A 72089-nucleotide genomic window follows, 5' to 3' on the forward strand; every position below is an offset into this window, starting at 1 on the left:
TTTCAGAATTTTGTGGATATTTTTGAACATTTGAACTTGCTGACAAAAATATGGATTAGGATTAAAGTTCAAAAGTGTTGTGGATTGTGGATTGGGATAAAAGTTCAAAAGTGTTCCGAAGGAGGTACTTAACGGAATGGACCGACATAGTCCATTAACGAAGTGGATCTTATATTGGAAGTCATATCTTTTCGGTAGATATCGCTCCCACTAGTCATTTCAGTGGGTCATCGTATAGATTTTGGAACAGTATGCCAGGAAGCATGTAAACCGGACCATATCGAACAGCTACGGTAGGCATTTCCAAAGGATTTTTGAACAGACCCTTAACTGCACTTGGGCACAAATGTTGAACTTTTGTGGGGGGGTATCCTAAGGAGACGGCCGATATGGGCCATTTTAAAAGTTTAACGTAATTTGGACAAAATGTTAGGAGATCCAAAGTTTGCACCAAATTGTACCGGAAGCTGTGGACCAGTATTGCCCATCTTCGAACTAAAACTGAAGTTTGGACAAAATATGACGAAGGCCAAATTTTGGACCAAATCGGTTGATCAGTTCGAGAGTTATCGTGTTCTCCAGCCACTATATATGGTGCCTAGGGGTTTTTACACCTTTCGGGCTATTTTCTCAAGAAGTATGGACTTACCCCTAAAAAAATGTTTACCTTCGTAATTGAGGCAGCGAATGCAAGTTGCTTCAAGAAAAATCAAAGCATTCGGAAGCAGGTCTTAAAGTGAACTTATACGAAATTTTGTGTGCTAGGTACCCGAAGGAGTGGACAAATAAAGCCCATATTCGAACCTGATCTATATCTGGTAGATATATATTGACGTGTAAAGTATAGACCGAGTCGGTCACTCCCTTCAAGAGTTATTATGCGCACAATTTTTCCGAACATTTTTGAACTTTTGTGAGGGAGCTACCTAAAGGAGTGCACCGATATGGCTTATGTTCGAACTTAAAGTATGTTTGGACAAAATATTAACATAAAAAAAACATTGTTCCACAACATCCCATACGGGACAAGGGAGACTTCTCTCATATCAATGAGTGCACCCCGATTCATATTAAGCTCAATGATATGGGACCTACTGTTTATCGCCGAGTCCGAACGGCGTGCCTTAAGACACCATTTATAGAGAAGTTTTTCAAGGCTGAAATGTCGCCAACATTACTGAGGGGTATTTTGCCACCGTTGAAAGATGTTTGATGTTGCCTGGCCGGGGAATCGAACCACTGACCTTCTGCGTGCAAGGCGGGCGTGCATACCATTGCATCACGGTGGCACCCAAAATATTACGAAGACCAAATTTTGGAACGAATCGGCAGATCCGTTCGACAGTTATCTTGCGTTACAACCACTACACACGGTGTCACAGGATGTGCAAAGTATGGACCAAATCGGTTACTCACTTCAAGTGTTATCGCGCGCACAAATTTTCCGAACATGTTCGATTTTTTGTGGGGATGTACCGGAAGGAGTGGGACGATATGATATCTGGTGGTAGACACTTGAGTATAAGGCACTAATGTCAAACTATCAAGTTTGCGAACGTTTCCGTCAATTCTGATCGCCGGAGCAATCAAAAGCCACTACATACTGCTCCGAATGTGATCCTGTATCACTAAAATTTGAAAGTTACTCCTCTTCTATATTTGCCGATCCGTATTTGGATTTTGGCGATCATACAATTACAAACTGAATGTTTTAGATGTATATTTACATGTATTTATGTATTCTGCAATGATGAACTCTCTATTCGTCGTATTTGTCCAGTCTGGAAATGTTTTTTATCCAGGATAGTTCTCTTGGCCTATTTCCCTCAGTTTGGCATTTAATTATGTTCTGGATGACTGAGTATTTCTCGTTTCTCACTATGTGTCCTAAATAAGACGCTTTTCTATTTTTATGATGTCAAGAAGCTGTTGTTCTATGTGGATTTTTCATATCACTTCCTCATTTGGGATACGATCTGTATAATTCGCTTTTCTCATTAAGTAAGGTAACTAGTGTCTGTAGACCATGTAGACTACTGACAATTACTGTTGCGTCATAAGCGTATGGTATGTTGTTTATTACTTCAGAGTAGTTTAGCTATACACCGTTATGTTTGTTTATAGGTTGCCCGACGTCTTTGGATATTAATAAAGTGTCACTAAGTTCTCCATCGACTTGAATATTTGCAGTCTGCTGTAACGGCTTCTCGACTACAAAAGTTTAAGAACGTGGCGAGTGTCAAACTTTGGACTTGCGAAGGTCTTAACCTTGCTATATACATATAAGTTTATATATATATAGACACTGAGTTCCAGGACATAGTAACATTTTGCGAAACGAATTATCAGATGAATTCTTTCGAGTTGGCAATTGATTAATTTGTTAGGCCACCTATGTACTACTGCGTCGGCAAACTTTATAAGGTCAACCTTGAGATGGCGCGCAACATATGGCTTATAGAACTTTGATGGATCCGATCTTAAAACTTTAAGATGGAATGACAGTGGGGCTGACGACTGTGTTTTGTAGTAGACTTGCTTCACACAAGAAGACACCGATTACAGGGTAGATATGAGATAGATACTTTCATAAGACATAGATCCCATTACCATGTTTAAATTTGCAAAAACCTACGTGATTTGGCACACTTAATTAATTTCTTCCATATCTGTTCCAATACTAAACTTCGAGACATATCTAAAAGTTATATCTAACATACAAGCCATATCCCAATTCAACAAGCAATAAATCTTTTTAATATCATCATTTTTATAAATCTATCTAGGATGAACATAATGGACAAAAGGTCTTCAAGTGAAGTGATCGTTGTTTTGGTGGCTGCGCATCCCTTAACCTAGCCAAACAAACATAAAAAATAAAATCCTTCCTTAATCCAGAAAATAAGAACAAAAATTTAATGTTTTCCCAAATTACAAGAAATGTCGGGCGAAAAATTAGAATAGATGTGTGGGCATTTTAGAAGTTGGTATGTAACCTAAAATAACCTCTTTATATTTTTAGCCATTTTGAATTCCTATGGAAATATACGATGCATGATTTCTTGTAATTATGGTAAGGGTATGGGACGTATTTAACGAATTTTGACGAGCGGAAAGAAAACATCGCAGTTTTCTATCTATCAGACCCCCTCCCGCTACAAAAATGTTTGGATACGATAACGATTACACTTCAGGGACTATTGACCCTTTAAAATTTCTATCACCCCTTATATTGACAGTTGCGCAGTACTTTAAGGACGTCGCGATGTGTTGCTCCTTCTCAATTCCTAATCAGAAATCGATCATTAGTTAAATTTAAATTGAATAGAAACATTTAAATAGTATTAATAAAAATACGTGGAAAAAATATTAAATTCTACATAACCAACACATAATTAAACTACCGAAAATTAGCTTTTTTGTGTGAGCTTAGGTTAAAAAATTCTGCAGAGAAAAATAGAAAAACAACAAGACCGAAACACAAAAAGTCACATAAAACCCCAATGAACGAGCCAAAAGCAGCAGCAACTTTCTCTGGCAAATGAACTTCAACACAAAGCCAGTGGCTAATTAGAAAAGTTTCAACGTTTTTTTTTCTTTCTTTCTATGCATTCGCGTGTGTGTGGGCTAAGAGTACAACGACTACAACTACGTTAATTTATGTACATAATGTTGAAATAAATGATTCTTTTATATCTATCACTTTGTCTATATTCCTTTTTTACAAAGTAGGGAGACCATACAAACAGACAACCCGAGGAAGAATATTGGGTAAAAGAGGAGACAAAATATTAAGTTCATCCCTATTCGTTTGGTATCTATGTACATTGGTACATAAAAAACTAAATAACGTAGGTGCAAAATATACTGAGATGTCCAAAGGAACGCAAAATTGAATTTGTTACTTTATTAAAGGAAAATAAGGCCACAATAAAATTTTTCAATTATTTCAAATTAAAGTTAATGATTCATTCCCAAAATAATTGTAAGTTAATGGAAATCTTTATATATAAAACTCAATTGTCGTTTGTTGGTAATTGAATCAGTTGAAAACGGCTGGAGTGATTTGGATACTTTTTTGTGGAAATGTTAGTCATAGTCCACTTTAGGTTTTTATGTAAAGAAAAATTGGCCACGCCCACTTTTACGCCCACTTTTATAAATATGTTATATCTACGAAACTACTCAACAGATTTTCCTGAAATTTTCAGGGAACGTAGAGTGAATTGGTTGAATTTCGGATCGGGCGGGGTACCTCCCCTATGCCCTATTTATGTAAAAATGTCGCTTTGAAAATTAATTTCCGAGTCAATGGCGATTGTGTCTCCGACCTTAAATGCTTATTTGGGGCATTAAGACTGGACAACACCCACTTTTTTAAATATGTTATATCTACGAAACTACTGAATCGATTTTCCTGAAACTTTCAGCGAATGTACAGAGTTGGTCCCCGATAAAAATAGGCTACATATTTTTTGACTTTCGGATCGGGCCCTATGCCCTATTTTTGTAAAAATGCAATATTTGCAACAAATACGAAAGTATCGGTTTCGGAATTTATTTGCGAGTCAATGGCGATTGTGTCTCAAATCTTACGTACTTGTTTTGGGACTTAAGATCCGACCACGCTCACTTTCTAATTAGGTTATACCTACAAAACTACTGAAGGGATTTTCAAGGAAATCGCGATTTGTCTAAACTTTTAAATCTTTAAAAATAAAAATCAAATATCGTTCGTTGGTCATGGCATCAGTTGAGAACGGCTGGACCGATTTCGATATTTTTTATGCAAAGAAAATGTACGCCCATTTTTTCAATTTTCAATTTTTATCATTTCTACAAAAACTACTGAACCGATTTTCGTGAAATTGTCAGGGAATGTACAAGGATGGCCCCCGCTTAAAATAGGCTACAAATTCAGTTGAATTTCGGAAGGGGCGGGGTACTTCCCCTATACCCTACTTTTTTAAAAATACTACTGAAGGGATTTCCCTAAAATTTGCGACAAAAGCTCAATGTTTGCCGTTGTTATGTACATATATTATGAATTTCGGAAGAGGTGGGGTACCTTCTCCATGCCTTTCAGTTAAACGCTATATATAAGCCAAATAAATGTATGATTATATCGGTTTCAGCATACATTTTGGTAGGCAATGAAGTTGTGTGCACCCTAGGTACATACAGTCGGACCTCGATTATCCGTGATGGTCGGGACCGGAGGCATTACGGATAATCGATTTTCCCGGATAATGGAGGCAATGCTTTTATGCAGTTTTTGAACATATTTTAAAGTAAAAATGACATAGTATCGTACAATAATATGAAAATCTGCAATTTTTTAAGTTTGTTACGGCAATCCACCAAAAATTTTAAAATATTTTTAATATCATCATCATCACTAGATTCTCTGAATTGACTTTGTCCCATGGTTTTTGTGATACTATAAATACACAAATTGTGTAATACGGGAGAACTTCTAGTTTTTGTTTGTTTACCTTTTGTGTGCTTAATCAAATTAATTTGAAAGTGTTCTTTTAATGTCGGGTAATGAAGTTTATAACGAAAAATAGAGAAAATGGAACAAAGCCCAACATATCCTTTCTATCACGGATAATGGAGGTTCCCGGATAATCGATTCACGGATAATCGAGGTTCAACTGTATTTGGAGCCAAAATACCGGACCAGACCTACTTTTTTTAATATGTTATATCTTGAAAACTGATGACCACGCCCACTCTTTTCAAAACATTATTTTTCCAAAACTACTGAACCTAATATTCAGAAAATGTTCAGGAATGTCCCGTGGTCCAAAATGCTATATACTTGTAGACGAATTTCGGGGCCTATTATTTTATAATCGCTATATTTGCTAAACTTATGAGTGCATCGGGTTGCAAATTAGTTTTCGAGACAACGGTGGTTGCGCCCCCGATCATTAGATCGATTTAGGATAAAGCCAGGGACACGGACGATAATAAATCCTAAAAAGCATAAATTGGCGAAAAATCCGACAAAGTCCGTAAGAAAAAAGAAAGGTTACAGACAAAAAATCCTTCTCGGTTTGACAATAGACCGAAAAAGTGAGGTAGAAAATACATATTTTTTTAATTTTCAAGCATAAAACTCATTACGACGGGCCAGCAACGCGGACCGGGGTCTGCTAGTTGTAAATAAAATCGTTTAATAGCTGTGAATAAAAAGGTAGACGGGGAGAATAGACAGACAAGTTGAAAGAGTCTCACAGTAAGGACCGTGTTCTGCGAACTACACCTGGCATGTCCGGACTCCTTATTGAGAAAGTACAGTTTAAGCACTGATGGATGTACTTGAAAATAGAAAATAGGGTGTAGGCGATTCATAGATTTTCGGAAACACGATGATTCCTTGTTCGGATGTAGATATTTGGGAACTCGATGAATCGACGTTCGGATGTCGTAAATGATCAAGAACTCGACATGCCGATGACAGTTTGTAAATAAAGTAGGGAACTCGACGGTTGGATAACGATTTGTCGATTATCGTTAACTTGGTGTATTCGTCCTCAGGATAGATGATTTTTAGGAAATCTGGAGCACGATATATTCGGTGTTCAAACGTAGATGACGTGGAACACTTTATATGTTGCTGCGACATACCTAAGGCCATATGGCTGTCACCCGGCACAACACAGAAGTTGGACAATTGCTTAATGAAATCACTCTTCGTTGTAACATCAGCACAGTGGCAAAGTAATGCCCACCTTATACAAACAACCGCAAAATATATCTTGGTCGTCACCAAAGAACCCATAGCACAACCATGTGAGTCGTGCTGCTACCTATGGAAAAAATGTGGTATACATAGCCAGCACGAAATCAGTCATGGATAAAGGTATTTTTAGCAAGACAATCGGGAATGTGAAAAAAGGCGAGGTAAATAGGCGAGATTATAATCAACTACAACAGTATGTACGATCTGTTGAATGCCTTTAATAAGACTTGTTGGCCTTCTAACAGAAGACTTTGTGGTCTTCTATAGGAAGATCTGATTGCCTTTTGTAGGAAAAACTGGTGGTCTTCTATAGTAAGATTTGGTGGTCTTTCTTAGGAAGACCTGGTGGTTATAAAAAGGAAGACCTGGTGGTTATAAAAAGGAAGACCTGGTGGTCTTTTGTATGTAGGCCTGGTGATCTTCTAAAGGAAGACCTATAACGAGATTCAGATTGCGGTACAGTTTATATAACGGGTTGATTGATGTATCAGCGGTAGGATGGAGCACTGGCTGCAGCTAGCTGGTTAAGCAACGAAGCAAAGTCAGGAGTGGTTAGCGGTGAGCTACAAACGAAGAGCCGGCTATGAGCGGCAAACTGGATTTATGGTCTACTGGTGCTTACTACAAGTGTATGGGAGTAGCTAGATTAAAGAGCCAACTATGATTACAGGGTTTTGCGTTCGACTAGGTTGGACGGTGGATTATCGAGTGCTGGTACGGTTAATATAATGGATCGGTTGATGTATCAACTGCAGGACGTAGCTTGCGCGACAGCTAACTGCTTAGGCAATGGCCTGTTGGCAGCTGAGGATAGCATAGACGATCACGAGTGTGAACTGGCTTCAGTGTGAAACTGGATTCAAGTGTGTGAGCTAGAACGGAGAGCTGGCCATGATCATGAAATCACTATGAATGATGAGCAGAGTATGAACGGTGAGCAGACTATTAGCCTTGATCTAGCTTCAAGCGTGTACGAAGACGATTGCTAACTACATATGAGTTACTCAGACTAAGAACATGCTACACGTCAACTTCACTTGCCTACCTTGATTTATAAAGCGAATTCTCATTCCCAACACTCATTATTTGTAAATGCAACAGTATGTATGATCTGCTGAATGCCTTTAATAAGACTTGGTGGCCTTCTAAAAGAAGACTTGGTGGTCTTCTATAGGAAGATCTGGTTGTCTTTTGTAGGAAAAACTGGTGGTCTTCTATAGTAAGATTTGGTGATCTTTTTTAGGAAGAGCTGGTGATTATCTAAAGGAAGACCTGGTGGTCTTTTGTAGGTAGGCCTGGTGATACTCTGAAGGAAGACCTGGTGGTCTGCTAAAGGAAGACCTAAGGAGATTCAGATTCCGGTACAGTTTATATAACGCGTTTATTGATGTATCAGCGGTAGGATGGAGCACTGGCTGCAGCTGGCTGGTTAAGCAACGAAGCAAATTCAGGAGTGGTTTGCGGTGAGCTACAAACGAAGAGCTGGCTATGAGCGGTAAACTGGATTTATGGTCCACAGGTGCTTACTGCAAGTGTATAGGACAGATGAGCTAGATTAAGGAGCCAACTATGATTACATGGTTTTGTGTTTGACTAGGTTGGACGGTAGATTATCGAGTGCTGGTACGGTTAATATAATGGATCGGTTGACGTATCAGCTGCAGGAAGTAGCGTGCGCAAAAGCTAACTGCTTAGGCAATAGTCTGTTGGCAGCCGAGGATAACATAGGCGAGCATGAGTGTGAACTGGTTTCAGTGTAAAGCTGTCTTCAAATGTGGGAGATAGAACGGAGAGCTGGCTATAATCATGAACTCACTATAAACGGTGAGCTGAGTATGAACGGTGAGCTGGTCAGAAGCGATGAGAAGACTATTAGCCTATTAGCCAGAAAATCATATTTCTAGTAGTCGGTCGATTCCATAACCTTATGTTCATTTCAGTTCTGACACAACGGTATTTCTTTCCACTATGTGGAAAGGGTATTATAAGTTTGTTTTGGAAAAAAGTCATGTAACACCGCGAAATATCGGTCCTAGACCCCCCAATGTGGTATACCAATCTTCATATCTCCACGAGAAAAAGCGGTTTCCGTCCGTCGATCTGTCCATTATAAATTGTAATCAAATTTGCATGTCGGGTTCAGACCAGAATAGACACCTATTGGTGATGATCGTGAAATATTTAGCGGGTGAAATGGACCAAAAACATAATTTTTGTCCGATTTTGTAGCTGCTCTGTAGGTCGCAATAATAGTCCTATCGCTTTTAACTGAAGCAAGAGTATATGACAAAGAAGAAGTTTGCAATTTGAGATAGTGATCAGATAATATTTAAAAGGTTAAATGGACCACTACTATTGTGTGAAAATTGTGAAAATTTTTAATATACAGCTTATATAAAATATTGCTAGAAGATACATTTCGCCCACGTAAATAGCATTTGAAAGGCCATTTCTTGACCTTTCCATTGAGCCCAATTATGTTGATTTACGTGTTCAGAAAACAGAGTTACAACTTTATATATCCAGTTATTTGCTTGTAGTGTAATCAGAAGCACGCTAGAGGTCGCAATTATAGATCAATAGTCACGAGAAATTTCATTTGGCCGGGCCTAGGAACCGAACCCGGGCATTCGGCGTGAAAGGCGGGTATGCCTTGGAAATTTTACATTTTTGGATTTTTGAAGTAGTGTAGGGTATCACATGGTCGGCCCCGTCCGACTATAACCGTTGCTTGCTCGTTTATTTCACCGAAAAGTTAAATAGAAAATCCCATATCTAATTTTTCTCATTTAATTTCCCACGAAGGGCCAACGTTTGCATATCACCATTAAATATTTACCCTACTTTGTATATACATAGTATATAAGCTAAACACCTCATTCACCTCTTCGGTTACGCACACACAGTCATATCATACATACACTATATAATTCATTTCACATATATAAAGGTGTATATATATGTGCAAGGTATACCTTTGATACCAAATGTTCAACGTCGTCACACCTCTTGTGCAAAATACGCAACCATTGGCTGACATAAATCACACAGAAAAAAATACGAAAGAAACAGGAAAATATATAACACTAACAAAAATATATCAACATGACAGAAAACGAGAAGTTGATGTAACATAAAAGGCAAAGAAAACTCAAAAGGTCGGAATATAGCAAAGCAATGAGTTTAGAATTTTGTGAGTTTCATCAGTAGACGGAGGCAAATAAGCTCGTTACGGTAAGCCAAATATAAAACACACATACAACCTCATATATATTCCATCACAAGACCACATACAAGAGGGTAATGGGTACGGAAAAACACTACGATGTGAAAGCAAAAGAAACCTCTTATGAAGAAATGGGGGGCTATGTAAACGTCGTTAAGACAACCAATTGCCCTCCTTTCTCCTTGACATGTAAATGTTGTAACAACACCTCAGAATACCTACAACGACAACAACGTGCAATGATTGGGTGGGCTACACCTGACTACCTGATGAAAATGGTGGTGGTGGTGTTGGTGATGGTGCTACTGCTGCCTCTAGTCATCGGTGGTACAACGAACCAAAAAGAGAGAGAGCGTGTGCTCAGAGACAGGTTGTTTTATTTATGTATACCAATTGTGGTGTCTGTGTGCGAAAGAGTAGCAGAAGTATGAGTACAGGTCTGTGTTGTATAGCAGGCAACATGCTTGATTGTATACATAAAGGTGGAGTCTAAAAAAGCTCATTTGTATTTACCTTCTATGAAGTATACTGACATACACAAACACACATACATACATAACTACAACTTAGTCGTGAGCACCGAAGGAGAAACACACGAAGGTACGACCCACCTTTTTGGGTTACCTTTTTAACAAAACTAAACCACCAACCACCGTAATAGAGTAGATTTGAATTTTCATGATGGGGGGATAGGAATGAAGTAGGATACACGCACCTACCAATGTATATATGGTTGTGCCATAACACCATCTCCCTACACAACAACAACGAAATAATGTTGGTTGGCACAGATGCTCCAGCTGGTGGTCGTGCTGCCAGCACTAATGATACAATTTTGTTGCCGTACTTAATGCTTCTTGTGTTCAACGAAGGAAAATCACCAAAGACTACAACAGCAACGTTGCCAAGAATCCTGAAAAATCATAAAGGAACCTTAATGGTAGTCATACGCTTGTATACTACGACTAAGGTAATATGTATAAGGATGTGTTGGTTAAAATCATGAAAGGGAAATATATGTATGTACATACAGCATTAGGGATCTTGTAATGAAATTGATACAAACAAATATAACAGTTGATTGAATAGAAAAGAATAAATAGAGTTTGTGGTGACTACTTTGTTGGTAGTTAGGTCTTCAGTAGTCAGTTGGATAATCCCAACTCATTTTCTGAGTTACCGAAAAAATCGTTAAAATATAAAGCAAATTTATGAATGAAAAGTTCAAATAAAAGTTGACAACACTGTTGCTATCGGTAGAACTTTACGACTACTATTTATCGATAAAAATATCGCTAACTAGCAAATGCCCGCTACTTCGTATGCGGAAAGGGAACAAAATATATATAAACAATATTTAATACGGGAATGGTGAATACTGGAGATTTCGTTGTGCTAAGACCTACTTTTATTACCAATATTTTTTCGATTGTAGTCAGAATTTAAAAAAAAAAAATCTGCCGTATCGCTTCCCTACACAGCTACCATATTTTTTATTTCGAATTTCCAAAACTACGTATCATATTGCGAATTTCATATTTGACTCCTGCTTTTACCCCTTCACTAACACAGCATTCCTTTCCAGTACGAATTTCCAAACACTAAACTTTATCTCACCCCTTCACAACAACAATAACGCACATTCACAATTCAACGTTCTAGCTTTAGCGGTTTCGCACAAAACCCGAATTGGGCCGCTAAATTAAAAAATAAAAAAATGGCCATAAAAATCCACGTTTTCGTATATCCACATATAATGGTAGTTCTCGACTTATTGTATTTTAAAAGAACAACAAATCTCAGAGGATATACAAGTTTAATTAAAAAAATATCCACTTCAATTCACGTTTATTAGAAGAGATATTTTAAAGATTTGGAGTAGTTTGAAGATCTTCTGCATATTTTCCAACCGAAATTCGGAATTTGTGGCATCAAAGGTTTTAAAATTATTATTTACAAAAAATGTTACTTAATGTGCACGGATATGTCATCCGTATATAACGGAACATTTTTTGGAGGCATTTGAATTTAGGCTTTTTTATTATCAGGAGTTAAATTCCTTCTAGTTAACAAAATTGTCGCATTGGACCACGTTTTCAAATTAACATTCCAAAGTGGTCAGAACAAAAAAACATTTTTGTGAAAAGATATTTCACGTTTGAATACTTAATTTCAGTACATTATTTAGAAACGCCTTGGCGTTAACATCAAATCAATGGAACAATATTCAGTACAAATTTTCAATCTCAGAACTTTGTCTCAAATTTTTTGTACAAATAGCGTATTTCCAAATCCCAGCTTTTTTCCTACACCCAACACCAAATTTAGTACTTTAACTGTTTACACAATACCAAAATGGTTTCGGTACCAACATGTTACCCAACTTTTCGTACACATAGGTAAACGTTTCAAAAATTACTTCCTTATATTCAACATATATCCTAACCCCAATTCACTTTTCCAGCTTTATCTGTTTCCCTGAAACCCATTATAGTTTTATTTAGTACTTTTTGTATAAATAAGTACGAATTTTCAAAACCTACTCCCTAACTCCACTCTAAACACCAATTGCTAATATAATACCGAATTTCAAAATTCTAGTTCTACCCTTTACAAAATCACAAATTGTACAAAATTCTATACCATATAGCAAATACCAAAAGGTACCAAATTTTTTACCATTCAGGATTCCAGCTCTATCCGTTCACCCAAATCCAAATTGTACTAAATTTAGTACCATTTAGTACTTTTCGTACCCTTATAATTCGAATTTTCAAAAACCTTTCATTGTTATTCTTCATCAGTGACCCTCATTCCAAATGTCTGTATTCCAGCTCTATCCGTTCACCCAAATCCAAATTGTACTAAATTTAGTACCAATTAGTACTATTCGTGCACATATAGTTCGAATTTCCAAAAACCTTTCTTTGTTAATCTCCACAATTGACCCTAATTTCAAATTTCAGGATTCCAGCTCTATCCGTTCACACAAATCCAAATTGTACTAAATTTAGAACTTTTCGTACCCTTGTTGTTCGAATTTCCAAAAACTCTTTGGTACATCTTTCTAACTCTCCATCAGTTACCCTCATTCCAAATTTCAGAATTCTAGCTCTTCCCGTTTGCCTAACACCAAGGGTACCATATTTAGTACCCTTTAGTACTTTTCGTACACTTCTGGGCCGAATTTTCAAAAACCCAGCCTTATCTCACCCCTACACATCAACAGCAACCTACAACCAAAATTTCAACTTTCTAGCTTTCAGCGGGCGCTGATGAATCAGTCAGTCAGTCAGTCAGTGAATACCTCACCTCACTGCTCTTTTATATATATAGATTACTGAAGTTATAAGCATTTTTATTTTACCGATTTTTGTCGGTAACTCAAAAAAGGTGTTAGAGAATCGCACTACTTATAACAATGATAAAAATATTGTTAAACAACAGAGCAGTCAAAATAGTCATGCTTCCTAAAAGTCCCCATCGATCCCATTTCTGCAAAAGAAGTTATTCAAGATTAAAGGTCATTTTTGGAGCTCTATCAGAAATCGATAGGTTGTAGTTAAAAAATGTCTACAAGAATGAGCCTTACGACTTTTCAATAGTAGTCACCATTCTTGAGATATCGCGATCTAAGTGTCAAATGACACATATGTAGAAATTAGTTGTGTAAGTACATTATGAGTCGGACCGGTTAAAATAACCACTCTATGCGTTATGCATTTCTATAAGCTTTCAAACGCGTCTAACACGGTTTTTAAAGCTGGCTTTTCGGGTCTAATAACCGGCGAAGCGGATCCGCCGCGCAATAAATCCTACCTTTGGACAAAAAAAAAGAATGGTTTCTCCTAGGAAAAAATTATAAGGACCAAACTTGTAGAAAATGTTTCTGTCTACAATATTCGCTCCAGCAACTTTTTGTTGCACCCACCGTTTTCAAGAAAAGATCCAAAAACCTTAAAAATCCTTAAATTTTAAGCTTTGACCCTGAATACTTGTTTTTGCACACAAGGGATCGATGGGGACTTTTAGGACGTTGCTTCTAATGGCAAACCCTAGGTATCCACCAAAATTCAGCTTTGTGGGAATTTTTGCTATTCCAATGCCTATGTTGACTGGACTACAGGGTTACGGTACGATTAGAAAATAGTATTCGAGCGGAACGATAGCAGTACTTGCCGGTCAAATATTTGTATATGTTAAGTCAGCGTCAAGGTGAACATAAACCAGTTTATATCTGAAAAATTCAACAACATAAAGGGGTACCTTCATATAGTAGAAAACATATTATCACTGGGATCACTAAAATTGTCCGAAATTTTCACTAAAACTGCCAAGTTATCTAAAATCGGTGGTATTGGGGCTATACCAAATCATGGGTCTATGTTCACAAATTTTGGTTAAGAAGTTTTCTGAATATTTTTTTATACAGGCGACATTGGTAATGGTTTCTTTACGTCTGCAAAAGTCATTTGGTCGTATACGTGATTACCTGATATATCATATCATACGCCCAAGAGAATGAAATTTTTTCTTAGGGCAAAACATCGATCTAGTCCGGTCAAAATAGACATTGAAATAGCAAAAATTCCCACAAAGCTGATTTTTGGTGGAGAGCTAGGGTTTGCCATTAGAAGCAACGTCCTAAAAGTCCCCATCGATCCCATGTGTGCAAAACAAGTTATTCGGGGTCAAAGGTCAAAATTTAGGAGTTTTTAGGTTTTCGGATTATTTTTTGAAAACGGTTGATCTAATCAAAAAGTGACCAAAGTAAATATTGTAGACAGAAAAATTATCTACAAGTTTGACCCTTATAATTTTTTTCTTAGAAGGAACCATTCTTGAGATATAGCTGTTTTCAAAAACACATGATTTTTATGCACTTATAAGGGAAATATGCACATATTCAGACGAACCGGCTAAAATAAGCGAAGTAATCGGGTCTGTCCCCCAAAAAATATATATTTTCTTGAAGAGCGAAATTATAGCTATCATCTAAAAAAAATCCAACAAAATCGGAGTGTGTTTAGTAGAGTTATTCAATGTTAGAATCATTTTATGCAAAAATAGCCTATTTAACCCACATGTGTAATCGAAAGCCCAACGGCAACGACCCCAACGAAAACGCTCCGATTTTTTTTCAAATTTTGTCCGAAGGTTGGGTTTGTTGCGCTGATTACGGAAATGGATAATTTTTACGGATGGCGGATCCGGTTCGCCGGTTATTCGACCCGAAAGGCCAAAATTAAAAACCAGATTAGACCCGGTTCTACTGCACCGATTACTGCAAAGGGGATATCGTTTGAAAGCTTATGCAAGAGCCTAACACATAGTGTCGTTACATAACCGGTTTGCCTCATAATGTACTTACGCGGCTAATTTTTTATTTGATCTTTAGACCGCGATATCTCGAAAGTGGTAAATCTTTTTTAAAAATCATTAAGGTCATTCTTCTAGACAATTATTATATATACAACTTTTACTTTAGCCGGCTTTTGCTAAGTCTTACCGTTTTTGAGAAAAATTAAAAAAACTGAATAATGCCTCCAAAAATGACCTTTGACCCCGAATAACTTGTTTTGCACACATGGGATGGATAGGGACTTTTAGGACGTTGCTTCTAATGGTGAACCCTAGACCTCCACCAAAATTCAGCTCTATGGGAATTTTTGCTATTTCCCCCTTATACGCATGTCTACTTTGACTGGGCTAATCGATATAAAATTCAAAATCAATAACAAAGTTGTTTTTTTTTTTAATTTTTAATAATTAAATTAGCAGATGTAAAGGCAAACAAATATTACCGATATTGACTACAAGTTGCTTATATGAGACAGCAGCCAGGCAGGAAATATTGACTTCTTAAAAATGTCCTCTATTACCAATTCACTCAATCCAATACGAGAACACTCTCATATTTCTTTGAATTACATAAAAATGCTTATAAAGCTTAAGAAAGTCGGTTCATTGGTGTTCGAACCACCGACTTTGTAGACCCATTTGGTGAAAATGACATACATAGGACCCAAAAATGAATGTCATCTTTTGGAGGTCACGCTCATATAAAATTCATGAGTGAGAATGATAAAAAGATGACATTCCACATCAATTTCACCCATGAAAGTGATATTTCAATACAACATTTTTATACCCTCAGCATTTATGCTAACGAGGGTATATGGTAATTTTCAAATTTCCTTTGCAATTCCATTGGAAGAAATGTTAAAAAAAATTTTGCGAGCACATCCGCAATTTTTAGAACATAGATTAAGAAAAAAGTCGTGGTTTCAAATCTGTTCGCGTTCACAAAATTGGATGCTGCGCTCCAAAGTTATGGGGGGTTTTATTCCCTTATAAAGAACAAATATTTAAAAATTCAATTTTTGCTGTAATAAGAAAATGTATATATAAAGCGTTAACAGCATTTAAAATCTATCCGTAGATGCCTAAATATTTACTAAATGTATTTCTATTTTCGCGGAAAATCAAGATATACTGAAAAAATCTTGGAGTAAATTTAATTTGTTCTAATTTAGAGTCCAAATAAAACTCGAAAAAAATATATTAAAAATACGTACGTATTCTAGACACCGCGTAGAAAAATATGAGACCAAAATTTTAACGATAGGATTTATAACTGCCATATTACAGCAACAACAAAAGACGAAAACTTATTGTTGGAATATTATTTCAAAAAAATATTTTTTGTTTAATACGAAAAATAGAAAAAAAACATTTTTAGGAGTTATTCTACTATTTCGCTAAATTTCGATGCAAGGACTGACGGACTTCGCTGAAACTTCTTCAAGGAAAATGCGATGACAAACTCGAAAGTGTATTTGGTTACTTTGATAAATAATAGAATTATGAAATAGAAAGTAATATTGAAATTACAACCAAAGAAAAAATATAAAAGTTAAAAAACGTATAAATCGCGAATTCGTTAAAATCAGTTAAGGCGCATGCGCTTTTCAGATACAGCGAGTTCATCTCTATCAATATGTTGCGATTTTTCCACTTTTCATTCAGCGGCCAAGGTGTGCTGTCAGCTGCATCTTACTGTTCAAAAAACCTTTATGTGGGTAAAAATTGCGCGATGTACATAAGATTATAAGGCGCATCCGATTTCAGTGACCGCCTATAAAAAATACGTCATTATAACAAATTTTAAACAAATTCGTCAAGAACCGCGGATGTGCTACTAAATTCCATTTTGTACGAAATACGAATATTTCTCCAGAATCTCGGCAATTTATGCCACACGGTTTTGGAAAATAATATAATCGCGTATAAAGGATTCCATTTATGTAAAAATAACCAAAGAAAATCGCGGTTCAATGCGCGGAATCATCAAAATATAATTTTGCAGAATTTCCTACTTTCAACGTATCTATGACCGCCGTTTTAGTGGATGGATTTGAAACCGGAAGGGTTCATTAGATCCGGCGCGTAAAAAAACTAAAATCACGCGGGGTTCAAGGGTACCTGAGTCACAGTTGTCAATTTCGAAGCCAAAAAATAGGTTTTTAAAGAAAATTTACGCACCAAAATTTCGACTTTGGACTCCTATTACTAGGGAGCTGTATGAAGCACACTCATGAGATATACATCAAACGACATGGAATCACGAGTTCTACAATCCAATAAATAGTTTGGGTAATTATCTGGTTGCGCCCTCCAATTATAAGAAAAATTCAAAAAACCCAGATTTCAAAACTTCAAAATGTCAGCATCGATTTTAGGGGGATGCAGTGTATATATCGAAAAGTCATACCTAAGAACCATGTTGCCCAAGGGGTATTCTTCAATTCTTTCTTTGAGCTCAGGTCTGAATTTTCCGTGGTTTGACCAGAAATCAAGAAAGAACACAAAAAAAACTTATAAACTTCAACACATTTTTACCCATTTTTTAATATTACCACCAACACAGCTTCCTCATAAATTATTTTTTATGGTTCATTTTATGCGACCGCGGCTAAAACACTTCAATTAATATAAATATATTCATATTGTATAAAATATATTGACAGTTCGCGACGTATTAAATGGTGAACCTCAACTTCAACGATTGTAAAACATTTTTGAATATTACCATATACACTTTCATACGGGCAAAATGTGCCTCATCTAAATAATGGTTTTAGACCCCAAGTATGTTTGGACGAAATGTGTTTCAGACAATTTGGAGTCGATTGAGCAATATCCGTCCGTCTGTCTGTCTGTCCATGCTTTCTGGAATACTGTCCGAAAGTTATACGATGACCCACTGAAATGAAAATTGGGCGCGATATCTATCGAGAAGATATGACTTCCAAAATAAGATCCATTCCTTTAAGTACCAATTCCACAACGCTTTTGAACTTTAATCCTAATGTAAATTTTTGTCGGCAAGTTTAAATGTCCAACAGTATTCTGAAAAGACCCTAAGTACATTAGATCGACCCATGGATGAAAGTTTCGATTCATATAGGTTGAAGGTATATTTTTGACGGCAAAGGCGACTGATACTTTTTTTCTTGTAATTAATTGCCTTTATGATTTTATGATATCTGAAAGTGATAAACTGCACATTTTTCTTATAACATTAATTCATTGAGATTAAGAGGTCATGACAACCTATTGAGCAAGAAAAAAACCTTTTTTTCATGAAAAAAGGTCACACTATCGGACAATTTTATTTATTATTTTTTTTTTTTTTTGAGATGCACAGTGTACTGACTGTCCGCCTACGAAACACTGTTTTTACAAATAGCAGTTTCCCGTGTCAAATGTAGCTCGAAAACGAATAAACCGATCAACATATTTTTTTGTCGCCTCATTAAGAACCTAATTATCTTGTCCTTAAGCGAAAGGGAATTAAAAATTTCATTTTTCAGAAAAAATTGTGAGCTGTCAAAGTCATAATTTCGATTTTAATAGTTTTTCGCCATAAATCGGTTAAATCTTTTTTAAAATTTCTCTTACTTAAGGACAAGGTTAATCCCACAAAAATATGAAGATTGGTGGGAACCGCTTTTAAAAATGTCATTTCGAGAGAGCCGCGTTTAAAACTTCAATATTACATACACGCAGAAAAATTTATGTTAGAAATATGTTTGGATCCAAACAAATATATGTTTGGGACCGGTTGCAAACAAATATATGTTTGGATCCAAAAATAATATGTTTGGGTCCAAACAAATATATGTTTGCAACATTTTGTAACATATCTCAATTTGATATGTTTGGGTAAAACATATTTTTTATGTTAGAACATTTTTTTCATGGGTGGAGAGAGGATGTTTGTCAACGAGAGTAATAACAGTGCTCTCGCGTCTGTGGAATGCTGTTTTGTAATATAGTCCGGTCAAAATAGACATGCGTATAAGGGGGAAATAGCAAAAATTCCCACAAAGCTGAATTTTGGTGGAGAGCTAGGGTTGGCCATTAGAAGCAACGTCCTAAAAGTCCCCATCGATCCCATGTGTGCAAAACAAGTTATTCGGGGTCAAATGTCATTTTTGGAGGCATTATTCAGTTTTTTTTTAATTTTTCTCAAAAACGGTAATACTTAGCAAAAGCCCGCTAAAGTAAAAGTTGTAGATTCAATAATTGTCTACAAGATTGGTCTTTATGATTCTTAAAAAAGACTTACCATTTTCGAGATATCTCGATCTAAAGGTCAAATAAAAAATTAGCCGCGTATGTACATTATGAGGCGAATCAGTTAAAGTAACGACACTATGTGTTAGATACTTCCGTAAGCTTTCAAACGATATCCACTTTGCAGTAATCGGTTCAGTAGAACCGGGTCTAACCCGGTTTTTAAATTTGGCCTTTCGGGTCTAATAACCGGCGAACCGGATCCGCAACCGTTGAAAATTATACATTTCCGTAATCAGCGCAACAAACCCTACCATCTAACAAAACTTGAAAAAAATCGGAGAGTTTTCGTTGGGGTCGTTCCCTTTGGGCTTTCGATTATATATGTGGGTTAAATGGGCTATTTTTGCATAAAATGACTCTAACATTGAATAACTCTACTAAACAGACTCCGATTTTGTTGGAATTTTTTTCAGAAGATAACTATAATTTCGCTCTTCAAGAAAATATATATTTTTTGGGGGACAGACCCGATTACTTCGCTTATTTTAGCCGGTTCGTCTGAATATGTGCATATTTCCCTTATAAGTGCATAAAAATCATGTGTTTTTTAGAACAGCTATATCTCAAGAATGGTTCCTTCTAAGAAAAAAATTATAAGGGTCAAACTTGTAGATAATTTTTCTATCTAAAATATTTACTTTAGTCACTTTTTGATTAGATCAACCGTTTTCAAAAAATAAATCCGAAAACCTAAAAACTCTTAAATTTTGACCTTTGACCCCGAATAATTTTTTTTGCACACATGGGATCGATGGGGACTTTTAGGACGTTGCTTCTAATGGCAAACCGTAGCTCTCCACCAAAATTCAGCTTTGTGGGAATTTTTGCTATTTCAATGTCTATTTTGACCGGACTAAATAAAGAGTTGTGTGTATTGTATAATAGGAGACGTAGAAGCGAAGAAGGGGGCTTTGGTGGCATGTATGCGTCAAACTCGTGTGTTTCTTGTTTTGTTGTTGTTAACCAACTTAGCAGGAGATGAAAAAAAGAAGAAATAATATGAATTATTTTTTTCTTTCTTCAGTGTTTTAATTGCCTTTGTAGAGTCAAGACGGTAAAGTGAGTGAATAAATCAGTGTTTTGTGTTTTCTTAAAGAAATTGTGCTTTTTAGTAAATTAAATGCCCAATACATTTTATAGTTGAATCGGAAAGTTGAATGGAATTATTTTATTGGACAAGGAAGAAATCGCATTTAATATTCGTAATTACATACATACTTATGTATATTTGAAATATGGCAAATCCATATTTATTTATTACATTACATAATCATTTGATTCTAGATGCCGATTCCCCGCTGATGATTTCAACTATGAGGACAATTTGTTTTATTTCACAACTAAGGAGAAGCGTTCAACTACGTTTCTATATATTTTTATACCCTCAGCCTTTAGGCTAAAGAGGGTATTTACACTTTGATACGACCAAAAATGTGCCTCATCGAAATAATGGTTTTAGACCCCAAGTATGTTTGTACGATATCCGTTTCAGACAATTTTGAGTAGATCTAGCAATGTCCGTCCGTCTGTCTGTCTGTCTGGCAGGCTGGTGCGCACGATAACTCTCGAACGGATTAATCGATTCGGTTCAAATTTTGGGTATCTAAATATTTTGTCCAGATTCGATTTAAGTTCGAAGATGGGCCATATAGGTCCACTCCTTCAGGTACCTCCCCCACAAATGTTCAAAAATTGCCGCAAAACTTGTGCGCACGATAACTCTTGTAGGGAATAACCGATTTGGTCCATACTTTGCACATCGTGTAATTTCTACCAAACTTAGATGAGGTTTCAATATGGACTCAATCGGTCCACTCCTTCGGGTACCTCCCACACAAAATTTCGGAAAAGTTCAGTTTAGGACCTGGTCTCGAATCGCTTTGATTTTTGTTTACGCAAGTTGTATTCGCTGTCCTCTATACGACGCTGTAAGTTTCATTAGGGGCAAGTCCATACTTCCTGAGGAAATAGCCTGAAAGTTACAAAAAGCCCTATGACACCGTGTGTAATGGTTGGAGCGCAAGATAACCCTTGAACGGATCTGCCGATTCGGTCCAAAATTTGGCTTTCGTAATATTTTGTCCAAACTTAGTTCAAGTTCAAAGATGGATTATATCGATCCACTCCTTCCGGTACCTCCCCCACAAAAGTTCGAAAATGTTCGGAAAATTTGTGCGTACGATAACTCTTGAAGGAAGTTACCGATTTGGTCATTACTTTGCACATTATGAAATTTCTACCAGACTTAGATGAGGTTCCAATATGGACTCAATCGGTAAACTCCTTCGAGTACCTCCCACACAAAATTTCGGAAAAGTTCAGTTTAGGACCTGCTCACGAATCGCCTTGGTTTTTGTTTTAACATCTTGTATTCACTGTCCCCTATAAGAAGGTACAAGTTTCCTCAGGGGCAAGTCCATACTTCCTGAAAAATAGCCTGAAAGTTGAAAAACAAACCCTACGACACCATGTTTATGGGTGGAAGCGCAAGATAATTCTCGAACAGAAATGCCGATTCCGGCCAAAATTTGGCCTTCGTAATATTGTTTCCAAACTTAGTTTAAGTTCGTAGATAAGCCATATCGGTCCACTCCTTCAGGTATCTACCCCACAAAAGTTCAAAAATATTCGGAAAAATTGTGCGCACGATAACTCTTGATGGGAGTGACCGATTTGGTCCATACTTTACACATTCTCATAATATCTACCAGATATAGATCAGGTTCGAATATGGACTATATTTGTCCACTCCATCCCGTACCTCCCACACAAAATTTTGGATAAGTTCACTTTAAGACCTGCTATTGAATCACTTTGATTTTTGTTGAAGCAACTTGCATTCGCTGCCTCAGTTATGGTGGTAAAAGTTTTTTCAGGGGCAATTCCATACTTCTTGAGCAAACAGCCCGAAGGGTGTAAAAACCCCTCTATGGCACCATATCTAATGGCTGAAGATCCATATTTTTTTGTATCTCCTCCGCAAATCTTTTGATCTTTAATCCCAATCAACATTTTTGTCGGTTCAAACGCCCACATTTTTAAAATCCCCTAAATACATACGTTTTTGGGGAAAAAAATAGTTTCAATATACACAGGCTGAGGGTATATCTCTGTCGGCAAAGCCGACTGATACTTTTTTACTTGTTCCTTTTTAAAAGTGTGACTATTTACAAATTATTTCAATCAGTTTTTCTTTTATTAAAGTGTGTTATGTATTTCTTTGGAATTTTGTATGTACCTATGTGTTTGTTGTTCTTTTACCTTTCAATATATATTATGTTTGGGACTGTTGCAAACATATATATGTTTGCTGCAAAATATGTTTGGGACATATGTTAGAGAGGCCGTTTTTTTGCGTGTACAAATTACAATGAATTCTTCCTTTTTAACGCTCAAATTTCAGCCAATTTTGTTCCGATCGACATATTCTTTTGTACCTGTACACATTGGGCCCAATGACAGGTTTTTAAGGCAACAAGTCACTGGAAACAGCTGGACCTTTCAAATTTCGTTCCAATATTTTCAATGATATAGATATAGTTTTCACATATATGTTTCATCCGATTTTATATTTAAGCGGCGCAAATGATACAATTTGTATCCTATCGCTTTAAAATTTGATTTGGTAAGTTATGTTCAATTTAGAATCACGTGTGGAAAATATGGTTCTAATCAGTTCAGATATACATATCTATATTTACAAAGAAATTTCTTCAGGTCTGCCATGATGTTCGAAATAGAACTTCTCGGAAATGTCTGGACCGATTTGGCTAAAATTCATCATTTGTAGATTCGTTAAGTTTGAGAATATATTGGAAGGGAGTTTTTATAACGAAAAATGTAGGCACGGGGGACCTCCCCCACTTTGGGTGATAGCCATACGCGAAATCTCGAAGATTATTATACGTTTTGGAATGCAATACAAGAGTAATTCTTATATCTATCATTAATGGATGTTTTTGAAGTAGAATACCGTGACCGCGTCCGATCTTTTAAAGCTTCATAATTACAGGTTAAGATTTTAAAATTTAGTAGATGTTTGTAGTCCCAGTCACTATAATTAGAAAGCTTGAAGATAAAAGATTTCAATGCTTGATACAACTCGATAAAAATTACTATCTAATTTGGCGAATTGTGTCATATTTACAAGTCCCACTCCCAGCCCAGAGCAATAATTAAATATATCCAAATTTTTAAGTGTCACGCTATCTGTAAGTAATTTTCTATAAGTTTTCGGATCCATACGGACATGAAATTTTCTACACATATAGTACTCACTATTACCTTCTATTACATATATATAGTTTCGACAATACGACGCAATACCGAGAGTTCTATTCCTAAAACCATATAAACTACAATATAAACTACACAAAAAATACACCACAAGTCTACATCAAATATTCCTTAAATCTTACTTCTTTTAATTCTTAATCAGAATATTAATTTATATACCTTTACACGTGTTATTCATTAAAAAAAAAAAACTATTTATTAAATCAGCGGGTTTTAATTGTCGAGGGAAACAAATTTGTTGTTCGTTTGATAAATTTTTATGAAATTTTACAAAAAAAAAAAAAATTACCACGAAGCGTTGACAGGTTGAAATAATTTTGTTTCTAAGTGGCTCAAAGTGTTAAGAATCTAATCCCGTTACTATTTTATACAAATATATGACTTCAAAAATAGACTTTTTGCTTCAGAAACCTGCCATTGGGCCCATTGTGCTGTACTTTAAAATGAACCAATAAAAAATTGATTTTTTTAAAATTGTAAGTGGCGATAACCCCTTAAAGTAATATGTCAGCATTCCTCTTCATTCTTTCATAGTTAAATGCTTTTTTCAAGCAGTGTGATAACTAATCATGCTCCTTTGATATAAATTTGTATATTTTTCTTGTTTTTTAATTCACACATTAAAGATAAAAACCCAACAACCAAATCAAGACAGAATATCACAAATTTAAAACTGGTCACAATTCACTAGCCACCTTCTGCACATTTAAGATTTTATTGTATAGCCCTGTCTGCCTGGTGGAACACTTAAATTACTAAAAACAATAACAACAATCTATATAAACTGACATACATATACATACAGAGACGGAGCAGACACCTTCTGCATCTATGTATGCTTGGATGTACATACATACACTCACATTTTAGGGAGCATATTATGGCCAAGCAAAAAAGAAGGAACGAACATATGCGCATAACGAGTTTTGTAGATTTCCTCGGTACCAGCTGTCACACACCACCTTGGCTCAGTGTGGTTCGTCTAGTCTTGCTTCCCTCCGTGTCTTAACAAGTCGGCACCTTAACCCAACCAACGAAATAAAACCAAAGCAATACCCTTACAATGACGAACTGTTCTGGTAGTCGTTACAGTAGTAGTTGCTGTAATAGTGGTGGTGGCACAAGTGGGTATAACATGGCAAGTTAGTTTCGAAGGTATACCTTGCATGTCATCCATTTTATTATATATTTAGAAGCGAGACTATTGTTGTTGTAGTTGTTTGGGTCTCTGGTTATTATATGTTGTTGGGTCTCCTCATCGTCATCATCATCAGCAGCAGCACCATCTTCATCATTAGCAACACCAGTTTTGTATTAAAAAGGATTCTCTTTTCTCAAACAACTCAGTTGCTGCTCTCTATTCATCTCCATGATGTTGTTGTTGTCTATTGTATTTGTGCTAGTGTAGGTTCTAGGTCGCAGAGGGCTTTCATTCATTGTGTGTGTTTGTGTGCATGCCACTTGTCATTCAACTTCTCATCGTGGTTATTCTCTTTCTCTTGGAAATGTTAAAACATTACTCGGCGGCGCATCATCTTCAGTTTTATTCCGATACTGGCCACTGGTGCTGTTGTAGTTGTAGTAGCTGTCGCCTGTATTGTGTTTAAGGAAATGTGAAAGAAATAAAACATACCAACAACCATCACACAGTTCTTTTTGCTTGTTGAGCATATTTTTGCCCCGAAGAAGAAGAAGAAGATGCCAATGGAAATATGAATGTGTTGGTGTGTGTGTGTGGGATTATGAATCTGCATTAAATTCTTTATTTTCTCATTTCATTATTGGTAATAGAAGAAGTCTTTAAGAGGCCAATGTTTTCCTGCCTGGCTGCTGTCGCATATAAAATATGCTTTATTAATTTTTATTACAGCAACTTGTAGCCAACATTGGTAATAGTTTCTTTACGTCTGCAAAATGCTGTGGGAGAAGTGCAAGAAATTAAATTATAGAGAATTTAAAATGGAATTAACTTATGTTATTGATTTTTTGTTTTCTTGAAAATGTTTTAAATTGTGACTATCTCGCTTTAAGCGGCAGAGGCCATTTGGTCGTATACGTATTTACTTGACAAATATGATATAAATCATACGGCCAATAGAACGATTGTTTTTAATTTTCAAGTATATTTCAACACTAAAACCATTTGTCCAGACTTTTCTTTCTTACGTCGGTTTAAGAGTCACATTTTGATTTTTTTCGAACAAACTTTTGACAACATTGCCGAGACCAATTGATTTGGGTTTCTGAGATATGGGCCTTATTATATGAGGTATGGGGTATTGTAACTCATGAAAAAATTTACTATACTATAAATTTTGAACGCATTTCTGCAAAATCAGCTGTTTAGCACGATTCAGCGAAAGATTTTTTAAAATAATAATTTGAGCGGAAGCTCTGGTAGAATAAATGTAAAAAAACTAGGAAAAATGCGTTGAAGGAATTTTATTATTAATTTCCAATCAGTGGCTTTTCAACACAATGTAGAGTTTAATACTCCAAGAAGATGTTAAAAAATACACTTCAAATACGAAGTTCCTACCGTATGATTTTATAATATATCCACTACATCAGCCTCTATGGGATGCTGACATTTTAATGACTGAAGAAGTAAGAAAGTATCAGTCAGCCCTCAGCCGCTGACAAAAAACAACAACAAAACAAAAACCAAACACAATAAAATATACAAAACATATTGATTTTGCATCACCAGTTTGCTCTAAAATCTGTATGTACGGTATTGTGGGGCTATACCAAATCATTGACTTATACCAAACATTTTTAGTAACCAAATTTCTTCATAAAGGACTCGAAATATTAAATTACGTTAAACTATGTTTGGAAGAAATTTTTAAAAAAGCTTTAGAGTTATATTGCACAATATCCATTTTAGTATGTGCTGGCAGGGTTTTGGAGCTTTTGGGCCATTATCTCAGGAAGTATTGACTTCCTCCGGAAAAAAATTATACTGAAAAAAGAATAGAAACGATGCGAGAGAGGCTTTTAAACTTCACTTTATACAAATTTTGTGGGAGGTACCCGAAGTAGTGGACCGATATAGTTCATATTCCAACCTGACACATAACTGGATGAAATAATACGATGTGCAAAGTCAGTACCAATCAAAAACTCCCTGCGAAAATTATCTTGCGGATTTGCCATTTTGGTTGGTGCCGTCAGGGGAGGTACCCGAAGTAGTGGACCGATATAGTCCATATTCGAACCGGATCTATATCTGGATGGAATAATACGGACGTTGTGCACCGATAGTGCCTTCGAGTATAAACTCTGACCGATTCGGCTGATCCGTTCGCTCCAACCAATACATATTATGACTAGAGTTTTTTTTCACCATTCGGGCTACTTTCTCAGGAAGTATGGACTTGCCTCTAATAAACCTCGTATCGTCGTAATGAGGGCAGTGAACAAAGGTTGTTACAACAAAAATCCAAGCGAATCGAAAGCAGGTCCTAAACTTAACTTTTCCGAAATTTTATGTTAGGTAACCGACGCACAGTGGTCAAAACCACTGATCTAGCGGCGCGAAATTAATAACATGCAAACGAATTGATATATGTTACTGAAATTTTGAGAAATTCAGCCTGTGTCTGTTGGTAATAATGTGCCAAATATACCGGTACCTTCCGATTTTCGGTATTTTGAGGATTTAAGCCACATTTTTGTAGGACATTAGCTGTTATGTGCTATTTAGGGTTCCTAGTGGTCACAAAATATTTCCACCAAAAATTATGGACATATGTGCATGTTTTGATATAGACCCCATATAACCGTACCTGCCGACTTAAGGTATTTTGAATATCATGACTACATTTTTCTACCGACTTGGCTGCAATTCTGCATCCCGTGTTCTCACTTCCTATAAATCTTCTTACAAAACATTTTCAATACGGATTTATGTTTCGATGTAGCCCCCTTTTGTGGTACCCCCGATTACTTGTTATCCCATATTTATTTACAGATTTAGCCATAATATGGTATTATGGTATCTCAGGTGGTAGACAATTTCTCAAGATAGTTCCATATTTAGATATAGCTCCCATACAAATGCACACCTAAATTTGTATTAATTTCAAGCAAAATCCCATGTTTTAGAAGTGCAGTTATCAGAAGATTTGCCCTAATGTTATTCCGTTTCCAGAGAGTCCAATTTAATTCCCCAAAAAATAATCGAACCCAAGTTCCGCCAAGTTTGCAAGATGCACTATATGGAACAGGCGCGTACTTATGGGTTGTACAGTATACACATGTAATTTTTTTTTTAATTTATTGCTATATAACTATGTGCCTCCAGACCCCAAACTATTTCTTATAATTTAAATCACACATTCCGCTATCAATTAAAAATAGATGTTGTTCAGTTTTATTACAATTTTCTTAACATTTCAACAAATATGAAGTTAATTTTTAAGTAAAAATTTTTTTTAAAGTCTGATGCAGCAACATTTCTTGCATTTGATAGTGAATAACTGGGTGAATATTTACATCAACTTACTTACTTAGCTGGCCCATTACAGACCATTTTTTCCATAGACCGAACTAAGAAAAGATCTCCAATTCTCTCTGTTTCGTGCTTTCCTTTTTGGAATACCGCGCCTTATCATCTCATCATCCCCTTGTTTGCGCCATCTATTCTTTGGCCTGCCAATTCTGCGTGCACCGCCATGTGGCTCGAATTTATACGCCTTTTTAGCGGGTTCATCATCGCTCATTCTTATTATATGGCTAGCCAACGCAATCGCTACATCTCGTTTAACTATATTGATGTCGTTGTATAGCAGATACAGCTCGTGGTTCATACGACGTCGATATTCACCGTCAACGCAGATCGGTCCGTAGATCTTTCGAAGAATTTTTCTCTCAAACACGCTATGCACTGCCTTATCTGCTTGCGCAAGTACCCAGGCTTCGGAACCATACATCAGCACGGGTAGTATCAGTGTTTTGTAAAGCGTTATTTTTGTTTGACGAATTGTGGCTTTGTTTTTAAAGTGCTTACTTAAGCCAAAGTAGCATCTGTTGGCCAATACAATTCTTCTTTTTATTTCACACCTGATGTCGTTTGTTGTGTTTACGGCGGTGCCGAGGTATACGAAGTCTTTTACTACCTCAAAATTACAGGAACCAACTTCCACAGTTGGTCCGAGCTCAATGGACGCATTAGGCGTCGACACCATCAACTTGGTCTTCTCTCCGTTTACCGCCAGACCCACCTTAGCAGATTCTCCTTCGACCTTCATAAAGGTATCAGTTACTTCTTTTACTGATGGTCCCATGATGTCTATATCATCAGCATAAGCAAGTAACATGTGGCTATTGGTGTAGATTGTGCCACTTCTTTTGACGTTTGCCTCTCGTATAACCTTTTCTAGCAGGATGTCCTCTTTTGGTACAAAACTCTTCGGAGAGGTTCTTTCCTATTTTAATTGAAGATTTTGTGTCAGTTAGAGTCATTTTACAAAGCCGAATGAGCTTTGCGGGGATACCAAATTCAGACATTGCTTGGAATACCTTTGAACGTAGCGGAAGGCTGCTTTATAATCGACAAAAAGGTGGTAGGTGTCGATCTGCATCTCTTGGGTCTTCTCCAGGATTTGGCGCAGGGTAAATATCTGGTCAATGGTGGACTTGCCAGGTCTAAAGTCGCATTGGAATGGTCCAATTATTTCGTTGACCATAGGCTTTGGTCGTTCGCACAATATCCCTGACACTATCTTGTATGCGATAGGGAGAAGACTTATGCCCCTATAGTTGGAGCATAAAGTCTTATCTCCTTTCTTATGGACGGGACACAGGATGCTCAGGTTCCAATCGTCGGGTACGCGTTCTTCTTGTCAGATGGAGCTATCTAGCTGATACATACACCTTATCAGCGTGTCGCCTCCGGTTTTAAACAGCTCGGCTGGTAGGCCATCAGCTCCTGCTGCCTTATTATTCTTCAGCCGGTTTATTGCTGTCTTTACCTCATCTTAGCCGGGTGGTATACATTCAATACCATCTTCTGGGATTGGATCTGTGATATCTTCGTCGACTTCGCTACTATTGGATACCAACAGTTTCGAAAAATGCTCATTCCATATCCTGAGCACACTATCTGTATCAGTTCCTAGATTACCTTGCTGGTCTCTACAGGAGGATGAGCCAGTTCCAAAGCCATCAGTTTGATGTTTCACTCTTTGGTAGAATTTTCGGACTTCATTCTGTCTCCTGTACATCTCGATTTGTTCACACTCCCGCTTTTCCGTCTCTCACTTTTTCCTGCGGAAAAGACGTTTCTCCACTCTCCTTTTCTCCCGATACCTCTCTCGTGCGCTACGCGTTGCTACTGATTGTAAAGTAGCCCTATATGCCGCATTTTTCTCTTCGGTAGCAGCACGACACTCCTGGTCATACCATGGATTCCTTGGTGAAGGTATCTGGTATCCAAGTATTGATTTTGCGGCTGTTTGCATGGAGTGGACAATGTTTTGCCATTGTCCTGATATGTTATCGGGACCAGGAGTGCTTTGATTTTTTTTTTCTTTGATTGTTCTTTGATAAGGCGACAGCCAGGTGCCCTTATGAATATCGAGATGCTTAAATCTGGTACTGCTAACTACCATGCTTTTTGCAGCTTCAAAGTCTATCAGCTTCATACCATTGTCAGATGTTTCACTGTGGAGACTGAATTTCCTGACTATTGGGCCAAAGATATTCTCCTTTCCAATTTTGGCATTAAAATCGCCTAGAATAATTTTAATGTCATGGGCAGGGCAACGGTCATAAATTTCTTCTAAGCTCTCATAAAATATAACTTTGGTCAGTTCGGCCTTGTCTTCAGTGGGAGCATGAGCGCAAATAAAGATGGTGTTGAAGAATTTTGCTTTTAATCGAATTGCAGCAAGTCTTTCATTCACTGAAGTGAAGCTGGAGATCAGATGTTTTAACCTCCGACCAACTACAAATCCGCAACCATACTCATGCTTTGTGTCATGGCAGCTATAATACAGTGCGTCACCTTTAGGTGTTGTTGTGACGCCTTTCCCTTTCCATCGTACTTCCTGTATGGCAGTAATGTCGGCCTTGTACTTTTCAAGTACATCTGCCAATGCGTAAACTGCACCTTCTCTATAAAGAGTGCGAACATTCCAAGTGCAGATACGCAGATCATGGCCCTTAAAACGTTTGCGTTTCTTTTCTTTCGTTTTTCCATAGTAGGCTGTTTTTTCTAGGTGAGTGTTACTAACCCGACGCCCAAACCCAAGTTTTTAACGTTCTTATGGGTGAACGCGCGGCACATGTTAGCTCACTACCTTTAACGGGTGTTAAAGGCAGTTCCCCAAGTGACACCACGGGGCGGTCAGAGTCCACTTGAGATGAAAGAAACAAAAATGAAAAAAATTGTATTCAAAGTGTCTGTAATTGATACAATGAAAATATTTTGCACTTTTTTTAGTTTGATTTTTTGACTTTCGCGCCGCTAGATCAGTGGTTTCGACCAGTGTCCGACGGAGTTCATATTGGAACCTCATCTATAAATAGTAGAAATGGTACGATGTGCAAAGTATGAACCAAATCATTTAGATCCCTTCCAGCGCAAAATGTGTCCGAACATTTGCGAACTTTTGTGGGGAGGTACGTAAGGAGTGGAACGATATGGCTCATCTTCAAACTTAAACTAAGCTCGGACAAAATATTACAATAGCCAAATTTTGCACCACATAGGCTCATCCGTTCGAGAGTTATCGTGTGCACCAGCCAGCCAGACAGACGGACGAACATATCTAAATCGACTCCAAATTGTCTGAAACGGATTTCGTCCATACATACTTGGGGTCTAAAACCATTATTTCGATGAAAGTACAATAAACAATAAATGTATTTCGTAAAAATTATGTTGATTTTATTGTTTTTTGGACTTTATTATGGTCGCCAAATAGAATTTCACAAAGTGTATATCAAATTGGATTCATCGATTGCAAAACTTTTTTAGTTTTTACCATAATATAAATACGACCTAGAATTTCCGGAATTAAATTATTTCCCGGGAAAAAATTCTTCGCTATTCTCCTATAAGTAATACATATGTCATTTGAGCATGAATCATAAGCCATAAAAAGTCAAAACATTTATATTAGAGTTGTGTCGTTCATGAACGAACCGTCTCAAAGGAACGACTCCGTGAAAAGAACGAACGGATCCGTATCTACCTAATTTTCGCTCTATCTATCCCTAACGATGAAAACATTTCGTTTTTTTCTTGCTAACATCATTACTCGTTGGTGAATTAAAAAATAAGTATCTTGTGTATCGAATGTAGTGTTTTTTTTTTAATTTATAGGTATAAATTAAAAATATATTGAAATTCTATTAAAATAAAAATTAGTTTTTCTATATTGAATGGAAAGAAACATTTGTGGCTTATTTTTAAGACTGAAAAAACGACTATTGAATATTGATGCAGATAACTAACGATATTCACAAAAAATGATAGACTGAAAATTTGTATTGAACGAAAAAGAGCCAAAGAACGAAGTGAAAGATCCGGATCTTTTTGGTGAAAGGAATGAAAAAGATTGATCCGCTCAACGAACCAGATTGCCCAACACTAATTTATATACCTATAATTTCTAAATTAAAAAGTAGATTTCAATGTAATTTAAGGGGTGAGAGATCCCATCATTAAAAAGAGCATACTTATTGAAGCTTAGAGGAAAATCATGTTCTTGTTTCTTTTCTTCTCTTTTTAATAATATATTTCTTTTTACATTGTTTTGTTTAACTTACTTTGTTGTCATTCTGTTTAGTTTAAATCTAGTAACTAATTCTTAACACAGTTGCAGTTGACCAAACAAACTAAAACTTTACACACTTTTCAAATTTCGATGACAATACATGAATATGAAACCAAAACCAATATGGGTCATTTTTCCTATAGCCCCCATATAGCGGTACCACCCGTTTTCAAATATTTTGAGGATTTTATCTTCTTTTAGCCCGAATTGCCTGTAACTTAGTATTTGTATTGGTATTGTGGACATAATTCCAGGTTTTGGCATAGCCCGTATATAATGGTACCACCCGATTTCAGTCATTTTAAAGCTTTTATCTACATTTTCGGCCTAAATTGGCTGGTTATGTGGTTCTCAGTGGTCAAAAAAAAAAGTATTTACTAAAATGTTGAAAATAAAAAATAATAAGTTACAATGTTTTATTTATAAATTCAATAAAAACTAGAAAACAATGCTTCGCTTAGCCTTAATAAGTATATTATTCTTCATGATGGAATCTCTCAAATGAAACGCTTGCATTTAAATTAACAATGATGACAAAATTAAACGGCAAGCATTTTATTTGAGAGATTCCATCATGAAGAAAAATATACATACATATTGAGGCTAAACGAAAAATTATTTTCTAGTTTTTAGAGCATTTTTAAATAAATCACTATAATTTATTTTAATTATTTTTTACTTTAACATTTCTTTTGTCCATTGTATGAACAAAAAACGTCAGTTTTTAAGCCAAAAATTAAAATTTTTACTTTTTTGTCCATTATTTCCATAAAACCTAATAATCTATCGATGAATTAGTAGATCTTTAGGATCTAAATCAATGATTTTTGGTACATAGATAAAGAAAAAAATCCAAATATGTTTTTTTAACAAACCTCGACCGTTGCGCGGAAAAGATATGACCGTTTTAATTTTGATATTTAGACAAAATTCTAAAAACAAATCGCAGCTTGATATAGTAAGCTGTTATAAGTAATTGCCGTTAGCTAAATTAGTACCCTTTGCGATGATGTCAATTACTCCTGAAACGTTTCAACGGATTCGCGACAAATCAAATTTATTACAAAACTACGTTTTTGCTAATATATTTTTGACATAATAGAGCTTATGCTTCCAAAAAATATGCAAAAAAAATTCAACACTTTGTGAGAATTAAAACTAAGCACATGGCGTGAAGGTCAGAGTTATTTGCTATTTATTTGCAAAAATGCGAAGAAACTATGAGGAAAAAAAATAAAAATTTTGTTTTTATAATTTTGTTGTTTTATGGTTTTAAAGGAAATGTTGAAGAAAAAATATAGATTTTTTTCTCTTTATACCCTCAGCATTTATGCTAACGAAGGTATTACACTTTCATACGGGCAAAATGTGCCTCATCGAAATAATGGTTTTAGACACCAAGTATGTTTGGACGAAATGTGTTTCAGACAATTTGGAGTCGATTGAGCAATGTCCGTCCGTCTGTCTGTCTGGCTGGCTGGAGCGCACGATAACTATCGAACGGATGAACCGATTCGGTTCAAATTTTGGCTTTCGTAATATTTTGCCCATACTTAGTTTATGTTCGAAGATGGGCTATATCGGTCCACTCCTTCCGGTACCTCCCCCACAAAAGTTCGAAAATGTTCGGAAAATTTGTGCGTACGATAACTCTTGAAAGAAATAACCGATTTAATCCACACTTTGCACATCGTGAAATTTCTACCAGACTTAGATAAGGTTTCAATATGAACTTAATCGGTCCACTACTTCGGGTACCTCCCGCACAAAATTTCGGAAAAGTTCAGTTTAGGGCCTGCTCTCGAATCGCTTTGATTTTTGTTGTAGCAACTTATATTCACTGCCCCCCATACGACGGTACAAATTTCATCAGGGGCAAGTCCATACTTCCTGAGAAAATTGCCTGAAAGGAGCAAAAAACCCCCTATGGCACCGTGGTTGGAGCGTAAGATAACTCTTGAACGGATCTGCCGTTTCGGTCCAAAATGTGGCCTTCGTAATATTTTGTGCAAACTTAGTTAAAGTTCGAAGATAAGCCATATCGGTCCACTCCTTCAGGTACCTTCCCCACCAAAGTTCAAAAATGTTCCGAAAAATTGTGCGTACGATAACTCTTGATGGGAGTGACAGATTTGGTCCATACTTTACACATCCTAATATATCTACCAGGTATAGGTCAGGTTCGAATATGGACTATATTTGTCCACTCCGTCGGGTACCTCCCACACACATTTTTGGATAAATTCACTTTAAGAACTGCTCTCGGATCACTTTGATTTTTGTTGTAGCAACTTTCATTCGCTGCCTCAATTACGACAGTAAAAGTTTTTTCAAGGGCAAGTCCATACTTCTTGAGAAAAAAGTCCGAATGTTGTAAAAACCCTCTATGGCACCATATGTAGTAACTGGAGGGATCGAACCGAATACTGCGTTCGTCCACTCTTTGGATATCGTAATATTTCTTCGAATATTAAATGAAATTCGAAGGTGGAAGGAGTGGACCTTCCGATACCTCCCCAACAAAAGTTGGAAAATATTCGCTAAAATGGTACTCTAAATATTGTCGAAACTCAGTTTAAAAAAAGCCCTATCAATCGATATCCCCTCAAATTTTTGCGCTTTAATCCTATCCATATTGGTTTGAAACCCCCCTTAAATACGTAAGTTTTTGTGAAAAAAAGTATTTCAATCCACACAGGCTGAGGGTATATCTCTCTTTCGGCAATGTCGACTGATACTTTTTTACTTGTTTTCGTCAAAATTTATTATTAGGTATTATTAGATATTAGGTTGCAACCAATTTTTGCCTTATAGTTTTCCTTTTGGCAATTTCAGATCATTTTAGTAAATCACAAGAACTTCCAATTGTGGCATAAAATTAAAATAAAGTTGAAGTAACTATTACAACACTAGAAACGCATAGAAACCGCGAAATAGTGGAAACGATATGATGCGCATCAGATTTTAGAAACAGCGATTAAATCCCTTTTATTTGATATATACATTCATATTCGGGTCGAAAAAACAATAAAATCGCCATAATTGCTACGAAGTACATTTACATTTTATGCTCATCTGATTTCAATTAAAAAATACATCATTCTATGCCGTTTCATGCGATCCATCAAGAACCGCGGATGTAGCATCGCACACAATTTTTAGAAAAAATCTATTATACATATATCTGGATTCGCACATTATAAAAAGGCATGTCGCTCTATATATTTAAGTATAAATTACACAACCAAAACGCGTTTTAATACGCGATATTTAAAAAAATAAAAAATCAAAAAATCCGCCGATTCGTACACATAAAAATGTTGACTTTGAGCGCAGAATGCTGCGATCCTATAAAGACTACACAGTGAAAATTCGAAAAAATGATATATTCGAAACTTAATAGCTGGAGTGTATTCTTTAACTTTCTCTTTGGTCAATATCTGCATTTGAGCTGTTCATTGCATCCTAAGCCAATAATTGAATCGTACTGCAACAGTTCATTTTGAAAAACAACAATTTCCGCGTATTAATACTAGAGTTGGGCAATCTCGTTCAATTGAACGATCCGGATCACTATCTCGTTCAATGAACACCGGTAATTTCTTTGCCAAAACTGCGTATACTTAATTTCACACAATGATTTTTATGATGTTACTAATTCGTCTTTGAATGAGGACAGTGATCCGGATCGTTCAATTGAACGAGATTGCCCAACTCTAAATAATACACCAAACAGGATTTCATAGTTGGCCATTTGCGACAAAGCTATGCAATTTTTTTCAACAAAAAATAAATCAGAACGTAGATTAAGATGTGCTCTTTCAGATGAAAAAAATCAAACAAAAAGGTTTCCCAGATTTCTTGAAAAATAAATTCATGGAATGGCTTTTATTGGGCTTTACAACTGGGGCCACACCTTAACTGCGAATATGCATTACCATTGTTTAGGTTTTTTAGAGAGATTTATGGTTACTAAACTAATTCATTTAGAGTTTCACTTAAAAATTAATAATAAATTATTTCAAGCTATAAAATATACATAATTCATTCCGACATAACTCATACGCCATCCTTATTTTCTCAATATTAGTGCTGGGGAAATTCTTTGTATTAAATTCAATCTAAAATATTTCAAAACTAAACAAAATTTAAACATGTTTACGAGCCAATTTTCGATGAAACTAAATGGTTAATTAAATTGTATGCTAATATAAGTCACGTATTAGCAAAATTTAATTACGTTCAATTAAACATCAATCAGTCGACAAGAAAAATCAAAATATAAATACGAGTGTAATACGAAATTAAATTATATAAAAATTTAATTGTATTCATAAAATAACCTCAAAAAATAAAATTATATATTATACACGTATATAAAATATATATAATATTGTGAAAAAATGGGTACCATCGCAAAAGCCCCCTTCCCTAAAACCATAAAGAAAAATAACCATTTTTATCACTTCCTTTCGGCTCCAAAGCTACATAAATGTTTTACCGACGGCAAAACATCCAAACTAACTACCTAAGTAAAATGTATTCTTAATGTGCCATAAGGTGTGTACCCACCCATCAAGTATGCTACCATGAATGTCAAGTAAAAAACAACAACATCATCTTTCTCAGCGCCAACCTTAATAACAAAATGAACGAATTCACACTCAAAGACACACACACCTACAGAAACAACTATTCAAGCACCGTCCCACCAACTCATTGCCAGTCAGCTCACACAGCAACAACAACAACATCAACAAAAATAAAATATATAAATTCCTCGTTACTTTTGGTTGGTTGCCAAGTTTTCCTTATAGCACACCTTAACAAATTTCACTTTGATTCTTTTTTGCTGCTTTTGCTTTGGCTAAATATGAGAGAACGAGAACACATGAATTTCCTTTTACAAAAACCGTCAAGACAATGGTTTCGTGTTTGATGCCAACAAAAAACTGAGAACGGTGAACGTAAAAATTTGTATATACAAAGGTAAATATGTACATACATACACCTCCAAGGTATATAGGTGAGTGTTGAATGATGATGAGTGATGATATTTCTCAAGATTCTCGTTAGAAAATCTGAGAGAGAAAGAGCTCTCATAAAATATGTACTCATGGCAATGATGAAGTCACCTCCAGAGGTAACAAGATGCCACTGTCAGCTACTGCAAGAAAGAGTATGAAATCTTACCTTTAAGGAACCGACCTCAATAACAACTGTTGTGTTTTATGTGTTCTTTATTTCCTTAAGAACATCTAAAGCAGATGTGGCCCTCCTTGTTCATGTATCCCTACTTACACATGTACATGAACACACACCAGCACAGGTACGATATACGTATATAGACCAACCCATAATGTATACCGAAATTTACGTTCATTTACCTAAGGCAACCAACCTTCTTGTGCAAACCATAAACATTAACTGATGAAACACATTCTATGCCATACTCACAATGAACACTGTCAACGTCAGCACTTTCAGGAGTCATTCATCTTTACTAACAAATCTTCATTATAGCCAACAAAGTAGCAATAGGTTCTTTTGTGTATATACATCCTCGAACACGCACACACGGACGCCCAAATAGGCAGACGAAGGCTTGTTTAACCTAACAGATGCTACACTTCTAAGCAACACATGTACACGTGTATGCACAGACACACACACACCTAGATGACTCTCATACTATGCAAGAGGACTACAACGTACATTGGTATTGGTCTAAAGACCCCACTTCTCCGTAAAGCAGGAGGAGGATTCTCGGCACACACACATACAGTGGCAGACTTACACGTCTAAGCACCTTACCTACCTGCTGAATATATAGTATATTTTTTGGGGAGCCAATACTAATACCATTACACTTAAAACCCCATACCCGTTCACTCATTCGTTCCTTCATTCACTTAAGTCACTCATATTCACACAAACTCACATGGACACTCACACACACATTTATAAACTCAGACACAATTTAGTTCTTATTCACCGAACAAATTTGAAGAATCTTATTTTGTTGTTGTAGTGGTGATGGCAAACAACCTTTGCTTTCATATCAAACCGTGCATCCATCCATCCCTCTCCTTTTTGCCCATAACATACACCTTCATAACATTTTCCTCAACACCTCCAATAAGGAGACGAGGTTGGTTGGTTGAGCAGCACAAACGAAAAAAATCATCGGTGTTGGCGCGTTTCTCTGCAGGTAGATTCGGTTGGATGCGTCGTCGTTGTCTACAACAAAAGGTATGATGAAAACGATAGAAGAACCAAAAAGACCATATCGTACATTATGTATACACGTGCCACAATAAACTGTGCGCTCTTTCACTTTGAAATGCTTACTTATTAGCGCGCCGCCAGTTGGGGCTTTCGTCAACATAAATGATGTTTCCACAAATACAAACTCATACCATTTAGCAAATGCTCACCTACTTACACACTCACACAATTTGTGGCACCACACAACACTGTTGTTACTCTATTCTTATGGGAGGAAGAGAAGTCATGCGCATCTTCAGCATCACTCCTCTCCGCTGTGTAATAAAAACGATATAAAGGTAATATTACAATTCTCTTAGTATACAATTCCTAACAGAGATGTTCTATTTTCTAAACGTATACTCTAATAGCAGAAAGCGTCATTATTATGTTTGAGAAAATCTCTTTGCAACATAACAGAACTCTAGCAGAGAAATATCGTAAATGTTAAACGATTTACAGAAATTCGGTAAAATGTTGTTTTGAAAGATGAACGCATAATTTCCCCTCTCTGTTCAAAAATTAAAGCAACAGTTTGTATAGATTTTAAGGAAATACACAATTGGGAGTTCATATGACAGTTGTATGTGTTTCAGGAAGAAATAATACTGACTGTTGGACATGTGCTAGATCTTTCCTTTTTATTAGGTATTTAGCTTTATAAGGCTAAAATCATTTATTATCACCTCTCCGGAGAATTCCTGACCACAATGATATACATATAACCAAGGAAGTCAATACTACACGTGACTGAACCTCAAACTTTATGGAGAAACTGTCTAATCGACGCTATCTGGTCGATGTCAAGGTCCCGACAAAGCAAAGTCAAAATGCATTAAGTTTAACGGTTTTTTTATACAATCAACCACTGTGACTACTATAATCTTCGAATATTAGCCCAGTCAAAATAGACATTCGTAAAACTTCCCACAAAGCTGAATTTTGGTGGCGGGCTAGGGTTTACCATTCGATCCTATGTGTCTAAAAAAGTTATTCGGGGTCAAAAGTCATTTTTGGAGGTATTATTCAGTTTTTTTTTTATTTATCTCAAAAACGGTAACACATAGCAAAAAACGGCTAAATTAAAAGTTGTAGATATAACAATTGTCTACAGGAATGGTATCTATGATTTTTAAAAAAGACTTGCTATTTTCGAGATATCGCAATCTAAAGGTCAAATTAAAAATTAGCCGCATAAGTACATTATGAGGCGCTGCGGTTAAAATAACCACACTATGTGTTAGATATTTACATAAGCTTTCAAGCGATATCCACTTTGCAGTAATCGGCTCAGTAGAACCGGGTCTAACCCGGTTTTTAAATCTGGCCTTTCGGGTCGAATAATTTTCTCCGCAATTAGCGCAACAAACTGTACCTTCGCATACAAATTCAAAAAAAGTCGGATAGTCTCTGTTGGGGTCGTTCCCGATGAGCTTTCGATTACACATATGGGTGAAATGAAATTTTTTGCCTAGAATGACTCTAACATGGAATAACTCTACTAAACACGTTCTGATTTTGTTGGATTTTTTTAAGCTTTTCAAGGAACCATATATTTCTTGAGGGGATATACCCAATTATTTAAGCCGGTTCGTCTGAATATGTGCATAATTCCCTTACAACTAGACACCGGAATTTAATGAAACCCTTATTTTTGGTCCGATTCATGTCAAATTTTGGGAACGGAAATATTTTTCGCTTCTGATTACATTCCAATCGAAACATATGAAATATGCAAAATTATGCTAAATGCATTTTACATATTTTCTTATGCAACCAATATTTCAATAATATGTACAAAAATGTTTGTGTGTAATATTTTTTTGTTTAAAATTCTCTTCAGACAAGTCAATAAAATTGAAAAATGTATAACCACAGCCACAACCTTCAAAATACCGAAAATCGGGAGGTATCGTTCTATGGGGGCTATATAAAGACGTGGACCTATACCGACAAATTTCAGGTGGAAAGTTTTATACCCACAACGAAGACTAAATGCAAAATTTCAGTCATTTCTGTGGGATATTGAGGCCACAATCTTCAAAATACCGAAAATCGGGAGGTACCATTCTATGGGAGCTATACGAAGACGTGGACCTATACCGATACATTTTAGTGGGAAAGTTTTATACCACCAACGAAGACTTAATACCAAATTTCAGCCATTTCGGAGGGATATTTAGGGCACAACCATCAAAATACCAGAAATCTAGAGTTGGGTAATCTAGTTCCTAGTTCCTTGTACTAGTTCCAAAACGTATGAGTAACATCATGAAATATATCGTGTGATATATCGTGTGATGTTTGGCACAACTCTACAGAAATCCGGAGGTACCGTTCTATGGGGGCTATATGAAGACGTAGATCTATACCGACAAATTTCAGGTGGAAAATTTTATACCCACAACGAAGACAAAATGCCAAATTTCAGTCATTTCAGTGGGATATTGAGGGTAAAACCTTCAAAATACCGAAAATCATCCCATTCTATGGGGGCTATATGAAGACGTGGACCTGTGCGGACAAATTTCAGATGGGATTTTTTGTACCCCCAACGAAGACTTAATACCAATTTTCAGTTATTTTGGTGGGATATCGAGGCTACAACTTTCAAACAACCGAATATCGGTAGGTACCGTTCTTTGGGGGCTATATGAAGACGTGGACCTATGCGGACAGATTTCACTTGTAAAGTCTCCTAACGAAGACTTAATACCAAATTTCAGCCATTTTTGCATATGGTTTTGCATATGCTCATTTTATGCAGATATGTAGGAATATGTCAAAATATGCACGATATGCAAAATATGCAAAAATGTCTATGCCCAATTTGTTTTATTTTGTAATAAAACGAGTTTCTGTCTAATCAGATTTTCTCTACGACCATCCTAACCATATATGCATTTGCATAGGATTCCGCTGTCTATTGATTACAAAGGGGATCCCTCCCAATTTTTCACTATTGGTGCTAACATATTTTTTTTTAGGGAGGAATAATAATGTCGAATAATAGATATATAATTATTTGTGTTATATATATAATTTCATTAGGTTAACATAACTTGTTAACACCTCAGGAACACCTCATATTGTCAAGGAAGTCAATACTGATAACGATACTTGATAATAGCGTCTAAATTTTCGAAATATATGTGTTAGGTGGCGATAGATAGATGAACGATTTTATCAATTTTACTATAACAAAGACAAGGATCTTTATTGATACCCTTCTACACAAGTGGTCCTCCCTTTGGTGTGCAACAATTTGATCATTAGAACAAAAACAAGTAAAATAACGCTATGTCCAGCCTGACCGAACTTTTTAGAACCATCACAATTGGGAAAACTCAAATCTCGGAATATACGAGGGGAACTAGAAACATTTGCGGCCTAGGCAACATATAGTGTTGCCAGACACCATTTCTTAGAAAGTTTGACCTCTTTTAGCCTAAACGTTTTTAGGACAGTTTGACATACGATCATGTATTGTATTGTTTACAGTGACTTGAAACAAATCACTTTGCAAAAAAATGGAATTTACTTATGAACCTATATTCAAGAATTATTCTGCTTACCAGCCATTCTGATTGATGGCAGTAGGTATTTATAAAGTTTTGGGACCAGAATGTAGGGACTACCACTTGAAGAGTAATATGTCGTAGTAATCGGGACATCAACAATTATCTACGTTAACATTTTTTAAAATCTACTCCTAAACCTATATACGAGTAGTCTAAGGTTGAACTGTACAAAGTTTGGCCCAAATCGGGTACCCTGTTAGAGAGTGTTTGTGTTCAGAGACAGAGATATACCCTCAGCCATACTTTAATCTACGGACAGATCGTACTTAGGGTATTTTCAGAATTTTGTAGCCCTTTTTGGGCATTTGAACTTGCCGACAAAAGTGTGAATTAGCACTAAAGTTCAAAAGTGTTGCAAAGGAGGTACTTGAAAGAATGGACCGACATAGTCCATTATGGAAGTGGATCTTATTTTGGGAGTCATATCTTTTCGATAGATGTCGCGCCCACTAGTCATTCCAGTGGGTCATAGAATAACTTTCGGAGTTAAACAAAATTTGGACAACATATTAGGAGATCCAAAGTTTGGACGAAATTTTTTCAAGAGATATCGTGACATTTTTTACGTGAAATTTTTAAATATTCGGGGAAGTACCGGAATTGGTGGACCGGTATTGCCTTTCTTCGAACTGAAACTATGACAAAATATGACGAAGGCCAAATTTGGATCAAACCGGTTGATCAGTTCGGAAGTTATCGTGGGCTATTTTCTCAAGAAGTACGGACTTGCCCCTGAAAAAAACTTTTACCATCGTAATTGAGGCTGCAAATGCATGTTGCCTCATCAAAAATCAAAGTTATTCGAGAGCAGTGAAATTATCCGAAATTATGTGTGATAGGTACACAAAGGAGTGGACAAATATAGTCCAAATTCGAACCTGATCTGTATGTAGATATATTAGGATGTGTAAAGCATGGACCAAATCGGTCACTTCCTTTAAGAGTTATCGTGCGAACAATTTTTCCGAACATTTTTGAACTTTTGTGGGGGAGGTACCTGAAGGAATGGACTGATATAACCCATCTTCGAACTTAAACTATGTTTAGGCAAAATATTACGAAAACCAAATTTTGGATTAAATCGGTTCATCCGTTCGAGAGTTATCGTGCGCACCAGCCAGAGAGACAGACGAACGGACGGACATTAATAAATCGTCTCCAAACTGTCTGAAACGGATTTCGTTCAAACATACTTGGCGTCTAAAACCATTATTTCGATGAGGCACATTTTGCCCGTATGAAAGTGTATATATTATATACCCTCGTTAGCATAAATGCTAAGGGGATAAATATGTCCTAAAAGGATTTGTTAAATTCTTAATTTCTTTGGACATAAAGCTAAGGGTATGAATAATATTAAGCCAACTAACAAATATGTTTGACACCATGGCGAGATAAACGTGTACCCGATTCATGTAATAAATATGACGAAAATGCCAAAGAAAAATCTCCGAAGTCGGTATTGAATGCATCCAGTATGAAGTCAAGGCAGAAGTAAACAGATTGATGAATAAAACGGGTATAGGATTCAATGTATGCCATTGAAATTATATATCGTGTGAACAACTAAAATCTATGGTTACTGAAATAATTGAGCCATACAAATGAGGCTTTAAACCTGGCATATGCATACACTATCAATCAGATCCTCCTGGGAATGGCACACTATATGAAATCAGCTGTAACGGGGTTTTGCCTTTCTACACTAAAGGCTGATGGTATAATATATTCAATGTGTATAGTTTTGGATTAATCGTTGATGTGAAGATATTCCAGGCAGACTGGATGGGTGTTTGGCAACTGGACAGTTCGTGGTGAGTTAACGTGTTTTGCTCTAGACGATTCGTTGGTGTTTTGTAAATAATCGGATATATTCGGTGTTGGTGTTCGGCTGAGGATGATCCGGCACGATGTATTCGGTTTTCGGCTGCAGATGATCGCTGATACGATGGATTTGGTATTCGGCTGCAGGTGATAGGGAATACTATGGATTCTGAGTTAGGCTGTTGATGCTCTGGGAACCGATGTATTTGGCGTTCCGGTGTTAATGTTCGGGCATACGACGGATTCGGCATTCTGCTTTTGATGTTCGGGAACACTATGGATTCGGCGTTTGGCTGTTGATGTTCATGTACTCTATGGTTTTGTCGCTGGGTGTTAGTCAAAGGCTACTGTCTAGTTTCTACCAAGTACTACTATTACCCAAACAGTGGAACAAGCTGACCCGATGGCCATGTAGAACTGCAAACCCGAAGGTCCAGGGCCGAGTGAAACAACTGACCCGAAGGAAATTTAAATTTAATTTTATTTTAAAAAAGTTACTATACATAATATAATTTCACCTATTTTATAAATATCGTTTATAATGATTATCGCTTATACCGTCCGATTTTGGTGTATCCTTTGACCGACGTTATAAGCGATTTCGACTGTATCTGGAATGTTCACTATATTTTTGCAATATTGTTTTCTTTAAATCTCAGACCTTAATTCTAGGAACAATTTTTGTTGAAAACTGTCTGACCTGCAATATTGAATTTTATTTTTAGAACAATTGTCCTCTCTTACAACTTTGGTTCTTACATGCCTTGCCGTACATTGAACCAAACAAAATCACGAATCTGACCACAAAGCATACAAAGCAAAGATTATGAATTTAAAATTTTAATCAATGTCAACGTTTTGTAGACAAATGTGCATTTGCATAATTGCCTAAAGCAGAAAAATCATTGACATGGATAAATTATAAAGGTCAGTGAAAATAAATCCTAGAAAACTAATGGTGCAAATATTTTAAAATGAAACCTGATTGAATACTTTATATTTGAAAATATGTTAAAATTAGATATACTCGTTATATATTAAACAAATATATGTATAATATGAAATGTATTAAAGATATAGTAAACAAAACGTACCAGTAACATATTGATAAACTTCTGAAAAATATTTCTGTCACATCTGAAAAGATATAAAAAGAAATTGAAAATTAAAATAGCACAAATACAAGTGGAGGAAGTTAAAAAGTTTATCAAGACTATAACTTAAGAAATTATTATAAATAAAGAATAAAACAAGTAAGAAAGTATCAGTCAGCTGTGCTGAGGGAGATATACCCTCAGCCTCTGACCAAAACAATATATTGATTTTGTATCACGAGTATACTTCAAAATATGTTAAAATTGTAGGTACCGTAATGTGGGGCTATACCAAAGCATTGACATATACCAACATTTTGTAGTGAGGAAACTTCTGATAGATAAGTCGAAATATTACATTACGTTAAACTAAGTTTGTACGAAATTTTTTAAAAAGTTTGAGAGCTATCTTTTACGCTAGCCATTTTAGTATGCCCCGCACAGTGGTTCAGAATCGTGTTTTTTCCTGGTCAAAACTATGTATTTTATATGGGAAATGGTATGAAAAAAGAAACAATGTAATTTCAAAAAATTTAAAAAAGTGTTAAACGGATGGAACGGGACGGGTACAAAAGTATATATGAGCTGAAAGAGGGCACTCTCGCGCATCATCCCAGGCTGTTCCCTAAAAGTTCTAGTCCACGAAGGTTGGAATTTCACTAAAATTTAGTACCTGAGGAATATTAAAATAACTCACTTCGTGTAAAAGCTACGGTAATTTATTAAAACGACTCTGAAAGGCAACAATCCTACCTACATAACAAAAAACAATGAACACAATATCTTTTATAGTTTCTGAGAAATAGCTGTTTCTCTCTCCAGAAATTTGCAAAAATTACGTATTTTACAAAATTGGGAAACATGTTTCGTCTTTGGGTGCACGCCACGTCCACAACTTCCAATATTTGTATCTAATTTTTTGGTTTCCTTAGTTTCAATATGTTTACTATCGAATCCCATAGAGAAATTAACAATCGGTGACAACCATAAATAGTGGTTTTGGCCAGGAAAATCTATTTCTGAACCACTGTTCTCGGGTAGGACATCCTACTGAAAAAATTTAAAACGATCCGAGGGGAGCTCTTATACTTCACTTCTTTCGAATTTTGTGTGGGAGGTACCCGAAGGAGTGGACCGATGTAGTCCATATTCCAACCTGATTCATGACTGGGTGAAATAATAAAATGTCCAACGTTTAGACCAATCAGAAACTCCCTGCGAGAGTTGTTTTACAGATTTTCCATTTTATTTCGAGTGGCCACGGTTTCTTTGAGAGTTTAGGCCATTATCTCCGGAAGTATGGACTCGCGCCCGAAAAAAGTTTTACCGTAGTAAAGGGAGCTGCAAGGACAACCAGTTGAAATAAATTTGAAAACGATCCGAGAGGAGCTCTTAGAAGGGTTATCGAAGGAGTGGGCCAATATAGTCCCTATTCGAACCGATCTATATCTGTTTGGACCAAATCGATTGTTCCCTTCGAGAGTTATCGTTCACCCCATTTTACAGACAAATTTTGAACTTTTGCAAAATTTGGTTTGAATCGGTTAATGCATTCAAGAGTTATCGTGCGCACCAGCCAAACGGACAGAGGGACAGACCGACGGACGGACATGGCTAAATCGACTCCAACCGTTATTTCGATGAGGCACATTTTTGGACGTATCATAGTGTATATACATACCATCGTTAGCATAAATGCTGGGGGTATAATAATTTTATATTTTTTGTAAATTAATGACACATTACATGTCCGGTTCGCGGGAGTGAGAGCTGAGCTGCAAGCTACCGGACGGGTCACAGGTTGTGGATAGTGCACAGCCCCTAGTTGGGGTCAGTTGTGAATATATTGAATAAACAACCCCGAACAAGCAGCGGATGAGGAATAGGGCATGGAAGCTCCATAACCCGAACACCTCATTGTCAGGACGAGTAGATGCCGTCCTTAAAATTATCATCCAAACAACAATATCTCATCTGCCAATGAACCAACTCGAAGTAGTCAGGGAATAGGGTCAGGCAGATAATTGCATAATTATGGTCGAATAAGGAAAAAGGGATGGTAGCGGAAGAACAGATAACTGTCAACGGTAGCGCCCACAAGCTTCCAGGAAGCCTACACCCGTGCTTAGTCGTTCAAGAGTGTCGGGCTCAACTAAGCTCTTCTTTGTCCTTACAAGCATCGGAGAAACCCTGACAAAATGTCAAAGTAACATGAATACAACACGAAGGAATATCACACATCTCCCAGGGGGTCACAGGCAAATTTCAAATCCCCCCGTTTCGACGGCAAGCTCCACAGGTCTGGGAGGGAGCAATTCATGTTTAGACAGTATAAAAGAAACCTCTACAAAGACTAAATCAACATTCGAATTTAAAAAGCGTACCAAAATTGCGTGCTGGAATGTTAGAACTCTCTACGAATGTGGAAAATTATCGCAACTGGCAAAGGAACGTGAAAAAATGGGTATTGATATCATGGGTGTAAGTGAATGCAGATGAAACGACTCGGGACTACATCTACTACAATCAGGTGAAACTCTAATCTATTCTGGACGGGATGAAAATGATATACATAGCGACGGTGTTGCATTACTCCTAAGCAGAAGCGCATCTACATACCTTATCAACTGGAATCCAGTAAACGAACGCATATTGACAGCCAGATTCCACTCCGGAATACGTAACATCACCATTGTCCAAGTATATGCCCCGACAGAGACTTCAGTCTCAGACATTAAGACGAAATTCTATAGTGAATTAGATAAAGTACTCTCCAGAACACCTAAGGGAGATATACTGATATGTATGGGAGACTTTAATGCTAAAGTAGGAAAAGACAATACAACCTACAAACAATGTATGGGTAAGCACGGAATAGGAGTACGAAACGAGAATGGAGAACTTCTATTAGAAACGTGTAGCTGACATGGTCTCATAGTAGGTGGTACTTGTTTCAAGCACAAACGTAGTCACAAAACGACATGGATATCTCCAGATAGGAGAACTGAAAACCAGATTGACCACTTTTGCATTCGCAGTAAATGGAAACATAAGCTTTGTGATGTACGGGTAAAACGTAGTGCTGACATTGGCTCTGACCACCACATACTTCTCGCGATAGTGCTAATGAAAGTAAGCGCCATCAAAAATATACATCAAAAATTTACGTCATCGAAGTTTGACGTAGAAAAATTAAAATACCCTCGTTATCAGGAAGCCATAGAAAACGATTTAAATATGATGTTAGAACAGGAGAATGTCCCAAACGAAGGCATAGAAGAACGCTGGGAACACATTAAAAATAATCTTTTTACAAACGTGCGAAAATATACTTGGACACTTTGCCCCCGGAAAAAAGGAATGGATGAGCCCAACAACTTGGAGCTTAATAGAAGAAAGAAGAAATCTGAAAATATCAAAGAACAATGAAAAATCGTCGCATAAAAAAATTGAATTGGAAAGGTTATACACAACAAAAAACAAGGAAGTAAGAACTGCTTGTAGAAGAGACCAAAGAGCATACACTGATGAACTTGCGACGAAGCAAACGAAGCGGCAAATAGGAACGACAGTAAAGCGGTCTATGATATAACAAAACGGCTAGCAGGGAGACATAAACCACATGACCGCCGCATCAAATCAAAGGATGGGACTGTTCTAACAAACATTGATGAACAAATTTCTCGCTGGCGCACGCACTTTATGGAAACATTAGATGACACTCCGAACTCTCCTTCAAACTTTAATACCATGTACGACGTACCCATACCTACGTCTAATCAACTCAGCACCGAACCACCATTCCTCATTGAAATAGAGAATGCTATTAAAAGGCTCAAAAACAACAAAGCTCCAGGATAAGACCGTATTCCCCCCAGAAATAATAAAATGCTGTCCTACAAAAATATCACGACTTTTTTACCCACTATTTCAAGATATTTGGAGAGAAGAAAAACTTCCCAACGACTGGTTACAAGGCATTCTACTAAAACTGCCGAAAAAGGGAGACCTCATCCAATGTAAAAACTATTGAGGGATTTCTCTTCTTTCCATACCTTCCAAAATACTCACAAGAATTCTTCTTAATAGAATCAACTACACGGTAGAAACAAAACTTCGGAAAGAACAAGCTGGGTTCCGCGCAAATATGTCATGTGTAGACCATATAAAAACGCTCTGAATAATCGCTGAGCAAACAATAGAAATGCAAAGTAATATACATATATATGACGTTCGTGGACTATACAACTGCTTTTGACAGCATATTCCGGTCCAAAATATGGGAGCTACTACAAACAACAGGTATCCCATAGAAGCTCATAAACCTTCCCAGCAAAATTTGACGGAAGGGGTTCTTTGCGATGACGTGATTGCATGTCATCTTTTGAATTGGTTCAAAGGAAGTCGTGGAAGATCCGATCTTTTCATTAGGATTTGAACCAATACAAAGGAAGTCGTGAAAGATCCGATCTTTTCATTAGGATTTGAACCAATGCAAAGGAAGTCGTGAAAGATCCGATCTTTTCATCAGCATTTGTACCCATTCCATCGATCCAATAGAGATGATGTTTGTGTTTTTATTTACACACCTGTTTATTTTCATTTTGGTATGTTCCAGTACTGCAAAAATCAACTAATTTTTACTATTTTTGCCAATAACATAAAGGAAAAATTGTTATCGTAGTAAAAATAAGTAGATTCTTGCAGTTTCTGGAACAGACCAAAGTTGTTAGAACTGTCGTCGTGATGTTGTCTCACATTTCCTGCATATCAAACAACTAAAACTTCTAAACAATTGGTATTATATGAAGTCCTAACCATCGAGCTAAAAATAGAATCGGACTGCACACATTGCTATTTTAAAAGTTCCCTTGTCTGTTCTAAATCTGACATAGAATGAAATCAATCAAATCTCGCTTCTTGGAATTTGAAAAAAAAGTCCGAAACGAAAAGGAACAAGAATCTGAAAATAAAGAAGAAACTACTTTTGGAAAGAAACAATTAAAAATAAATTAATTAAGTCCCAATTTACATTGGGCGAGTTTACTTGCGGCAATTTTCATTTTGTAGGAGAGAGAGGTGAGGCATATGGTAACCCTTTGCCTCTCAGCACCCTCTCTCACCTACAAACTGACAATTGCCGCAAGTAAACTCGCCTAATCTAAATTGGGACTAAGCATAAATGGTATTTTCCATAAAAAGTCTCTCCTCCCCGTTCGTTACATTTTGTTCTTAGAGATCCCTAAAGCAAGCCGGGTTGTAGATCCCTACATATTTCCGTCACTAAACAAAAGAGTATAAATTACCAAAATGTTGTTATAAAATAACAAAATTATAAAATAAAAGTAATTTACGAAATAAAAATACTTAAAGGAGTGCATTTGGAGTCCATGTTGAAATCTGAACTGGTGATGGGAAGATACTTGAAAAAACCTTTTGTAAGATGAAATAATATCAGTTGCGGAGAACGGAGGAAGTAATCTTTTGCGTTGCAGCGGTGATGATTACATTGCAATTTTGGATGTAAACTTTTGAAAAACTAAACTGATAAATTAATTGTAGCTATTTCATGAATTCGTTTGAATTAATAAAGAGCATTGTTTTTCATGAAAACCTTATTTCAATACAGCATTTCCATTTTCCAAACAAGACATGAAAATTTCATGCCAAGGGGTTGGTGAAAATGACATGCCAAAGCATTGGTTAAAATGACATGCTTAGGATCCAGAAAAGAACGTCATCTTTTGGGGTCCACGCTCATATAAAATTCATCGATGAAGATGCAAAAAAGATGACATGCTAGATCACTTGCACCCATGATTGAATGTCATCTTTGGCATCGAACATTTTGCTGGGCTTATTAAAGATCAATATGACGGATTCCATTGCCGGGTCCTACACAATGGCCGTTTATCGGAACCATTTCGTCCAAAATCCGGTGTGAGTCAGGGCTGCCTACTGTCGCCCCTACTATTTCTTCTTGTAATTGATAATGTGATGAAGGAAACAATAGCAGGTAGCCGTCGCGGTATCCAATGGACTATAAGCAGCCATATTGAGGATCTAGACTACTTAGACGACATTTGCCTACTATCCACCAAGCACTCAGATATGCAGTCTAAACTCGACGACTTAGTTGCCAATCAGCGAAAGTCGGTTTAAGAATTAACACCGCAAAGACAAAGGTTTTAGCAATAAAAGCATCAAACAACAATCATTTTGTCAATGGACATGAACAAATAGAGTTCGTAAACAAATTCTGCTATCTGGGAAGCATGATCTCAACCGAAAGCAGTGCACAGGCTGACATTGAATTCAGAATTAGTAAAGCCAACAGCGCCTTCATTCAATTAAGAAACATCTGGAACTCAAGGGTTATACTAACGAACATATTTAAATCAAACGTTCTGTCAGTACTATTGTATAGTTGCGAATCATGGTTAACAACAACCCTTAACAACAAATTACAAAGCATCACAAACGGATGCTTGCGATCTATTTTAAAAATCTGGTGGCCAAATGTAATAAGCAATGAAAATCTGTACAAAAAATGTGATAGAACCTATTCCCGTAATAATAAAAATAAGGAAGTGGCAATGGATTGGTTACACATTGCGAAAAGAACAAGACCAAGGGCACAGAAGGAAGGGTCGGCCAAAGACCACTTGGAGAAGAAGCCTGATGAAGGAAGTGGAGAGCAGCGGCAGTAGCTGGAATGAAATTAAACGTATTGCAAATGATAGAATAGCTTGGAAAAACTTTGTAAAGGCCCTATGCTCCCCAAGGAGTTAATTGGAAATAAAGAAGAAGACATGCGATAAACCGTAAAAGTTATTATGCAACCTTGCAACCGAAATGTATCAAGCATAAGGGACACTTTGATTTACACTGGGCAACATTTTTAAGGTAATCTTGTGCAAACAATTTGAGCTTACCATTTTTTGAAAGTACAGACCTAAATGACAAAATCTCTAGTTGGGTTTTGTGGTGTCAGATCCAACTTGGATTTTAAGGCCCCATCTAAACATGGTTAAATATTGACTTTTAAAAGAAATTCTGGGCTATATCTCGGAAACATATGTGAATCTTCATCTGACCACTGAAGCAAATTTGTAGATAAAGGCAAGAATAACATTTTTGGATAAATAATGAACTCGAAAAACAACATTTATTGCCTCAAATCTATATATATAAAATTGAAATTTGTTTGTCTGTTTGTTTGTTTGTTTGTTTGTTTGTGCCTTATAGACTCGAAAACCGCTGAACAGATTTTACTGAAATGTTTAGGGTATATTGCACATGGCCTGGAATGAAAATAGGCTATATCATTTTTTGAAATTTCGCGTTGATCTGGAGATATAGCATCAAAACCGGAGGTACCTCCAAAAAATTTAGATTTTGTATGCAAATATCTTTAGAACTATTACAGATACAATCTCCAAATTTTGTATGTGTGACGGAATTTGGTGTAGAAAAAAATTTACTAAATTTTATTCAAATCGGTTCAGATTTGGATGTAGCTCCCACATACATATATTTTCGGCCGATTTCCTTATTTTATGTACCAAACATGCTATTTATGTCCAATTTCGCCGAAATTTAAAATGTGTGATGGATATTGGCCTAGAAATAAATGTACCAATTTATTTTGAAATCGGTTCAGATTTGGATATAGCTCCTATATATATTTTCTGCCGATTTCATGTATTTGATGCACCAAACACACTATATATGTCCAAACTCACTGAAATTTGGAATGTGTTACAGAACTTGGTCTAGAAATAAATGTGACAAATTATATTGAAATCGGTTCAGATTTGGATATAGCTCCCATATATATTTTCAGCAGATTTTCCGCATTTGATGCACCAAATACGCTATATATGTCCAATTTCGCTGAAATTTGGAATGTGTAACGGAATTTGGTCTAGGCATAAATGTGCGGAATTATATAGAAATCGGTTCAGATTTGGATATAGCTCCAAAATATATTTTCGGCCGATTTTCCACATTTGATGCACTAAACATGCTATATATGTCCAATTTCACTGAAATTTGAAATGTGTGATGGATATTGGCCAAGAAATATATGTGCCAATTTATATCGAAATTGGTTCAGATTTGGATATAGCTCCTATATATATTTTCTGCGGATTTCATGTATTTGAGGCACCAAACACGGTATTTATATCCAATTTCAATAATATTTGGAACGTGTGACTGAACTTGATCTAGAAATACATGTGCCACATTATATCGAAATCGGTTCAGATTTGGATATTGCTACTATATATATTTTCGGCCGATTTCCTTATTTTATGTACCAAACATGCTATTTATGTCCAATTTCAATGAAATTTGGAATGTGTGGCGGAATTTGTTTTAGAAATAAATGTGCCAAATTATATCGTGTTTGGTTCAGATTTGGATATAGCTCCCATAACATACCTTTTCGGGGGATTTCTTTATTTTATGCACCAAACACGCTATATATGTATAATTTCGCTGAAATTTAGAATGTCTGATGGATATTGGCCTAGAAATATATGTGCCAATTTATATAGAAATCGGTTCGGATTTGGATATAGCTCCTATATATATATTTTTTCTACCGATTTCATGTAATTGAGGCACCAAACACGCTATTTATATCCAATTTCAATAAAATTTGGAACGTGTGACTGAACTTGGTCTAGAAATACATGTGCCAAATTATATCGAAATCGGTTCAGATTTGGATGTAGCTCCAATATATATTTTCGGGCGATTTCCCGCATTTGATGCACCAAACTCGCTATATATGTCGAAATTCGCTGAAATTTGGAATGTGTTACAGAACTTGGTCTATAAATAAATGTGCCAAATTATATCGAAATCGGTACAGATATGAATATAGCTTCCATATATATTTTCGGCCGATTTTCCGCATTTGATGCACCAAACACGCTATATATGTCCAAGTTCGCTGAAATTTGGAATGTGTAACGGAATTTGGTCTAGACATAAATGTGCCGAATTATATCGAAATCGGTTCAGATATGACTATAGCTCCAATATATATTTTCGGCCGATTTCCTGTATTTTATGCACCAAACACGCTATTATGTCCAATTTCGTTGAAATTTGAAATATGTGACGGATATTGGCCTAGAAATAGGTGTTCCAAATCATATCGAAATCATACCGATTTCATGTATTTGATGCTCCAAACACGCTATATATGTCTGATTTCGCTGAAATTTAGAAGGTGTGATGGATATTGGCCTAGAAATATATGTGCCAAATGATATCGAAAGCGGTTTAGATTTAGGTATAGCACCCATATATATTTTCGTCCGATTTGATGAACTTAATGCACCAAAAACGCTGTATATGTACGATTTCAATGACATTTGCAATTTATGACGAATATTGGCCTGGAAATAGATGTTCAAAATTATATCGAAATCGGTTCAGATTTGGATATAGCGCCCATATATATTTTCGGCCGATTTCATTTATTTGATGCATCAATCACGCTGTATATGTCCGATTTCAATGACATTCATAATGTGCGACGGAATTTGGCCTAGAAATAATTGTGCCAAAATACTTCGAAATCGGTTCAGATTTAGATATAGCACCCATGTATATTTTAGGCCGATTTCATGTATTTGATTTGATATATACGTCCCATTTTAATGAAATTTGTATCATTATTGACATATCTATATCAATATTGGAGTAAAAATTATTAAGCAGTTATCCTAAGAGTAATAGGCTGAATAAATTACAAGTATCCTCAAACTTAAGGTACTCAATTTTAGTGTTGTTCCTAATTTAATTATCTTCTTTAAAGGAGAGAGTGGACTCAGGAGTGTTAGAGTATATACAATTTGTAAATGTGACCTACGTAGGACTCATTCATTTATTTTTCACTTAGTCGGGGTAGCGAAGCGCACCGGGTTAAGCTAGTTTTATATAATATTGGAAATTTCCATAATTTGTATAGACTTTGCAATATATCTCCAAACCCGTTAATTTGTTCTTAATATTTTCTTTTGGAATAATATTCGCTGGAATGTAATGCACAACTCTTCAGCATATTTTTCAACGACGATTTAATAAATATGTCAATAATGTGGTGAAATCCGAAATGCAAGAATAAACTGTCGGTGTGAACTGTGTTTGAAATACGCTGTCCCTCCCTAGCTATTCCTGGCTACGTCCATGGGTAACGCTACTGAAGCTAGACAATGAAGCCAGCAGAACGCTTTCGCTTCTGTCGACAGGACTTCTACTGAAAGGCCAATTTCTCTCCAATTTCTATTGAAGAGTCTAGAGAAACTGCTCCTCCCTAAAATTAGAATCTTTTCCCAGATGCTCAACATAAGCATGGATTCGGAAAATTGCATAGTTCCACAACAGCCATATGTACACTTACCAGTCTTGTACTGTACCAGTAGGGGCCGCGTGACCGAACAGTCATAGTGGCTCTTGACCTATGAAAGGTTTTTGATACCGCCAACTTTGCTAAGCAATACGAGAACATTGAGAAGACTTCCCTCCTTCCGTGTTTGAAACGATAGGTAATCAACTAAATGTGTGGATGTGTTTCGTGGAATTAAGAAACAAAAAATCGAAGACCAGTAGAATGAAACAAGTATCCCCGGAACTATTTAACACAGAGGAATACAAAAAGATAGTAATGTATGCGAATGAGTGCACGATGTTTGCGTCGTATGCGGTAGGTTTAATATCTACATAGTTGACTTCGTGAAGTTCGTCCATCTGGGGAAAATGAAAATATAAATGCATGGCCGCCATCACTAGGGTTGCTGACAAAGATGCCTTGTTGACCTCTTACAAAGCAATAGCCTCCCGGTCTGCGGTAATGCAAATGTTAACACTACGCAATGGAAGAATATTCAAATCTGCCAGAATCCCGCCCTGTTGACTTCAAAAGGATAACTCCAAATGCCAGAAGAGTACCATCTTCATGCGAAGGCGAAATGTTGTCGATACAGTACCTGCTTGCGTGTTATCGCCGTGATTATCCGTCTCACAGTCTTGTGGAAAGGCTTCCCCCACCCAGGCACTTCACGAGAGATCTTCATGATCTAGAGAGAGAGGTCCAGAGGTACAAATGAGAACTTCTTGATAAACGAGCCTATCAGAAAGCTTCGCACTGATGCAGTTGCACCGGCAGCTCAGAGATATAGAGCGAAAGTCGTGGTCGGAACCAACCTCATTCATCGCTGCAGCTGAAAGTCATCTGTCAAGGCAAACAGAGTAGTTTTAACTTAATTAAGATCCGGACGGTGCATCAGTTTCAATAAGTATTGGAACCACATTCAAAATACGATACCGTGACCGCACGATTTGCTAGATGGGTTTAACCCACTTTTTTGAGAGAAAAAATTGTAATGTTGTATGAATATTATATTTGAGATTTTTAAACATTTATTTCTTTCCCTGGGTTCATTACTAACCACACACCTTAACCCAAGCTTTATTGGATGTGGCTCAGTAGATAAAATAGGAAGGCCAGTGTTCACTAACTACAAAAAAAAGATAATTCCCGAAGTTTTTCTGTCGGATGATGAACAATCCCGTATGTTTTGATTTATTCCACGCTCAAAACGTTTACATTAAACTTCTTCTTTAAATTACCAAATCTTTAATCATCTTCAATGAAATCTTAATTAGAAAAACATCTCCTTTACATGACATATCAAGCAGCTCATAAATTCTCTATCTGCCATCTTTAATTTCAACGTTCAAAACAAAACCAGCAAAAAAACGACAAGTAATTTATTAATTAATGTAAAAATTTACTCAACCTTGAAGAAAATACCTTAACACAATTCCGACAATAACTCTAGTCCTGGATAATGTCCAGCAGACAGGCAACATTATTCAAAACAGAGAAAGGGGCAACAGAAGAGCAACAACGACAAAAAAACAAGACGTCCGACAGGCTGTCATAAGAATCTATGAAAAATTACACTTTTTAAAAAATTCTGAAAAAAAGGAAATTTCCAAACGAATAAATTCCAAGCAACCACTTCCGTTAAGTGATGAATAAAGGGAAGAGATTAAAAATGTTGAAAAAAAATCATAAAAAAGGGAAGGGGTTTTGTGACCAGTATTAAAGGTAAGGAAAATTAACAGCAGATGAAAACAAAAAAAACATGACAGCGATAAGGAATTAACAAAGTTTTAACAGGACACCAAGAACAAAGCAAAACATAAGCGTGAAAAAAACATTCTTAGTCAAAGGATAACAAAGAAAATGAGATGCAGGTGATGAAGGGAAAACATGAATCATACATCAAGCGAGGAAAAGTGAACAAGTGTCCAAAGAAAAGCGAAGGAGAAGTAAAAAATAATCAAGCAGATAAGGAAGTGAAAACTTTTTTAATGATTTAAATATGATGGCTGGCTGCTGATGGAAAACGTTTTGAATTTTCTTGCAACAGGATATGTTTAAAAACCCCAAAATTTTATGGTTAAACTTTGTATTTTTTTTTTTGTTCGTACAATAATTTGCCCTTAATTTTATTTTGAGAAAACAATAGCCTAGTTTGCATTAAACTTCGGTCGTTTTTTTATATTTTAATCGAAAGGTTGTGCTTTGTTGTTTTTTGTTTGTGATTTAATTAAGATGCCGCTTATAGCTGTTCATTCTTCATCTTTGATTTTGAGTAACAATGCCGATGTTTCAATTTACCTTAGTCGTCATCTATCCCCTTGTTGTTATAAGCGGAACTAAGTGTGAAAAATGTTATTAAAGTTTTACGGACCTTACAGCTTCATGAAATGAAAACTTGCTCCTTTCATTGTAACACTTCGTTACACACTGTTGGTACTTCTACGAAACCACTGCAAAATAAAAAGCGAAAACAAGAAGCACTGAGAAAACCCCGCCTAAAGCCAAATTTGAGAAATTTAACTCTACTGCCATTAGAAAGGTGTAGATACTGAGCATTGGAATAATATGAACAACAAAATGTCGAATATGAAATAACATCACATAACGTTGGTCTGTTATAGCTAACAAGTGAAAAAGTATCGGTCGGATTTGCCGACAAAAATATACACTCAGCCTGTGTAAGTTGAAACTTTAATCTATAGACGATATACATGCTCCATTTTGGAAGTGGATCTTATTTTAGGAGTCATTTTCAGTTGGCCACCGTAGAACTTAGTGGTTTTGGACCAGTATGTCAGGAAGCATGGACTTGCCACAAGGAGTAGCATCGGTATAATTTTCCAAAGGATCTTGGAACAGATCCTGAACTGCACTTAAATAAAACTGTTGAACTTTGGTGTTGGATGTAACCTAAGTAGAAAACAATATGGACCATTTTCGAAGTTAAACTACAATTGGACAAAACATAACAAAGGTCAAATTTTGGACCGAATCGGCTGATCCGTAAGCTCCTGCCACTATACATTGCACCATGGGGGTTTTTTATACCTTTCGGCCCATTTTCTCAAGAAGTATGGACTAGCCCCTGAAAAAAATTGTACCGTCGAGATGGTGGCAGCGAATTCAATTTGCAATTTGTGAGCAGCTCTTAAATTGCAATTTTCCGAAATTTTGTGTGGGAGGTACCCGAAGTAGTGCACCAATATAGTCCATATTTGAACGAGAGTTATCGTCCACAACATTTTAGCGAAAAGTTTTTGAACTTTTTTGGAGGAAGTACCCGAAGGAGTGGGCTAAGTTTATTCAAAATATTAAGAAGACCAAATTTTGGACCTAATCGGTTGATCCGTCCGAAAGTATCATTCGCTACCTATGGTGCCATATGGGGTTTTAACAACTCTTGGACCATTTTCTCAGGAAGTATGGACTTCCCCCTGAAAAGAACTTGTACCGTCGTAATGGGGGCATCGTAAACAAGTTGTTGCAAAAATATTCAAAGCGATTTGAGGGCAGGACTTAAAATGCATTTTTCAGAAATTTTGGGTGGGAGGTACCCGAAGGAGTGGGCCGATAGTGACCATATTCGAACTTAATCTATGTCTGGTAGAAGTTTCCCTACTTGCAAAGTATGGACCCAATCGGTTACTCACTTCAAAAGTTGTCGTGCGCACAAATTTTACGAACATCTTCGAACTTCTGTGGGGGAGGTACCCGAAGGAGTGGACCGATATGACCCATCTTTGAACTTAATCTAAGTTAGGACAAACTTTTACGAAAGCCGAATTTTGAACCGAATCGGTTGATCCGTTCGAGAGTTACGGTGCGCTCCATCCAGGCAGACGGACGGACATGGCTAAATCAACTCCAAACTGTCTGAAACGGATTTCGTCCAAACATACTTGGGGGTTTACAACAATTATTTAGGTGGATATACCCGCAGCTTGTGTGAATTGAAACACTGTTTTCCAAAAAAACGTATGTATTTAGAAGGTTTTCAAAATTTTGGGTCTATGAACTTGGTGACAAAAATATGTATTCGGATAAAAGCTCAAAAGTTTTGCAGAAGAGAAATAGACCGACGTAGTCCATTTTGGAAGTGGGTATTATTTTGGTTGTCTCTTGATAGATACCGCACCCACCAGGCATTTCAGTTGGTCACCATATAATTTAGAGCTTTTGGAGAATTATATCAGGAAACATTGCGACTAGGAGTACCTTCGGTAACAATTTCCAAAGGAACCTCGAACAGACCCTTAACCGAACAAAAATGTTGAACATTTGTGTGGAATTTACCCCAAGGAGTGAGCCGATAGGGCCCAGTTTTGAACATAAACTAAGTTTGGACAACATATTTCGAGATCAAAAGTTTGAACCAAATCGGTTGCTCCATTTTTACCCCAAGGAGTGAGCCGATAGGGCCCAGTTTTGAACATAAACTAAGTAAAATCGGTTGCTCCATTTATGAGATATTTTCGAACATTTGTGCGGGAGGTACCGAAAGGAGTGGAACTACAAGCACCACGATCGAATTTTATTTAATATTCGAAGAAATATTACGATATGCAAAGTGTGGACCAACGCAGTATTCGGTTCGATAGTTCGAAATTCAAAGGTGGTGCTTGCTGGCCGTAGGGGTTTTTTACACGTCTTTCATTTTCTCAAGAAGTATGAACTTGCCACTCAAAAACTTGTACCATCGTAATAGAGGCCTTGCAACAGGTTGCGCGAGAAAAATCATAACGATTCGGATGGAGGTCCTAAACTGTACTTTTCTGAAATTTTGTGTGGGAGGTATATGACATATACATCTATGCTTAGCAGAAATATTACGATGTGCAAAGTATGAAGCAAATAGGTTATTGCCTTCGAGAGTTATCGTGCGCACCATTTTAACGAAAAGTTTTGAACTTTTGTGGGGAGGTATCCATAGTAGTGAACACATATAGCCCATCTTAGAACTTGATTTAAGTTTGCGCAAGATATAAAGACTGCAAATTTTGGACCGATTCGCTTTATCCGAGTATCAGTCAGCTGTGCCGACAAATATATACCCTCAGCCTCGGATCTAAAGAAAGGAAGCCAACACAATACTTCTGTCGTCTATAGGCCAATTTCACAAGAAGTATGGATTTGCCCCCGAAAAAAATTTAACAGCCTTAACGAGGGCCGCATACCCAAAATGTTGGCAAAAATTTAAAAACGATCCCAGACGAGTTCTTAAACCACACTCTTTCCAAACTTTCTGTGGGAGGCACCCGAAAGAGTGGTCCGATGTAGTTAATATTCGGACATAATTCGAGACTGTAATAAATAATAGGATGGAAAACATTTGGACCAAATATGTTTCTCCCTTAGATAGTTATCTTACGTACTACCCCGTTTAGATGGTGCCGACAGGGTGTTTTTTTAAGATTTTGGACCATTATCTCAGGAAGTATAGACTTGCCCCCGAAAAAAATTGCGCCGTCGTAACAGCTTCTTGAGGATTCTCACTTTTCGAAAAAAAATATGAAACCATCCGATGCGAGCTGTTAAACTGCAGCTTTTCCAATTTGTTTGTGGTAGGTACCCGAAGGACGGGCCCGATATAGCCCATATTCCAACTTGAATTTTGGATCTGATCGGTTGCTTCGATAACTCTCGATATCGTGTGCACCAGCCAGACAGACGGACGGACATGGGTGTATAGACTCCAAAGCTTGTTTTGAGTTACATATACATATATGTGCTTAAAGTGATTCCAAAAAAATAAAAAAGCTCACATATTAAAAACTTAAAAAGCTTTTTGTGCTTGAACTTTTCCTATCGAATCACCATATAATTAAGATTTTATCTAATCACAGGTAAAAGATCATCAAAAAATGTAAAAAAGTCAGGACCCTAGTATATACCCTCGTTAGCATAAATGCTGGGAGTATAACTAGTGTCACTGGCCCTAACCATATTTCCTTTGCTTTTAACTTCTTCCAAACCACTGTAGCAACTAACTAAAGCCCTACATACCTTTCAACAACCTGAACTCACCCAAAGCAACACTTCCTACCCAAAGGCGAAATACTCCTTCCACCTGTTATTGTAATGATAATTTGCTGTCAAACATCAGAACAACAGTTCTCAATGTTTTGCTGCCGTTGCAACGACAAACTTTGTTTAAAATTTATTTTAAACTTTCATTTTGCATATTTTCTTTATTCATTTTTTGAATATTTATTTCTCAATAAACAAATAATAAACATAAAACAACAACAAAACCATCCATAGCAATACAGGAGAAGCTGGTTTTGATAAGCGAATAAACGAAGAAAATTGTGACACGGTTGAATGAATGAAGCAGAGAGGGTGGCCAAGGAAACGAATTGCACTTTGGTACACAATAACAAGCATGAGGTAAATAGCCATCATTACCACCGGGGAAGGGAAGCCTGGAACACTTATAGAACAGTACACCAGTGCTAGTTTATGGCTGCCACCATCATCACCTTAATCTCCAACTTGGCGTAACACATTTAGCCAAACAAACAACTTTACACACATTGGCCAGCCAGTCTGCTAGCCAGTCAACCATTTGCTCAAGATATTCTGGAGAAACATCTGTAGATTTGTTGTTTTTCAGGGCCATGTCCCAGTGTATGCTGCACACACCGTAGCTAAAGAAATCATCATGCTACACTTTGACCAGGTCGAAGTTAGAAAATATTGTTGCTCGCAACTGTGTCGATGATGATGGTGGTGGTGGAAAAGTGAAAAAGTGTAATTAAAATTCAATTAAGGAATTACTTTTAGTTTTGCCATTGCTGATGATGGTCTTAAGTAAACAACACTGGTTGGCTGGCTAGCTTTGTAGGTCTGGCTAGCCAATGCATCCAGCCAGTGCTGTCTTGGCCACCGGAAGAGCAAAGGTCGAAAAGTTTTTCCACATCGATTGTTGTTTAATTTATGATTATAAGTTTTTCAATGTTCGTTTATTTGCTTTACCGCAGTTTGTTGTTGTTGTTTTTTTTTTTTTTTCTTTTTTAGGTGAATAGTTTTGCAGTTAAGGTCTTTGGCGGTCAAATGGATTTTATTTGTATGTGCTTTTAAATCAAATACTAGGACGTATTTTGAATATTTGAAAATTATTAATTATGAAAATCATTCTAAAGAATAAAACGATCGCTGTGCTTCAAACGACGTTTATAAGGTCGTCACAGACGACGAATCTTGGAGCTATTGTTAGAAGCCCGAAACAAAACAGGAATCGAAAGTTTAGGTCCTCCAAAGCGAGCCAAATCCAACGAAAATTGTTCATGAATAAAGCACTTCGAAGCAAATTGTCGCCTGTTTCTTCGGCAAAACTGACAGTTTGGCGACTATACGGCTTGGGAAATGTAGAACAGTTAATTCTGAGTGGTACACTACAATTTGTTTGCCTGAAGTCTCCTGCGAAAATCCGAAGAACGAACGAATCATAAAAAGCCTTTAAAAAATCCACGACCTTAAAAAAATTCTTAAAAAATCCAAGAACTTAAAAAATCCTAAAAAATTCTTTAAAAAATCCACGACCTTAAAAAATTCTTTAAAAAATCCACGACCTTAAAAAAAATCTTTAAAAAATCCACGACCTTAAAAAAATTTTTTAAAAAATCCACGACCTTAAAAAATTCTTTAAAAAATCCACGACCTTAAAAAAATTCTTTAAAAAATCCACGACCTTAAAAAATCTTAAACAATTGTTTAAAAAATCTACGACCTTAAAAATTCCTTAAAAAATTCACGACCTTACAAAATTCTTTAAAAATTCCATGACCTTAAAAAATGCTTTAAAAATTCGTTGAAAAATCCACAACCATAAAACAGTCATTAAAAACTCCACGACCTTAAACAAATTCCTAAAAAAATCCACGATCTTGAAAAAATTCTTTAAAAAATCCACGACCTTAAACAAATTCTTAAAAAAATCCACAATCTTGAAAAAAGTCATTAAAAAATCCACGACCTTAAAAATGCTCTTTAAAAAATCCACGACCTTAAAAAAATGCTTAAAAAATCCTTAAAAAATTATTTAAAAAATCCAGATCTTAAAAAAATTCTTAAAAAATCCTTAAAAAATTATTTAAAAAATTCACGACCTTAAAAAAATTCTTAAAAAATCCTTAAAACAATTATTTAAAAAATCCACGACCTTAAAAAAAATCCTTAAAAATTATTTAAAAAATCCACGACCTTAAAAAAATTCTTAAAAAATCCTTAAAAAATCCACGACCTTAAAAAAATTCTTTAAAAAATCCACGACCTTAAAAATACTTAAAAAAATCCTTTAAAGAATCCACGACCTTAAACAAATTCTTTAAAAATTCCACGACCTTAAACAAATTCTTTAAAAAATCCTCGAGCTTAAATTTTTCTTAAAACACTACCTTAAAAAAATTCTTTAAAAAATCCACGATCTTAAACAAATTCTTTAAAAAATCCACGATCTTCAACAAATTCTTTAAAAAATCCACGATCTTAAATAAATTCTTTAAAAAATCCACGATCTTCAACAAATTCTTTAAAAAATCCACGATCTTTAACAAATTCTTTAAAAAAATCCACGATCTTAAACAAATTCTTTAAAAAACCACGACCTTAAAGCATCATGACAATTCGAACTCTCAAACATCGATTCAAACCAGCGCCTGTTTGACCGGACAGAAAGTGCAATCCTCCCTATAACCCTGACTGGGGATCTAATGACTTCATTTGATTCCAGCATTTCAAGGAAAATGGCGTGGTCAACGATTTTCGTCCCCAGAATATGCTGTAAAAACATTAAAAACCGTATCGTATCGTCAGCATAAGCAAGAATTATGTGTATATTGGTGTATATTGTGTAATTTCTTTTGACGTTTACATCTCGTTTAACCTTTTCTAGCAGAATGTTGAATAGGTCACACGAAAGGCTGCCTCCTTGTTTGAAACCTCTTTCTACTGGAACTGAACTAATCGGAGAGGTTCTTTAGCTGAGGACGGGATATCAGTTAGAGTCATCTTACAAAGCCGGACGAGCTTTGCGGGAATACCAAATTCAGACATGACTTGGAATACCTTTGAACGTAAGGGGCTATCGAAGGCTACTATATAATCGAGAAAAATATGGTAAGAGTAGATCTGCATTTCTTGGTTCTCTTCTAGGATTTTCCGCAATTTCTGGTCAATGGTGGATTTGCCAAGTCTAAAGCCGCATTTATGTGACCAAAATATTTCGTGACACTATTTTATACGCAACTAGCTGACCCGGTCCGCGTTGCTGGCCCGTTGTTTGGGTTCTCCGTGTAAACTTTAGTTATCTATCCAGTATTGATACAGCCATAATTAGGCATCCCTCTAGAAACTTCGTAATATAAATCAATGTTTTGACATAAATTCCATATAATGGTATCCCCCAAATTTAAGATATAAAATCTCTTTTATTATACCCTTCACCATAAATCGACAGTTTAAAGCACTTTGTGACCCACATATAATGGTCGGTGCACGTCAATTAACATTGCTATATATTGGATTGTTGGTCTCGGTTGGCGTCGTAATTATTACTGCAAAGAATTGTTGGTATAGGTCCACGTTTTGATATAGCTCCCATAGAACGGTACCGGCTGATTTTCCCTATTTTTGAGGATTTAACATCATTATCACTCCGAAATGGCTGAAATCTGGTTTTAATATATTTTAAAAAGGAGAGCATAAATATTCGTATCGACCGAAAGACACGCCTTTTTATTTGCGCTCGGTATGTAACAGTAATAGGTTCACGTTTTGATATAGCTCCCATAAAACAGTACCTCCCGATTTTCGATAGTTCAGAGATATAGCCACTGCTCAGTATACGTCCTCGTTTTGATACAGCTCCCATAGAACGGTGGCGCCTGATTTTCGCTATTTTTGGTGGATTTAACCTCATTCAGGCCGATCTAACATAACGCTTTTTTTCTTCGCGCTCTATATGCAATAGTGGTAAAATACCCTTCAGCGAAATGTATATTCCTTCGGGATATGTATGTCAACATTTATATAATTTATAAAAAAAATTACTTCTATAAATTGTAGTTGTTATTATCGAGATTTTGCTGTATTTAAAAAATGTATATTTACCTAGCTATTCCAAGGACTGAAATCAATGCTCATGAAGTTTCACTTCCCATTTTTACATATTTTATCCGTAATTAAAATATTTTCAAAAATCGAACACGATCGCGGTATTCTGATTCCAATGATGATATTGTATTGTATATCAATAACTTTGTCTGATATCCAATGGATCTTTCTGGAATTTCGATCTTGTGACATCTCAAGTTATCCGGATTTTACTGTATTCCAAAATGTGGAGTTGATCGCGCTATCCCACTTATTGTTTAGTGTTCAGCGTTTATAGCGATTTTTAGGCACGCTTACAAAATTATGTATATTATCTGAAATAATAAATGTTTGCAAATTTTGTGATGACCGCGATATTTCACTTTTCGCGATATTTCACTTCCGCGAAGACCATTCGGGGTCAAGACAGTAATTACAGTAGTATTGCAAACAATCTGTAAACAATACGTTCAAAAATATCATGGACTTCAGATTTAAAAAAAAAAAAACATTTTTTTTTTTTTAAGGAGAACCTCCGGTCACTACCCTTAGCCGTATTAAAATAGCTCACGACCGCGCTATCCCACTTGTTCAAGCTAGTGTTTATATCATTTTTGTGTCACGCTTACTAAAATTATGTATATTAATTGAAATAATACATTTTTGAAAACTTTGTGATGACCGCGATCATTCAGGGAAAACAATCTGTAAACAATACGTTCAAAAATATCAAAGATTTCAGATTTTCTTAAAAACATTATGGGGGAGGACCACCGGTCACTACTCCTAGCCGTATAAAAACAGCTCACGACAGTTCTAATTAATTGAAATAATAAATTTTTGAAAATTTTGGGATGACCGAGATTTTTACTTCCGCGACGACCATTCGGGGTCAAGACTGTAATTACCATAGCATTGCAAACAATTTGTAAACAATATCTTAAAACGTATCTTGAATTTCGCGGTTTTCTTAAAAAATTGTGGGGAGGACCACCGGTCACTACACTCATCGGGATAAAAAAATAGATTACGACCTATTCTCAGACCTAAAAACACATACAAAATTTCATAAGATTTCCCAATCGATATTTCGGAATTTCTATATAGTGACATCTCAAGTCATCGGAATTTTACTGTATTCCAAAATATGGCGTTGACCGCGTTATCCCACATATTGAAGCCAGTGTTTTAGCGGTTTTGTACTCACGCTTACTAAAATTAGGTATATTATCTGAAATAATACATTTTTGAATAATTTGGGATTACCGCGATATTTCACTTCCGCGACGACCATTCAAAAAAATATATAGCGTATTTTCACCACCGGTGTTCCCAGTACATTATCTGAAATTTTCAAGAAAATCTATTCAGCCGTTTTTGAGTCTATTCGGAACATACAAACATACAAACATACAAACAAACAAACATACACACATTGCCTTTTATATATTAGATGGTTAACAGAATTATACCCCTATAATTAGAGCACACAGTCTTGTCTCATTTCTTGTGAACGGGACATAGGATGCTCATGTTCCAATCGCCGGGTTCTTCCTGCCATTTGGCGCTAACTAGCTGATGCATACACCTTATCTGCGTATCGCCTCCGGGTTTGAAGAGATCGGCTGGTAAGCCATCGGCTTCTGCTGCCTTATTATTCTTCAGTCGGTTTATTGTTGCCTTTATATCATCTTACTGTCTTTATCTCACCTCATCTTTATCTCATTCAATACCACCTTCTGATATTGGATCTGTAGTATCTTCGTCGTTTTCGCCAGAATTGGATATAAAGCAGATTGGAAAAATACTCTTTTCATATCCTGAGCACACTATTTGTATCAGTTACCAAATAACCTTGATGTTTCACTCAAAGGAAAAATTTTCGGACTTCATTCTAGCTCCTGTATATCACGATTTTTTCACACTCCCGCTTTTTCATGTTTCTATTTTTTCTGCGGAAAAGACGTTTCTCGTCTCTCCTTTTATCCCGACCTCTCTCTCGTGTGCTACGCGTTGCCACTGATTGAAGAGTAGATCCATATGGCACATTCTTCTTTTCGGTAGCAGCACGACACTCCTGGTCATACCATGGGTTCCTTTTTGGTATTCAAGTATGAATTTGTGGCTGTTTGCATGGTGTGGGCAATACTTCGCCATTGTGCTGATATATTATTATTGGGACGAGGAGTGCTTTGATTAAGCAGTTGGACCAGCTGAATGGAATAGACCAACTTTGTGTTGTGTTTGTTCGTACCCTATTTGCGACGTACAATCGGGTCCAAGGTGGTGGTCCGGGTCTATGTTTGTTCTTCGGAACGATCGTACATCCAATAAGCTCGATGAATGTCTTTCATCTATCACAACTAGAAATGACGATCCGGGACCCCGAATACCATGGGTTTTTCGGGTTTACTCAATTCTCGAATCCCGGGATTTATTTCTTCCAGGTCCCGAGATTTTTAAAGTTATTTCTAATGGGGTTTTATTTATCCATTACGCATTACGCATCTAAGGGTATAGTTTTAAATATATTTGGAAAATGTTCCGTAAAGGAATATGTATGTCAAAAAGAGTTTCTGAAAAATTTTACTTTTCTAAAAAAAAATCGAAAGAGTAATGCAGAAAAGGATAACGCAGCTGAGATAAGAACTTCAATCGTACAGCTATTCGCTCTTAAGTCATCCACTAATGCAGGTCGTTGGAAGTAACATTCTTAAGCTGTCCGAGTTACAACCCCAGACCTCGCTTTTCGTTCCTCAAAGTGAAACTACGCAATGTGAAGTAAAACTTTCTATGGAAAACCATGTGAAATTCGGCGATCAGTTCCAGGGTTAGAAAAAATTAACATTAGTGTAATAAGAATCATCTTGCGAATTAGCTTCTCTGGTAAAGGAGTCATTTCTCCCAGTTCTGTTTTTTACAACAATACTAGTTTCCAATTTTATTTGCTTCAATTTATTTCATTTTTCAATGAATATTTAATTTTTTGCTTCACAAAATACTTCTGTAGTGACAAGACCCGACAAATCCCGCAGTTCCGAAATTGCGCAGAAAAATCCCGAAAACCCGGGTTATAGAATTTCGAAATCGAAATGTAATGGGCAGGACAACGGTCATATGTTTCTTCTAAGCGCTCGTAAAATATATCTTTGGTCTGTTCGTCCTTGTCTTCAGTGGGAGCATGAGCGCAAATAAAACTGATATTGAAGAATTTTACTTTTATCCGTATTGCAGCAAGTCTTTCATTTACTGGGATTAAGCTGGAAACCAGGAGTTTTAACTTTTGACCAACTACAAATCCGCAACCAAACTCATGATTTATGTCATGACAGCTATAAAACAGTGTGTCTGTCACCTTTAGATGTAATTGTGTCGCTTTTCCCAATCCATCGTATTTCCTGTATGTCAGTAATATCGTCCATGTATTTTTCTAGTACATCTGCCAATGAGTAAACTGCACATTCCCTTTAAAGAGTGCGAACATTCTAGGTGCAGGTTCGCAAATCGTGATCCTTAAAACGTTTGCGGCTTCGTCAATTTTACAGGGGTTTGGGTTTCTTTTTGTGAAGTAAAAAATTAAGCCCTGTGGTAAGGGCTATTATGTCTTTGTGCATTTGTATGTAACATACAAAAGGAAACTAGATAGACCCATAGTTCCTTCTAGGGATATACACAGAATCACTTTCTGGGTCGATTTATGCATTTATAGTCCTATTCAGCTGAAAAGTGGGGAATATAATTTTTTTTAGTGAAAACCGGTTCAAATTTGGACATAGCTTCCATATATATTTTCGGCCGATTTCACGTATTTGCTGCACCGCAGACCCTAAATCTGTCCAATGTTGATGAAATTTGGAATGTGTGACGGAATTTGGTCTAATAATAAGTGTACCATATGATATCGAAATCAGTTCAGATTTTTATATATCTCCCACAGTGGTGTAGGGTATCATATAGTCGACCCCGCCCGACTTTTATCCTTTCATTACTGGTTCATAGTACATATGTTGCTTTTTGGAAGGATGGATTCACCCACGCGGCACATGTTAGCTTACTACCTTTAACGGGTGTTAAAGGCAGCTACCCCAGGTGACACCACGGGGAGGTCAGTGTCCACAAGGGATGAAATAGGGACCAAGGTGAGTCCTAGGCTTTGGCATGTTAAACCCGGTCAGGTCCATTGTTTTGTACCTTTCGTCCCCTACGTCACCCCTTATAGCAATTCAGTGTCCATTATAAAGCCATTACCTGGAAAATGTTAATGCTTTCTCCCTAATTCTTATAGACTTTAAATAATTTATAAAATTAAATCATTAAATGAATGTTACTTGTTTTCGACAAAATAAAAGCAATATCCAACATAAATGCTTAACAACCCGAAGTTTTTCCCTATAAACAAATATTCAATTAAAACAAAAATGCCAATTTCCCAAAGATCATCTCAATAATTCATAACTAATAATGTTAACGTTGGATAAGTTTTACCTAACTTTTTCATGTTTACATGACAAACTTCAGATAAACAAATGTGTTTGTGCATACATTTACATTAACACATTTAATGAGGTGATAAACAAAAACAAATACAACCTTGTCAAAACACAGCAATGAATACTAAAGTTATATTGCGAATAAACTCTCATATCGTAGTGCGAACACTAACTACATTAACCCCCCAACATTCCCCACATACAAAATAAATTTATTGATAAGTTTACGCTTCAGTTAAGCATAAATCTCATAAAAATATATCCAAGCTATTAACAGCTGTGCTTTCAGCAACATTTCCCCCCAAAAACACAATACTATTTCCCTTCTCGAATAAACAAAAACAAAACACCTTTTTAACGCACCGGAAACGAAAGAAAAAAACTATTACAAAGGAAATGAACATATTCAGTTTATATGTATGGGTGTTTGCGAACATTACCACTGATAAGGTTATGAATTTCACGTGTGTGTTTCGGGATGTAAGGATGCTGGCACACATACATACGAAACAAAAGAGTGTTAATGTAATGGAAGTAATTTACGTCAACTTAACCAAATCTATGTGAAATCGGCACAGACAGTGGTCCTGCTAAGATTTTAGCACAGAAACTGTAACAAAATTCAGCAAACCGGAGGGGAATGGCACAATAAAAGTGTGGTAGTGTTAAAACAATGATATGTTTTTTTCAAGAAATATAATCATAGGTAACGACAATATAGTGGGAGAAATGTAAGGGGTATACCATGAGCGAAAATGTCTCCATTAGTATTACAGTTCAAGATCCATGATTAAAAGGGGACTTGGTCTAAACTCTATAGAGAGGTAAATTCCCCTTGCTCCTCTGGATAATTATTGGTTAAATTTCAACCTACCTTCTCGGAAAAGCATCCTATAATTTCGAAATATCTTCCAACTCTACATCACTTGAACCACCCTCGCTCTTCATGTAGGTAGTAAAAGTAAATGCTCTATTGCCAGTTTTTCGAGTGTCTAAGCGTGATTATGTTTACGAGTAGTCGTTTCATTTTTCTTTGGCAAGAAAAACCTTTACTTTATTCAATTTTGCAAACTAAATACAACAACAAAATAACAATATGAACAACCTTAAAAAGGATCATATTTCTTACTCCATTACCAACAACGAAATTTTTGAGGGAAGTAAGTAAACAGGGTGAGGGTGGGAGGAAGCCTTGTTAGAAGAAACTTTAAGAAGAAAACAAACACTTTCAACATTTTCACTAAAGAAAAGTAAACATCAGGTTAATGGATGTGACATGAAGTGTAACACACTAAAGAGCAAGCACACACACATACTCTCACACCTAAATAGAGTAACATGAACTGTAGGTTAAATTGAGGGAAAAAATATATGCTGCTGTACGTTTCAATCCGAAAAGAATTTTGTTAAATTTTTACACGTGCCTGTATCGGTTACACCGTCAAAGATTTGAAAGTATATATAAAATACTAGCAAAATACCCGCTACTGCGTATGCGGAAAAGAAATAATATATAAATAAACAATATTTAATATGGAGAACACTGAAAATTTTGATGTACTAATACCTATTTGAATTGATATTTAGTTTCCTTCAAGTACTGTTCGTACACGTTTTGTT

Source organism: Musca autumnalis, unplaced genomic scaffold, assembly GCF_047663935.1.
Source record: "Musca autumnalis isolate F117 unplaced genomic scaffold, ASM4766393v1 scaffold_1, whole genome shotgun sequence".
Taxonomy (NCBI): Eukaryota; Metazoa; Arthropoda; class Insecta; order Diptera; family Muscidae; genus Musca; species Musca autumnalis.